This window comes from Medicago truncatula, chromosome 4, assembly GCF_003473485.1.
Source record: "Medicago truncatula cultivar Jemalong A17 chromosome 4, MtrunA17r5.0-ANR, whole genome shotgun sequence".
In the NCBI taxonomy this organism is placed as follows: Eukaryota; Viridiplantae; Streptophyta; class Magnoliopsida; order Fabales; family Fabaceae; genus Medicago; species Medicago truncatula.
This window is the reverse complement of record NC_053045.1, coordinates 50,473,311-50,525,248: the sequence shown is the minus strand read 5'-3', so window position 1 is coordinate 50,525,248 and position 51,938 is coordinate 50,473,311. Positions and strand designations below refer to the sequence as shown.

The window sequence follows — 51,938 nt, the reverse complement described above, 5'->3', positions numbered from 1 at the left end:
AACGGAGGGAGTAATATCAACGTTTTATTTTTGACTTTAATTATTACTTTTATTATATTGATTGATAACGATAACGAAGGTTTTAATTTTGTATTTGCCTTCTGTTGGAATCCAACATGAGTGAGTGTGTCATTTTTGTGTGTTCTCACATTAAAGATATGTGTTAACTAAGAAACCCATAAAACAAAACAACATCTTCTTTTTACTAAAGAAAAAAGTTACTACTTGACACACACACATATAGAAGGATGACTCCAAGAGTAAGTTTAAAAACTTACTCCAAATATTGACCCTTGATTTTAATAGTAATTAATGGTTGTGATTGATTATACTAATCTTTAGGGTGAACCTCTTTTATACTCCCTTCTCCTCATTGAGATTCCACGGTTACAATGGAAAACCGAAATTACAAACAAGTTGTTTATGTCACCATAATTATCTCAACAAGCATTCTTTATTACTGAATCCAATTGTAATGATTATTGAATACAATGGATCATTTCTCACTACGGGCAAGGATCCACTCTATATGGATTGGGGGCAACTGTCCCCACTACTATTCTCATTATATTCGTTAATTATTTGATATTTTAAGTATTGCCCCCTCTTAAAATAATTGATTGCCCCCATTACATAAGAATTCATACTATAAAAAGAATTTCTCTCATGAATTTTATAAAATAAAATGTGCAAATGTACTTGAGATTAAATATTGAATGTTTGTCTTCACATACATAGAGATATATTTTTTATAGTGTTGAAAATAAATAAAAAATCCTACCATATTTTTTAAATATAAATACACGTAAAAAACAATTTTAATGTTTAGATGTTAAAAAGACTTTCATTTTTCTAATATGTAATAGCATTAGTGTTTATAAACTCGAGTATTTTGCTCAATGGTAAGACCCTCTAAAGAATATTAAAACACCCTCAGAAACCCTCCATTTTTTTGGATTATATAATCCAAATAGAGTGCGCGAGAAAAAATATGGTATGAAAAGAAATAGCCGTTGTTTTATTCATAGGGTATATAGCCGTTATTATTTTATCACTTTTGCATTGTTAAAAATTTGTATAAATATTTATTATATAAAATTTTGCCCCCGCAAGTTAAAATTTCTGAATCCATCCCTGCATATATATATATATATAAGAATATATTAAAGGAGCAACGATCATAATTGTCCTCGTGAACAAATGTCAATTGATAGCAACAATACATGATAACAATATATAAGAATTGGAATTTAAATCATTGATTCCTCACTTATTCATTTTAAAGGGTGGAATTATAACCACTAAACGACTTAGAGTGTGTGTGTGTGTATATATATATATATAATGAGCATACATGATTTAGTGTACAAAAATTAATGATTTTCGTGCAAATGATTGACTTTAATTATCATCATTTTTATATTAAATTCACAAGAGTGATGCTGTAGAGAGCGACAATTATCATCACGAACGTATTGCGAGGCATTGAGGAGCGTTGGATCAGTTTAGATTCGGGAAACAAGGGTGGGGTAAAATGAATAAAGAGGTCCAGTGTAGTTACAAATAAAAACCATCATAAGCCGGTTAACATGACCCTTACATTTTACCAACAACTAAAAACAGAAACACTAGAAAGCTTCAAACCATCATCTTTTGTTTTTTGTTACATTCAAACCACCATCTGAGAGGCCATAAAAAGAGAGGACCGCTAAGAAGTATGGATACGAACACCGACACCAGATAGAATACGGATACTGACACGCCAATAACGTTGATAATTTGAGAAAATCACGTAATTTATGGCGCAATTATATTTGTGGATGCGGAGCAACACGTGTTCATACACATCTAAATATCTAATACGAAGAGTGTATGTGATTCACATGCGAGGAGTAATATCATAATTCATATATGGTCGAAAGAGCCATAATTACACCTATAAATGATGATGTTCAAAAATTAAATGACATAGTTATCAATTAGTTTGCACGAGAATAACATAATTTGTTGTCATTTAACTAGATTGAAGGGGATACTCATAACTTATATCAACATGAATTCCTAAACTCAACTGCTCAAGGAAGTATCCCAACACATATTTTAAAGGTAAAAAAAGTGTAACTTTGATGTTGTTGTGAAACATAGACCCTATGTATGGCCTGAGTAATGGAACACGATTGTTATGTTTCCCGTTAAAGTAAGTTTTGCTATTACCATAAATAAGTCACAACGGCAGACCATTTTTGAATGTCGGAATCTATCTTCCATGACATATTTTCAGCCATGGTCAATTATATGTAGCTTTATCAAGAGGAGTTTCTCAAAATTCAACAAAAGTTCTCATTAAAGAAGGGAAAATAGAAGGAGAAGATGAAGACTTTACGAAAAATGTAGTTTTTAAAGATATTCTTTTATCGCAATCATATCAATGTTTCTTTTACATAACATGTCATTTATAGATTTATTTATGATGTTTCTTTTACACAACACAAACATTTATGTTATGATGTACTAATTACTATTACAATAAACAATAAATGATCATTATTTTACCTTAATTTTATATGCAGACAAATTAAAATATGTTTAGTTCAAAAATAATTTTGTTATATGCCTTGACAATATTTTTTTTATAAATCAATATATCAATAATTTTCATAATATTTAAAAATTTAAATCAAAATTATGCAAACAAACATAATAAAATAAAATATATCGTGTCCGTCTTTCCGCTAATTAATATAAATAAATCAAAAACCTATTTAACATTTTTTTAAGACTAAAAAGTTAGATTTTTTTTAGAAGGATAGAAACAAGTATATCTCATACGCGCGTGACTGAATGGCCTTGAAGACAAAACCCAAACAAAAACAAAACAGAAACAAGTACATCTCGGATGCGGATCCCCTCATGCAACATCTCTCAAGCCATCTCTCCAGCCATCAATTCAACGGCTGAGAATTACAAAGAGAAAATTAATAGAAAAATAGCACTATTAGAGAGAGAGAGAGAGAGAGAGAGAGAGAGAGAGAGAGAAACAAAACGTGGGTGAAAGTAAATGCACAATTTTAGCAGGAATTTTTTGTTACAATTTCCAGTGCAGTGCTTGTTTCAACTTCCAATATTTTCAATTACACAATCTCCACTACCATTTAGAAAGTAATCACTTGAGCATTTGTACGGGTTTCTCTTCAAGTGGCTTCGCCATTGTTTATCAACAAAAAATATTGTGGCTCTACCATTGTCATTTTGTGTGTACAAGGTTAATTTTTTATCTGTTCCTGAAGGCATGATGATTAGTTATAGCAAGGTTATCAAACAATAGGTTTTTGTTTTTCTGGGAATATTATGAATAGATTATATTTGTGAAGAAAACAATATATTGTACAAAATCAGGTTAGATATAGTAAGGTGTCCAAGATTTTTATCTGCTGTGTTCTTATAACTAACTATATATAATCTATAATAAGTTTTTATTTGCTCTGTTCTTGTACACACAAGAACAATATATTCAAAGCTAGTATAAAAAACATATATTGTACACACTGAAAAACAAAAAACATTGAACGAATTTTCGAAATTGCGGCATTGTTACATTGTATATTGCTGCTGGTATATATATTGTCGTACAATATATATATATTGCTGCTGAAGTCGTACATCTTTGAAGGAATTGTCGAAATCGCAGTGTTTTTATTAAACATATTTTTGTATTTGCAGAGTCGCTCTCATCAACATGTTTTGATGCTCATACACGGTAAAAAAAAGTGCAGGATTTTTTTTTATAGAGAATGGAAGAAGATTGGAAACCAAAGTTGAAAATGATTTTTGATAGCGTTGAAGATGCTTGGAAATTTTACAATGATTATGGTGGAAAAGTTGGATTTGGGGTGCGGAAACAATATTCACACAAGAACAAAAATAATATAATTACCTCTTACATGTTTGTTTGTTCTAAAGAAGGTCTGCGAAAACCGGATAAACAGAATTATAAAACCATCAATCCGAGACAGGAGACTAGGACAAATTGTAAAGCAAAGTTGAACATTAAGAATATGGGTGGAAAATTTATGGTGGTTGATTTTGTGGAGGAACATAACCATGATTTACATACACGAGAAACAACTCATATGTTGCCATCTCAAAGAAAAATTTCTCAAATTCAATGTTAGCAAATTGATCTAGCTGATGATGCTGGATTACAACAGAGAAAGTCATTTGACTTAATGAGTAAAGAAGTGGGAGGTCGTTCTAACTTAGGATTTACTCGTAGTGAAAAGAGGAAAGTCTTGGCTATGGCTAGAATCATGAAGAGTTATGAAAAGAGTAAATTCACGACTATAACCAGAATTAACCAGTCCCATGAGTTCGAATTACAAAATCTTCAAATTATGCCTAGATTGGTGCTAGAAAGGCAAGCATTGTTAATATCAAGGTATGGTCAATTTAAAGAATGTTTGGGTACCAGCCTTCACTTCACGGTCCCTTTAGTGGACCGTGTTATGAAAACGATTTCGATGTAAAAATAGTACATTACTATAGCTGATCAGTTGGTTCTTAGTGACGACAATGTAGAGATTACAATACACACCAAATTTTCTCTTAAGGTAACTAACTATATCTTCATATACTTCAATTTCTATAAACACATACTTAATGGTTAATAAATTGAATTTTTTACAGAGGTACTAAATCTAGAAAAGGCAGCATTTGAAGTTGAGGACTACCACCAGGCAACCATTGAACTGATTCAGAAGGCTTTAAGTGATAAATATAATACTTTGAAGTTGATTGATGGAATGAGATAATATAGTTGTTAAGAATTTGTTCATATATAATATAATTGTTCTTATTAATAATCACCTTGTTAAGTCTTTGTTCATATATAATATAGTTCTTATTAATATTCACCTTGTTAACTATTTGTTCATATATAATATAAGTATTCACCTTGTTAAGTATTTGTTCCATCAATCAACTTCAAAGTATTATATTTATCACTTAAAGCCTTATGAACCAGTTCAATGGTTGCCTGGTGGTAGTCCTCAACTTCAAATGCAGCTTTTTCTGGATTTAGTATCTGTGTAAAAAATTCAATTTATTAAACATTAAGTATGTATTTATAGAAATTGAAGTATGTGAAGATATAGTTAGTTACCTTAAAGAGAAAATTTGGTGTGTAGTGTAATCTCTACATTGTCGTCACTAAGCACCAACTGATTAACTATAGTAATGTACTGTTCTTCCATCGAAATCGTTTTCATAACACGGTCCACTAAAGGGACCGTGAAGTGAAGGCCGGTACCCAAACATTCTTTAAATTGACCATACCTTGATATCAACAATGCTTGCCTTTCTAGCACCAACCTAGGCCTAATTTGAAGATTTTGTAATACGAACTCATGGAACTGGTTAATTCTGGTCATAGCCGTGACTTTACTCTTTTCATAACTCTTCATGATTCTAGCCATAGCCAAGACTTTCCTCTTTTCACAATTCTTAAAACCAAGTTTAATTCTAGTGGCAATTGATTGCCCTGCTGACCTAAAAAATGCCATATCTCTTCAAAAAATTTAAAAAAATTAGTGTGATGTAAAAAGGGGAAAACAGACAAAATTAGGGTTTACCAATTAAAAGAGTGAATGAGAACAGATAGAATGAATGAAAATAATAAATTAGGGTAGAGGAGAAAGAAAGAGAAATACATGTCAGAAAGTGAGGAATGAGTCTCAGACAACACGATTAGAGAGAAGTGAATGAAAGTGAATTAGGGATGAATGAGACTCGGACAAATGAGAAAGAACGATTGCAGAGAAATCTCGTTTGCTCTCGGTTGAAAAACATGAGTTCTATTCAAGTATTTGACTTTTATTTTAAAGACGATTTTTTTATTTTTAGATTCTTTAAACAGTGTCTTAGGACACTTGTTAGCATGATCCACATTTTATTTTATCGTGTTCTCATTTCTATTTTGAAGAACGTAGAGGAGAAATGCAAATTAATCCCTGATAAAAGTTTAAGGGTTGCCATGGATCACTAGATACAGATTATAGCATATCATCAGTAGTAATTAATAAAGGAATAAGAAATTGTGTACCTTGTATGTTTAGGTTCATGAAGGATAACTGTCAGAAGGATGAGAGTGAGAGGGATGAATACCCTCATTCGTGATATGCTATAATCTGTATCTAGTGATCCATGGCTAAACCCTTAAACTTTTATCAATTGGTATCAGAGCCAATTAGATACATTTTATGGCTCTTATGATTCTGATGATCAAATACTTGTTTGGCAAAGTGTACGAATGTTTACGTAAACTCAATGAACTCACGTTCAATTATGATGGCTGTTATTAATTCATAATTCACACAAACCCTTAATTTTTTCGATAGATTGAATTGTGTATATATGAACTTTGTGTGAATTCCAATTGTACCTACATGAACGTGAATACCAATATATATGATTTAAGCCAATCTTTTTGTGTTTTGTTTTGTTGGATTGTGTTCTTTGTAATTCTATGAGTAACATACATATAATTATATGAGTAACATACAATAAGTAAGTTACTCTATTAAAAGACATGTAAAAAATTGTATAAATTTTGCAATCCAATATTATTATATTTTGAATTAAAATTCTACCTAAATGTGATTTTTTATATATACAAATATTTTGGATTGCTACTATCCCTTAGTTATATGAGTGACGGACATACCCTATCGGTGTGACGTTACTTAACACATCATTTTGTGATAGAGAAGTAGTTGAATATTTTATTTAAAATATCTTTCAAACTTTTTAATTTAACTATCATTGTCTATTCTCTATCAAGTGGGAGAATCCTTGCTATGTATTGTGTAACGTGATGGACATACCGTATGGGTATGACATTACTTAACATATCATCCTTTTGTGGGTAAGAAAAATACCTTATTAGTTTAACTATTATTCTCCACTAAGTGGAGAACATATAATTCTTCAACAAGCGAGGAAAATTCTACATGTCAATTAACTATATCTCATAAACAAATATATTTATTTGTTTCATAACTCTAGATATAAAATTATTGTAGAGACTTATATTGAGGATATTAGTTATATTCTTTTCTCATAAACTATTATACACTTCCATATCCTTTTATATTATTATAAAATTATTTTGTAAAAGCAATATGTCAAAATCACAAAGTTCTTAACTACTCTATTGAGAAAGAAAAAAAAATATTTATACCATTATTCTAAATAATTATAAATGGTATATATGGGATATTAAATTTTACCATTTTACTATATTTTGACTTATTTTATATTATTGCTATTATTTAATACTTATGGAAGCTTATGACTATTTTCTCTTATATCCTCAATAATAATAAAATATAAGTCTCGTGCATTTCCGCTGCGTGTAGCCTAATCTTTTCTCAAATGTGTGTAATTATAATTGTAGCATTTGAGTTTTGAGTGAGTTACTACAATTGTGAATAGAGTCTCCTATCCTATTTTATAATATTAGAGACTTATCTCACCCATATGATGATAAACCTTTTATATAATCATCATACTCTGTCATATAAAGGTTACTATATTTATAAAATTCTTTGGAATTTTAATTGTGAAAGGAGATCTTGTGTTATAAAATTCTTAAATGAAAATTTACATTCTTCTTAAATCTAAATGCAGAATATGTGGTTAACTAAGAAACTCAATTCTTGATAATATCTGCCATTGATAAATCATATATTCAATGAGTTTCATACTATCATTAAGTTACCACCTGTGTTAATAATTCTGCTATACTCATGAACAAAATATGTAGTTGAGTTCATGAAACTCTACTAGTTAAAGTTACATAACCACTTATGTTATAATCTAGCACTAATAATTAAGTATTCCACTGTTGAATATTACATTATTATAACATTTTTATATCAATGATCACTAATGAGAATCCCACTTACTCTTGTTTATATATATGTGGGATCAGTGGGAGTGTGTACACAACACTATATATTATGAGCTCAAATGAGAAATCTCACTCTTGTTTATATATATATATATGTGAGATCAAGAGAAATGTGTACACAATATTATTCTCATCATTGCCATATACCCTTGTGCACACTATAAAATATGGCATAGCCTAAGAGACTTTAAACTTTAGTCCAATTCTAATATATTGAGATATATATTAAAATTCTTTTATCTTAATAAGCATCATAATTGGATGTTTTAGTCAATTTTGTTGGAATATGCACAATAACCTCTTAGCATGCAAATAAATACTGTGTTTCTCTTTTACCAACATTCCACATTTTATGAGGTAATAAATAATAAGTACAATGTATAATATCAATACTCCTATCGAGTATGATATTGTGTTCTTGAAAAACTTATAAACTAATCATAAATGTTTGTTCATACATTCTAGTGGCCACATTAATCCATATTTATTTTCTTTAAACTAAGTGTCTATGTTGATTCATTTCGGAGATTCTTGAATTTCCTATTTTCTTATGGATTTTCATAGTCACATGTTTTGCTAAAACTTGGATTAATTGAATGTTAAAAAACATTTATTGATTTGGACTAAATGTAATTACTTTTTTTTTATAGGCTATCCCTATAAGTAATTACTATTCTTATACCTATGTGGATATATGACTTTTATGGAATTGAAAACTCATTGGCAGAACCACTAACCACAAACTTATATAAATGAGTATTGTAACTCATAATGATTTCATTAAGTCTATGATATTTTGGGTTAGTGGGAGTTTGTTATAGCATTTTTAAAATGTTTGGGCCATTCTTTGATGACACATTCTTTTTCAATTCAAGTGTGTCACTATAAATTCATCATTTGTTAGAAAAGTAAGTCTTTGATCTGTATGATTTGTTTTCCCTATCGGATTCAATTTCTGGAGCATTAAAGCTTACTTCTCTATTGAATGATTAGTGCTTTGACCATACATATAATTTTAAATTTTAAATTGTTTATTCTTTATGACAACCGAATTTTTATTCTTTTAGTAATTGAGTATTGTTGGATTAATTATTTAATTAATCAATTATGGATTGACAATAATCAATTATTATAAGTTGATGTCATAATATAAATTATGGTCTATTGCGTTAAGCATTAATTAGTTGATGAATATGTCTGATTGGGCTATTCTTTTTAAATGGACCGTGATGAGTTGGACCATTTAGCTAAGCCCAATGAGAGGTCCCTGCCCTCAGCTGTTTAACTATTTAAACGTCATCCCATCAGACGGTTAAACTATTATGAACATTCTGGTGCTAAACGAATGAGGGTAGTCATCCCTCTCACTCTCATCCTTCTGACAGTTATCCTTCATGAACCTAAACATACAAGGTACACAATTTCTTATTCTTTTGTTAATTACTTGTGATGATATGCTATAATCTGTATCTAGTGATCCATGGCTAAACCCTTAAACTTTTATCAATTCCAACCTAAATAAAATGCTAAAATTCTGCTTAAATGGCAGAGACCAAAAGCATATATAAGCCATAAATAAATGTGTATTTTATAATAATTGGGTGTAATTCAAATTTATAAAGCATATAGTGTTTGTTAAAGAAGATAATGATGGTTACTTAAAAGAATAAAATTAAGTAACAGAGAGATAATTTAATTTATGACGACATAAGTAATTTGTATGTTTATCTCATCAAGTAATATCAGAACTTTTGTGATGGAATAAAAAAAATGTTATTTTAAGTACAAACAGTATGAAAAAAAATTGATCCAAACAAAATTTAAGTAAGGGTCTTGTCAAAAATAATAATAATTTAAGTAAGGTTAGTATAAGTACATGATAATATACTAAAAAAAAAAATATCAATCTTTCGCTTCTATCTTCTAGGAATAATTTAATGATCACTTTATAATGATTTCAGTTGTCCTTCAGATTCAGAGCAACCTGACTATCTGAGCTCGTCTTAAATAGTCTTCTTGTTCCAAATAGGATCAAAAGAATGACCTTCAAGATTCAGAGTTGAGTTAGGGATGAATATAAGTATAACTCGTCTCCCAGTATGTTACTTTCACAATCATGTATTGGTCGTCAGAAGTGGATGTCTTTTGAAGTGATACTTGATTCCTTATAAATTAGAATGCTATACCAAATAATATAGGAACAGTGATATTGAACCAAGCTAAACATAACATATTTATATAAGTTGAAGCATTAATGTATCAGTAAACATATGGAAATCAGAATTTAAAATCTACATGTTTCATCAGTACAACATTCTCACTACCATAAAACCAGAAAAAGTAATGATGTGTATCAGTTGCACTTAGGACCTACTCATGCAGCTTTAGCAGTGTCGCGAACAAGTGTGGTGATGATATGAAAAATTGTGGTGATGATATCTGTGGGGGAATATCCCAAGTCATACAATTGCTTGAGCCCAGAACAAGCCTCATCGAAATTCCCTTCAATCACATTACGCACCATATTCTTCAAATACCATATTTCTATCCGATCTTTCTTAATAGTTTCTCTTGTAGTTTTTTTAGGTATTCCTCAACCTCTAGTGATATGACTCTCCTACATCTAATCTACCCTCCCTACCACAGAATCCACAAGCCCTCTCTCTCTCCCTCCCTCCCTCCCTCCCTCCCCCCTCCCTCCGTCGGATTTATGGCCATGGGAAAACTATAGATATCCAGTCTCACCTTCAATTCAATAATTTTCAGATCAATATATCACATATCTTCCTAAAATACGGAACAAGCTAAAGTCCAACTAATGGCATTTCTGAAGTCCTTTATCCTTTATATTGCTTAATACAAAAATATTTTTGGGGATAAAAAAAGAAAAAGATTTTGTTTTGCAGTTCGAAGAAAGCAATAGAACTGCTAAGTTGTCACACTTCTCAAGCGCCCTTCTATATAATAGACACATAATGCAGCAAATGGGAAAAAGTTAAACATAAAGGTATTAATACAAACATAAACTTTATATTCTTCCACTGAGGCGCTATACTAATATAACACAATATGTACCATACCTAAAGCTATTAACAGAGTGGACAAAGGTAATTCTAACCAACTATTCAAAAGTATGGTACATATTGTGTTACACTATATGTACCATACCTAAATTCTTGACAAAGGTAATTCTAACCAACTATTCAAAAGTATCAAACGGTATATAGCATGCAGAAATCCCATGATTTCTATATTATGCAAAACTGTCTTTACTGTCTCTATATCACTAGTTATATTGTGTGTGATAGTGAAGAGGGAAGATGATAACTTTTGAGTCACTAGTTATATTATGAAGGCTAAGAGGCAGTATCAAATTTTGAGACGCCAGGAATAAAAATTACAGATGGTTTTTCTTCCAATTAAGAGCAACCCCTTTGGGTATCAAAGCATGAATAATTCCCAACAAAGACAGATAATAAAACACTTAATATGTTAAGACACGACACATTTTCAACAAAGACAGATGATAGAATAATTAAGAATGATGTTTACACATATATTCCTCAAACAGACATGAATACTTCGTAATTCAACACAGAATAGAAAGTTGAGGTACCTTCTCAGCTTGAACCACAACCATAAGACGACCGAGTATCTCTTGATCAGACAATCGTGAAAATCGCACAATGGCACACCTACTCTGAATTGGCTCAATAATCTTAGAAGATGTATTGGAAGCAAGCGCGAAATGGGTAGAATTAGAATATATCTCCATTGTCCTTCTCAAAGCTTGTTGTGCTCCAGATGTCATGCTTATTTCCCCTGAATAGAATTTACTGGGGAAATTGTTTATTTGTTAGGGAGTTCAACATATAACGTAACTGATGTGGACTTTGATTTTTCATAATCGCAGAAATGACCTGATTCCTGATGTGGTTAAAATTCAGAATCCAGATGAAGAGGACCGATATTCCGAAGATGGTAAAGTGATGGAGAAAGAAATAAAAAGAGAGGGTAGAGTTTGTACTGACACATGCAGTGAAGATCCAGGCTGGAGTGAACCAGAATTATCACTTGGTGATCAAGAACTTAGTCTGACTTTCTATTTTAACAATGATTCTGAGGGAACTCAAGACAGTTTATATGTTTATAATGAGAGAAATCACAGCTCCTTAAGAAGTCATTTGGTGAGTTCTGACACCGGCTTAAAGGAGTCTTTGCCACTTTATGAAAAAACCTCAAAAAACATCAGTGTCAACAGAAAACCAGTAAATACATCTTATTATTCAAGAAATAGAGGTCCTGTACAACAGGATCAAAATGGTAGACATATGACCAGTTCTAAGCTGCAGAAACACACGGAAAATGATAGTAATGTTTGAAGGAAAGCCCCTCATAAGCATTCCCTTTTATATTAACTCAATCTGTATGTATCTTTTATAATATATAAGGGTGGAGTTGATGACAAAGTTAATAGTCATCCAAGTCCAAAGTTAAATTTGTTTTTTTTCTCAATAATCTGTTAAGAGCTATGTTTTCTTTAAATATTTTTTCAATTTATTTTGTGTTTTCTCTAGGGGTGTCTCAAAATTTTTCGTTGGTTTCTTAATTTTTTCCTTTGTTTATGTTGTTGATAGTTGATTGCACAGTTTTAAATCTTATTTTGAAGTGATATTGAATATGGGTACAACATAACAAACGTTGTTACTACATGGAGAGGGTACACATGTGCAACAAGGAAATAAAGAGCAGCGTGCCAAAGATGAATGGAGGATGATATAAGGAGGCTCCATATGCCATACCAGAGCCAATGGTTTCCATAGCATTTAGTGGCTGCAGCATAACACCTAACTCCATGATGGAAGGGGATGATTGGCAGTGAGTGTATGACAAGAACACTCATTTTCTCTGTGCTTTTTGTGAAGAACCTCAAGAAGAAGAAGAAGTTGAATGACAATGCTTATGAAGACAAATAACATTTTGCCTACCAAATATCGTACAAGACAAAAAGTTATACAACATGTTAAAAGTGTTGTCTGTTGTTATGTCTTAAGGACCTGTATTGAGATGTTACCCCTGCCAAATCACAAATGAATTGCAAACACACATTTGTGAGTATGATCATCTGATTTTCAATTCTCTTTGTTATGTGGAACCACTTTGGTACACAAATATCCATTGCATTACCATTTAACTCTTCAAATATATGCAAACGTTAGCATATATAAAAAAACGAACTGATTGGCACGAGAGTAAAATAAAATATATTTGTGTATACATACTACTTATTAATTTATACAACTAAACATAGTAAAATATGTATAAGTACTTTAGCGCAGTAGAAAAAGCGGACAGACGAGCACGAAAGTGCCCTTTTGGACGCTAGTATATTTAAAGTCTAAGGTTTGAAACCCATACACAAAAAAAAAAACATCAAAAAGAAGTAAGATTAATATTAAAAAAGGAAATGCTAACAAGGATCCTACGGACACTCCTTAAGAAGACTAAGGAAGAAATTTTATCTTAGAAATGGTGCATTCAATGCATTGAAACTTTAAAAAAATAACTTTTTCTATAAAAAATGGTGTAAAAATTGCTCACAGATTCTTGGAGAGTATATAGATAAAATTGCTCTCAAAAAATTCCCCCTCATCTGATGAATTATGGCTGGTTATATTGTGAAAGATTTCTGCTCTTCCCCCAGCACAAAATACTCGCGCCCTGTAGCATTGCTCAAATTACCCCTGCGCAAGTTAAGTCACGCTGCGTGATTTAACCTGCGCATGTTGTATCTTATGCGTGACTTAAGTAGCGCGGCGTGAGTTAACTCACACAACGTTACTTAAGTCATATATCAGCAAAACAAAAACACATTTCCCTCATTTCCTAAACTTCACAACTTCGAATTTTTTCCCCTACATCCGATTTTCATCATTCTTGCGCATTCAAAGCCAATTTCTCCCACAATATCAAGTAAGTGATGATTACCCTACTTAATTGCATTTTATTTGTAGAAATTTTAGTTTTTTTTTTTGAAGAAATTTAACATTTTTAGGTTTTTATAAATTTTGCTTGCATGTTAGTGATGAATTAACTTAGAAATTGTTGTTTAGATGTTGTTTAGAGTACAATGTGGTAGTTTAGGGTTTACAAATTGTTAGATTACCTAGTTGTTTAAAAATTGCACACTGTGTGTTTGGTAAAATGTCTCAATGATTTTTTTGTTGTTTTTTGGATTGCTAATGATGAAATTAGTTAGAATATGGTTCGTTAATGTTGATTATAGTATGTTTGAGAGCAATGTGGTAGTTTACGGATTGAAATGACATTGTTGAAATTTTAGTGTTGTTGTTGAATTGTTGGAAATGACACAATGTCTGTGTGAAAATGTGTCATTGAATTTGTGTTTTGTGAAATGTTGTGCAGATATGCCTCGGAGGAATACGACTCAGAGACCGCCTGAGCTGCCTCAGGATAGGAGTGACAGACTTAGGGCAGGGAGGCCTGCCCCTACTGGTAGTGTACGGAGGGAGAAACAAGCATTACACCCTCCTATGGTTGGTCAAGGGAGAAGTGGGGGCGCGAGACTTCCTAGAGTTGATGCTGCAGGGGGGTCAACATCACAGATGGGTCCATCTCAGACGGTGAACCCGACACGGTATCAGCAGGATTATCAGGATGAGTAGGCGCAGGATCATGCGTATCATTTTCAGGAGCCTTAGCCTCACCAATATCAGTTTGATGCGTATCAGCAACATCAGTATGAGGATCATCATGAGTAGCCTAGTATTGAGCAGGAGCAGCCTGATGTTGAGGAGCCTCAGTAGCAGGATGATATTGAGCAGCTTCAGCAACATGATGGTGGGGGTCGTTTTCAGGGGGTCCCGAGGGTGGTGTACGAGGCCGGACCGAACGGCTATGCAGGGGGGCCTCCTGAGCTCACGCTTTTACCTCACTTTGGAAGTGCTTGGCGTGACAGGAGTGTATTGGGAAAAACTCATATCCTACATCGGATATATAAGACTCTTGATAAAATTTTATATAGAGGAGGCAATCATCACCTTATTGAACCAATTTTTAAGGATGAGTTAGGCCTCCAATTTCATTAGTTGACTGATCACATCGAAATAATAGAAAGAAAGAAAACAATACTAATTAATCATGAAAGTAAAATCAAGGAGCAGTGTCTATCAACTTCACGAATTGCGTTATGCAACACATAAATTGTACATGTATTTTTAATGAGTTGTCCATTGGTCGTTGACATTAATATAATAGAGTTATAATTTGTAACCCAACTAAAAGCCACCATTTTTTTGTACGAACAAAAGCACCACTCAGTTACTCCGCGATATAGCCACGGTATCACCTTTATTGCGCGCATTTTACTACTCATGCTCATGCATATATCTACTCTTACTATCTTCACTCTCTTAACTCAAACCATTATCTCCCAATCCCTTCATGTATTAACTTCTATCATTCTTGCATGCACACACCAAATTACATTCTTACCACCCTTTTACTCAAAGTACATAATTTTAGCAATTATAAGTTTCATTAATTCTAACAAGTATGGCTTCTTCATCATCTTCTTCTTCCAAAAGACACCCAACATACCACGGAATTAGGAGCCGAGGAGGAAAATGGGTGACTGAAATCCGCGAGCCTCGTAAGACCAACCGCATATGGCTAGGCACATTCCCTACCCCTGAGATGGCAGCCGCGGCTTATGATGTCGCGACTTTGGCCCTCAAAGGCGGGGATGCTGTTCTAAACTTCCCTAATTCAGCTAGCAAGTACCCGGTGCCTGCGTCTAATTCACCAGATGATATCCGCAGTGCTGCCACAGCTGCAGCTGAGTTAACGGCGGCTGAAGCCGTTAATAATGATGCTGGCTTAAATGGTAGGCCTTGGTATGAAACTGAGTTTCTTGATGAAGAAGCTATATTCTCAATGCCAAGATTGATGGTAGAAATGGCTGAGGGTATGTTGCTTTCTCCTCCCAGAATGAATCCACCACCGTCTGAGTACTTGCCTGAATACTACACTTCGGGAGAAAGTTTGTGGAGCTACTATTGATCTCTCCATCTATATATAAAATATATCATATAATTATATTTATAAGCTCGATCTTTTTTCTTTCCTAATCCTAGAAACCAATCAAAGTAATTAAATTATTATATATATAATGGAGTAGGAAAATGCATGTATGATTAATGATGTTCAAATAGTATTTAAGTTATATTTCTAAGTTCTTAATTTAATTTTGTTATTTTTATAGTATATGCCTGATTAATGATGTTCAAAGTAAAGTGTGTAAGTAAAGTGTACCCGACAAAAAGTAGAAGCTTGAGACAAAAAGATCAAACTGTGAACACCAAGACAAAGCAAATTACTATAATGGATATGCATATATAGAGAAGACTATCGATTGCGATGCAAATGTTATCAAAAGCGTGTTGGTTGCGGAATGATAATATATGTACTGAAGCAACGTTTTATTTTTGACTTTTATCATTGCTTTTATATTATTGATAATGAAGGTTTTAATTTTGGATTTGCCTCCTGTTGGAATCCAACATGAGTGAGTGTGTCATTTTGGGTGTTATCACAGTTAAAGATATCTGTTAAGAACCCATAAAACAAAACATCATCTTCTTTTTACTAAAGAAAAAGTTACTTGATACACACACACACACACACATATATATATATATATATATATATATATATGGTTTTACTAGAACACACATTTTATGAAGATGTATTTTAACAAGTTATAACTAAAAAGTGGATAATCACACTTTAAGCTGTGGATTGCTAAAAGATATCTTCTTCATTCATGTGTGTCAATTGATTTTTCTTGTATTCATGCAAGGATGTAACATAACACCATATAAGAAAGAAGGTATACAAGAATCAATGAAGTGGAACCCCAAACTCAGCAGAGAGGGAGAAGAAAAATCAGTGACACACATGAATGAAGAAGCGCGCGCGAATGATGGAAAAGAGGGAGAGAATGGTCACATGAGTGACTTAAGTGGTGTTTTAATCTCACCTATTGCTTTTAATCCGACGGCTGCAATTTATTCTTACCATTCTCACATAAGTTAGTCATTCTCATGTGATATGCCCTATATATATATATATTTAAGGAGCATATATCATAATTGTTCCCGTGAACAAATGTTAATTGGTAGCAACAATGCATGATAATAATATGCAAGAATTGGGATTTAAATCATGGATTCCTCACTTATTCACTTTAAAAGGTGAAGACTTAGTATATATAAAAAAAAGGAGCATACATGATTTAGTGTATGAATAATTTTTGTGCAAATGCTTGACTTTAATTATCATCATTTTTATATTAAATTCACAATCATTTATTTTCAACAACACATACACAAGTTCTTTAAAAAAAAACACATACAATAATTCAATTATTTTAAAAGAAAAAGTTAGGTGTTAGGATTCATAAAGAAATTATTCCTTAAAGTGTACATCTACCTAACTCTAGAACTACTTAGGTAAAGGTTTCATTGTAATTTCATCAAGAGTACTCACAACCCCAAATAAGAAATATGTGGTCACAGCAAAAAAAGAAATACTTATCATAAAATTATTTTAAAACTACACATATTTTAATTCTTTCTTCTTTTATACTATTTTTATTTTTTATGTGTGTGTGAATCTTTTGACCACACATAAGAGTACTACAACAATATTTTTTAAGAGTTATAAGTCCAATTTGACTTGATTAGATGTAATATTGGTTAGAATTTCATCATCAATATGCAAATAAGTTGTATATACATTCTTTTTTTTATTTTTTGAAGAGAAGTTGTATACATTCTTATCGGCAGAGTGGTGTAAAGAAAAATTAAAGAAAATGTGCAACCGTATTATTATTCATCTGAAAATGTACTAATGAATATCATTATAGCTATACTAAATTCCTTCAAAAAAAAAAAGCTATACTAAATTCAATTTTTTTTTTTGTCCCATAAATTTAACTCAGTTGATAGGACAATGCATTATTATATGCAGAGGCCAGAATTTAAATCCTGAACATCCCACTTATTCATCTTATAAGATGAATATTAGCTTTTTTGACGAATACTAAATTGAAAATTATAATCAGAAAAAAAAACTTCATGTGGTCCCGTTTATAATTGGAGACAAGATAAAGTAAGAAATTTAGTCAACAATTACTGATTGATGTTGATTAAACCTTTCATCTGTTTGATGGTTTTGGTTGCAATCTTGGATTTTCCTCTTTCTTTTGAACACATGGGAGTCATATGGGAAAATATATATGGTAAGACCGTAAGAGAGTTACAGCCAAACAATTGATGTAATAATATTTATACAATTATTTTAATACAATTATCTTTTATCTTGTAAAAAAAAAAAAACAATTATCTTTTACATTTTCATTGTATTCTTATTGTTTTTTTAAAAGAAGACAAAGAAAATATTGTGCCAAATATCATTATATAACTATCATTTTTCTTATTAATTTACTTATAAAGATACTGTGCTCTGCATGCACACAAAAAAGTGAGAATGTACGTTTTTTTTTTTAAGGTGACAACTAAGATACCCATGGAAGAATGGTGGATAATTTACCCTAATCAATACACATTAGCCACATTTTTAAGTGGTATCTATGAACTATCTTGACTAGGGGTGTTCAAAACCGAACCAACCCAATAGAAAAACCGCAAACCGAACCAATCCAAACCGAAACCGCAAAAAACCGCACTTGGTTCGGATGAGTTCGGATGACTTTTAGACTGAACCGTGCGGTTCGGTTCGGTTTGCGGTTTGCATCTCAGCAACCGAACCAAACCAAACCAAACCGCAAAAATACTCAATGTTATTAAACTAAGTAAGTACTGTACTAACCCAATACCAAAGTGAACCCAAACCCAAGCCCAAGTTGTTCTTTTTTGGTTCTTAAATATTATTTTGGTACTGTAATGTTATTTTAGATAAATAACTTTTATTGGTATTGTAATGTTATTTTGGACTTCAAGTTCTTTTTTTGAATAATTAAAATTGTTTGGTACTAGTTGGCAATATTAGAGTTAATGTAATTTTTTTATTTATCTCGCGATTAACCGCATCAACTGAACCAATCCAAACCGCATTGGTTTGGTTTGATTTGGTTTGGATGACTTTTTAAAAATCAACCGAACCAAACCAAACCGCATGCTTTTTTCTCTCGCGGTTTGAATGATTATTATGCTTGAAACCGAACCAAACCGCACCGCGAACACCCCTAATCTTGACCCCACCAACAAATTACTCATTTTTATTGGTTGGTGGGTAAATTACCCACCATTCTTCAAAGGTAATCTAGAAAAAAAAACCTTTTTTTAAATAAAAAACATACGTGGTCTTGGGTTTATACGAGAGAATCAAACAAAGTAGGGCCACTTACGATTTTTCTCTAAGCTAGGGAATCGATTTAATTAGCGATAAGCTGAAAATAAATGCTACAAACTTTGACAGTAACCAAATTATCATGAATGGTCGACACCTATCTTTCAAACTCATCGTTTTCGTTTCTTCTTAGCTCCAATACATGGTTTGGTAAGCTCTTTCTTTAGGTAACTACTGGTGAAGAGGTGTGTTCTCATTCTTGTTTTAGTTGTTAGAAGTTAGTTACAAACTGTTACATTGACGGTATAAACGTGTGACGTAAATAATAAAATTGAATAGTGTTGTTGTACTAAAAACATAAATAAATTAAGTAGTGAGGTGAACATTCTCATCTCACATTAAAACTTTTTTTTTTTTTATCTCTCATAGGGTGTTTGTTTCTAACTTCTAACATTTGATGTTGGGAATTTGAAACAAAGTAGATAAATTAGCAACCTAACCTAAGTGTATATATAATAAATCATAATCAAAGCAAAGTACAAAGATAAAAATAGTAAAAGAACAACCAAATCAAGATTGTTTATTCAATTTGATCTAAATTAAGACTTAAGTCAAGAGAAGAGAGCAATTCTTCAATCTCCTATCAATTAATTTTTATAAATACAAAAGAGCTACAAAAAATTACTTTCAACAATCCACCTCAATTTCTATCCTTTTGTGTTGCTTATCTCAACTCATGAGAAGATGCTCAAGAAGACAAGAGAGAAAATTTGAATCATTTTACTTAAGAAATCTCTCTATCTAAGATGTTTAATGTGTTTTCGGACCCAAATTTCTCACCCAAAAGCTCTCAATCCTTAACGCTCAAGTATTCCTAATATTTTATTCATTTTGATGATGCCAAACAACAAGGCAATAACTCTATTTGTGAATAATTCGTTATATACTAAACAACCCGTAATTACGTCACCACCTTGACTTCAAAACAACGATGAAACAAATTTATCCACCAAACATTTTGTTGCTCTCACCAATCCTACCGAGTGTCTGTAGCACTCCGCTTCCAAACTAATGATGAGTATTGTTACCACTATCTTTTCAGAGTGTTGTTGAGTATTTTAGCAACACCTCTCCAAGATGAGGTTGAGCGATCTTAGTACCTTCTCTCCAAGATGAGATTGAATGTTCTTACCCCCCCCCCCCCCCAAGTTGAGATTGTGTATTCTTACAACCGTCTCTATAGGTTGAAATTGAGTATTCTTACCACCACCTATCCGAATTGATTACTAAGTATTTAACTCGATAACTGATCTATGCTTGAAGATCCGCTTGAATCAAGCTATCCTTAATATTGCCATAAGATGTATCATTACCTCTTTAACCCTTGGAACGCATTCCATAATACTGAAGATTTTCTTGAATGCAACTACCCTTGAATTTTTTTTAAGATAGTCCCACAAGTTTCAAATTCTTACTTTCCTTGCTCTCAATTGCTTTCTCAAAGGTCCTCCGTTCCGAGTCTTACACGTATTCAGCCTAGGTAAGAGCATAACACATGAGCTCTCTATAGTTGTACCACTTTGGTGCAACAATATTCTTCCTTTCCATATATCCAGGAGTCATCATTGATTGTTTTCTTCTAGTCTCTAACTATTGAAAGACTCCACCTCTTTTTGGTAATTAGCAATGCAATCACCACCTTTTTGGTTTTAAAATGATTTATAAAAGTTTAAATGACCAATCTTGGAATGTCATATGCAACCTTCTCATTTGATATTACAATTTTAAAACACTGAATTTCAGCATAATTCATGTTGATTCGAAAGGTCATGTTTAGGGGTGGCAAAAAAATTTGCACCCATCGATATCCGCGAGCCACAGACACAGAGCGGATACCTTAATGGATATCAATGAATAAAATAAACAGATATTTTAACTACCAACTAATTAATGAATATGAATGTGGATTTAATGATATCCGCACCCACGAATATCCATACTCGCTATTAAACCAAGTAAATTACATAAATATCCTTAATACCTTTCAACTTCCTAAGTAAAACACCTTGGTCCTGTGAGTATTATTACTTATTACATGATTGTTCAAATTTATATTACACTTCTTTAAAAGGAAGTGAAAGTGGTCGGGATCGTTGAAGCAATAAGCTTTGTTTTTGTTGAATATGATAACCTTTATTTATGCTTTTGTTAAATTAAAGAACTTTATTTTTATTAAATGTAAGGATCTTTATTTATGTTTTTGTTGAGTCAATGAACTTTGTTGTTATTGTAATGTATGTATATTATGCTTTTCTAAAAAGAAAAGAAAATGCATGTTATGAACTTTTGTTTTTAAATTTCAGCTAAAAAAAATTAACAATTTTATTTTTATTAATGTTATCCATGAATATCTGTATAAACCCCGCGGATATCTCAAAATCTATAGATTACCTGTAAAACGCGCAGATATGGATAGAGTACAAATTTCATATTTATCAAACGGAGCGGATATACATCACACTATCCGCATCCATGGATATCCATCTACATCCCTAGTGATGTTGTATAATAAATGAGACTTTAAGATCAATCATCGCTTCCTATACTCTAAAAATAATGGCCATGTAGAAAGGGAAAATAGAACAATATTATATATGACAAAAAGCTCGTTGAAAGAAAAGAGAGGATCGGAGTCGGAGATAACAAACAAAAAATAAAAACTAATTGAAGTTGTTCTATGAATTTAAGATAAACGAACAAAAAATGAGGATTTCGGGTCAAAGATATAACTTAAAATCATGTCTCTTTGTTGGATGAAGAAGAGAGGAGTCCGAGAGAATGTATAGTTTCTCTTTACAAATTAGGGTCGGATAATGTTTTACTAATCACTAGTATCGAATTTATTTTGAAAAAGGTTATGTTATAAGGCTTTTTTTTTTTTTTGAGGAAGTGTTATAAGGCATGTTGACTTGCTCACTATATATATTTTTTTAATGGCTATTAACTTATAAGGCATGTTGACTAACAAAGACATGCTAAGAAACTAAATTATAAATATTTATCTTAAAAATTAAGCATTTAATATCTTCCAAATTCAAAAGCTGTTTTTTAATATAATTTTTTTTTCCTTCAATAAACTAATAGCCTTGATCATAGTTAGTCAGTGCCAATACAAATTGCAAACACACTTGCCTTTACTCCTATTTATATTTAGTACTTCACTAACAACACGATGACATCGTTTCGTTAAGTATACAAACACGTTTTCAGACTCTGGTTCAGTGAATCTTCCTCCCAAGAAATGTTTTTTTTTATTTTCTTTGATGAGAGTACTCCCAAGAAATGCTAGCAAAGTTAGAAATTGGAACTAGCGAAAATCAAATGTTAACCGTGGGCCGCCCGTTACACTGGCCCACAAGAAAAAACAAAAGCCAACTGTTCCCGTGTTCGTGTACACATCGTAGTCACGTGCATTAATTTCCCCCAAACTCTTAAAATAAACATTTAAAAGCTACATACATAGTACTATATATACTTCCCTAACTCTTAAGTCAATTTCAGCACTGAATTTCGCATAAACCATAAGCTACTTTACTACTAGTACTACTACATACACCCCACAAATGAAATCATCACTTGATGAGTCTAGTTACGTAGAGAACAACTCTTCTTCATCAGAAATCTTGTTAGCATCAGAACAACCAAAGAAACGTGCGGGTCGACGAAAATTCAAGGAGACAAGACATCCAGTATACAGAGGAGTACGAAGAAGGAACAACAACAACAACAAGTGGGTTTGTGAAGTGCGTGTTCCTAACGACAAGTCCACGAGGATTTGGCTTGGAACATATCCAACACCTGAGATGGCAGCACGTGCACACGACGTTGCCGCACTGGCACTTCGCGGTAAATCAGCTTGTCTTAATTTTGCTGACTCTGCGTGGCGGTTAGCGTTGCCGGCGACGAACAATGCGAAGGAGATTAGGAAAATGGCGGCGGAGGCTGCTTTGGCATTTGCCGTAGTTGCGGACAGTAAGGAACAAACTATGATTAGTAATTGTGATGTTAATAGTGTTGGTGTTATGGAAGTTGATAATAAACCTTTGCAGGGACTGTGTGTGGAAGTTCCAGAGGAGGAAATGTTGCATGATTGGTTTAGGAGTATGGCTGATGAGCCATTACGATCTCCTATTACTCCATTTATAAGACATGGCAGGGATCAGTGGAATAATGTTGATATTGATCAGGTTGATGCTGAGGTCTCCTTGTGGAACTTTACCATCTAATCTATGAGATGCATTTTGCTTTTTGTACTTTGAAATTCTTTTTTATTTTAGTACATGTAGTTTGTAATTCTTATCACATACGATTGTGAAAAACAGTAGTAATTCTCAACAATGATCATATTTTTAAGCTGTTCAGACTTCAGACTATCCTCACAGGGAACATGGCTTTTGATTAAATTCAAGCAGAGTGCATTCGACCCATCACCTAACAATATTAAGTTATATATATATGCTGAATGAAACAAAAAATTGATATTTATACATGACAGGATAAATTCAGATTAGACATTTTAAATCACATGATAACATCAAACGTGTAATAGTAGAGATATATAATAGATAAGAAAGATAAATCTGGCACTTTTCAATTCATGCAGCATTTGTTAAATACATATGCACATCATATCTGATGAGAGACAAAACGAAGAAAAAGAAAATGTTATAAATAATAGTAATGTTATTATTTATTAAAAATGGCCAACATTGCTTGACCAAAAAATAAATAAAAAATGACCAACATTGTTTTTATAAATTTGGTAACATTACTCACCTCCAAAAAGAAAAAAATTGTGTTTGACTTGTACACCCGTCCGTTTAAGAGATAAAATCGATCTTGTGTATGACAAAAATCAAATGTTTACTATCAACTTTCACGGGTTAATTTCATACCAAACTTGGACGGTCATAAACTATGGTATGAACATGAAGTCCGATAAGCTCTAATAGGACCATTGCCGAATAGGTGGCCCGGACCCAAGATTAATTGTGCTCTCTCCTCATTCGACACATGTCAATATCATAAGAGATCGTGATCAAAACTGTTTGTCAAATCCACAAATTTAGATATCGGAGGCGGGATGTAGGGCAACTACAAAAGAAAGGACATAAGCAGTTGCAATCGAGAGGGCATAAAAAAGAAGAGAAGAGGAAGACAATAAATAAAGGTACTCATCCGTCACTTAAACACCCAAATTTGGGTTACAACACATCATCAGCAAAGTCCATTCTCTATATCAACATTCTACTCAAGAATAAAACTTAAAAAAGCAAGTCCTTGCAACATCTACTAAAGTCAAAGGCCTTAATTACCATTAAGTTTTTACTTTTTTACTAATTATTATAAAAATTTATCCAGTTATCTTAATATTTTAATTTAGCCTTAACTCAATCCCTCTAAAATCAATTTGTATGGCGATGATTATCCGATAGTGGTGACCCAATCGACCTACCATTAAAAAAAATCAAATAAATGTGTGAACTTGGAACTTGGAAGTACAAGGAAAGGTGTTAGCAATTTCCATATAATTATTTTTTAAAATCAAAATCAAAAGTACAAGAAAAGGTATCAAACAGTTATTAGCAGTTGCCAACTTTAAAATGTATGAAATATTACTTCTAAACTAGGACGTACCTTTAATTAGGATCTAAATAGGACAAAAAACAACAAGGAGATTGCTGTCTCTTAGAAGTCAACCATGGGAGATCTCAGACATGTGCACACGTGAGTAACCATCAGGAGTGAGAAATTCCTAAAGAGTCAAAAACAGGTCTTAGTGGAAGTCCAAAACAAATATCACATCTACTTGTTTACTCATACATACAATTAGATACTCAAACAAGATTCAAATATTGAGCCAAATATTAAATTAATCTTCCCCACCTGAGATTCAAATTTTATCACACACACTATACTATAGTCTATAGTATGATATACTTATGAATTAAGAAGCTTCCAAGCTACTTCTTTCTTCAACCAACCCCTTAGAGTTATATTAATTTTGATACTGTTCTCTCACTTCCATCTCTAAATTTGTCTTCTTCCCACTCAATACTGTATCTCACACACATCCTTTCGAGATTTCAGATCTTAACTCACTTCAGAACCTTCTTCTCTCTTTCCCTACTCTTCTCCTTTCTCATCTCCAACAATATATAAATGTTGCTTATATCTAAACTTCTGCACCATACACTCTTTTCTCCATAGTTCATCAATTTTCTTATGAGTGTATTCTCTTGAAATATTCATATAGCAAATCTACTTTAATTGTTCTATACATGGCTTCAAATATTTGCAAACCTTCACGTCGTGATAATTCTCTAATAATAAAACCAACCAAATATACCTCAAAGCCTACCCTTTTGCTCAAAGACTACCTCCGAGATGACCTAAGCTCATGTTCATCAAGCGGGTTCAAATCATTCCCACGAAGACAATGCTGCACCACCGTTGGATTCCAACACAAGAAGAACAACGGTACTTCACTCCCTCGTCGACGCGTAAGGGCTCTCCAGAGAGCTTCTGAAGCAGTAATAACTGCCATAAAGTCATTGTCCTCACAAAAGAGTGCTAAAACAAAGAAAACTTCCACTGGTGTTCTTTCTAGGAGCTTCTCAAGGAAGCTGTTAAGTCGGAGATTCTGGAGAAAAGCAGTGAAGGAAGAGGGAAGTGAAGGTGTATTGAGGTGTAAGAGATCTTTCCGGGAACTACTTATGCAGGAACGAGATTATAAACCAACGTCGTTTAGCGAAGATGCCATATTCAGTGCCAAAAGGTTCACCACCGTCTCTTCAGATTGTTGCAGTAACAGCTGGGGAGAAAGTGAGTTTACGTTTTCATCCAACGCTACGTCTTCCGACGGCTCAAATGAAAATGACCTAGTTGACGGCGTCAAAGACGGCGCTTCCCACCACCACAAGATCGAAGGAGTAACAACTGGGGTAAGTAATTTCCATATTATGTCCCTCTATTCTATTTTCTTTCAATATTTTTGTTTTTGATTAAATTTTTTATTTTGACAAAATGTTATTTTTTAAAGTTAAATTATATGTCAAAATTGTTAGGCCGGATGCCATGACCGGGATTCGAATCCCAGTACCTCCACTTTATATGTGTAAGTTTATAATGGCTTTGCCATTTCGTCTATCTAAAAAAATATTAAATTATATGCAAGTATAATACCATCCTTCGAAAAAAAAAAAATGCAAGTTTAATACCTCTGTCTTATAAAACCAATCTTATATTTTCCAAGAAAAAAACCTCAAAATTAGTGTCATTTTTTTTATTGTAGTGTTTTTCATTTTATTTTTAATTGTATTCTCTCTAATTTATATTTGGATTATATATCACCAAATAATTATAGTCAACTTTGCATTTATAATAATGTTGAATACTCTTTCAAAAAAAAAAAAATGTTGAATACATCCCTTCAAAATAAAAATATTGAATACATTAATATATAATTAATAAAGATAATTTAGTTATATATATATATATATATTTTACTTTCCTTTCAAAAAATATATATAATTTAGACAATTTATTGTTATCTAACTTATCTTTCTTTCATTTGCATTTTCTCCTTGATTTCTATAAAGTAACCTAGTTATAAACTAATAATGTGGAATGCGGTTAGTGTAGTTTATGATTTTTTTTAGGTCAAATACATCTAAAGGTTCTTTAAGTTTTTCGTTTTTTTCAAAGTGGTCATTTAAGTTTCAAAGGTCTCAAACAAGTCCTTTTAGTTTTTGAATCGTTTCAAATAAGTCCTTTTAGAGGATGATGGAGATGATTCAGATGATAGCAACAAAGAGCATTTTCCACCTTTGTCATGCCTAAAAAGATGATTGATTTTAAGTGGGTGTTAGGAGCCAAATTTAGTACCAAAGATAAGTTCAATGAAGCAATTACCAACTATGTTATCTACAATGCAAGGCTAAAATGACTTGTTTAGGACTTTTGAAACTTAAAGGGCCATTTTAGGAAAAATGAAAAACTTAAAGAACCCTTAGATACATTTGACTTTTTTTTATAGAGAAATTAAGGAAAATTTCAAAGTTTCTAGAAAAAGTGAATTATTAAACAAGTAAAAATTGAGATCTATCTTTTTATTTTATACACTTTCTTTTTAATTTTTAGTTTAAATTTCTTTTATTGTTTAATTTATTTTTTTGGATAGAATGTTATTGCTTTCTTACACAAAGAATCATTGAAATTTTTTTACACAATTTTCAATATCTTTTGTTCTTAAATTCAAATTCACTATTATCATACATAATCTTAAATTCAAATTCACTATCTTATATAACTTAGTTGGTAAGGACAATACATAATATACGTAAGGTTCGGGTTCTAACCCCTAAAAAAAAATTCAAATTCACTGCTGGGAGGAAAATATATAGCTGATTTTCTGCTCAATAATTGTATTTGCACGTGTGGGGTTTGTGTTCGTAGGGGCCAGGGTAAATGCAGTACATCTGAGCACCATGCAATTAATTAGGGCGAGTCATCCATCCCATGGCAGTATTGTTCACCAAAGCGCCATCCACGGCGCTGAAACTCACTGCACCTGCTGACACAGCAGCATCACTGCATAAAAACTATAGGACTGTTTTCAAAAATATTGCTTAACCAATTGGGACAAGTTTACCCTTTCTAGAATTTGAATTTGAGACAAAACTATAGTCAATTTGGTTTGACCAAATGCTTTTAATTATTCTTCTTTTTACCACTTTTTTTTTTTTTGACCAAGTACATCATATATAAAAACTACATTTTCTGTGTAAAACTCATATCATCTACATTTTCTCATGAAACAGGATTGGTCAAACGAAAAGGAGCAATTCAGTCCTGTATCAATACTAGATTGCCCATTTGAAGATGAAGAAGAAATGAAGTCTAATTACATGATCAATTCTTTCTTTGAAGGTCCATTCTCATATCCCTCTCAACAATAAAATATCACAATTTTTTTTAATACTTGTACCATATATAATATAAATACATAGTGCTTTTTATCTAACAAATGATCACATTTATAATTACAGGAGCAGAACACAAGCATATGCAGAAGACACCGCATTTCGAGAACATATCTTCAATGGAGCCATTGGTTTTAGAGAACAGGATCAAATGCTTAGAATTAGAAGACGAACCACAGAACCATTCTACAAAACAATGTTCAGAATTTGCACCAGTTATTGGAAACAACAATGAGGAAGATGCACATGATCTTTTCAATTTTGTGAAAAGGTCAGTTCCATCCAATGATTTGATGATTAACGCGGAGAACCTACTGTTCGATTACATCGAACAAAGCATTGAGGAAAATAATGTTAATGTTAATTGTTCAAAGAAGCTTAACTTTTGCAAGGTGGTTGAGGATTGGATACAAGGGCAACCCCAAGAACTGTATTTGGGTTGGGAAGTGAAAGAAGGAAGACATGTTTACATTAGTGAGATGGAAAAATGTGGAGAGTGGAAAAACACTGATCAAGAAACAGAACAACTTGTTCTTGACCTGGAAAACGAGGTTTTAACTAGTTTGGTTAACGAGATCATCCTTGATCTCGTTAAATAGGCTAGATAGTCATGGATATGATATGTTGCAAGTACATTTGCTTCTTATGTTTTGTATTTTATGAACTTTACTTTCTGTCTCGTTCCCTGTCTCGGGGAAACAGACAGATAAATTTTGAAACAATTTAGGATATCTATGTTTAGATTTGGTTCTAATGGTTTTCTTCAACACATCTTTAGTGCTTTGGTTAGATAGGGTATATTAGAATTTGAGAGATACCGATTGAAATTCATCTTTTGCACGCAGCAAACCTACATTTGTAGGCCAGCGGCATTAGGGGTGTACATGGGTTGGGTAAACCCAAAAAATCCGTCAAACCCATCTAAAAAAATCCAAAAAAGTGGGTTGGATTGGGTGGATATGGTTTTAAAAAATGAAAAATTCATAAAAAATAATGGGTTTTAGGTAAAACTGGACTTATACCCAATAAACCAACTTACCCAATAATTTTCAAATTTTAATTTCATTTTCATAGGGAGGAAGAAGAATAACAAATGTTTTGATCATAAATTTAGTTTAATTTCTAAAATTGACACAACACATCCTCTATATTGAAAATAAAAAAAATATTAGAGTTATAAATTATGATGTTGCAATTTATAGTTACTTTGATGCTAAAGCAATTTTACGTCATTCAACTTTAATTTATTTCAAGTATTCGATGATTAAATTTTTTATTTAATATTAAAATTTATTATTTTATGATGCTAAAATATAGTGAAAATAGGTTACATAATTATTTTAAGAAAATAAAAAGTTGAGAAATTTTTATGAAAAAAATACAAGGACTCGTCGTTTAGTCATTTCATATTAACAAAAAAAAAATTGGGTAACCCACTACCCAACCCAAACCAAACCAGAAATTAGTGGGTTTGCCCAAACCCACCCATTAATTTAACGGGGTGGATATTTTATCTAACCCAAACCGGAGTACCCTATATGGTTCGGATCTTGGGTTTGGCCAAACCCAATCCAAATCGACCCACTTACACCCCTGTGGCATGATGTTAAGCTCATACAATTTTTTGCTTCTATGATATTCCGTAGAAACTCTTTCCATTAGTAATAATGTATGTAATTTGGAAGAGTTCTTTGTATTTCATTGGGAAAAAGTGAGGAGTGTCATCACTTGCTTGTGGAATATTTGGAAGAGCATAATCAAGATGTTTTGGAAATCGGCAACGTTTAGCATGGGGAAAAATAAATAATAAATATATAAGGTAAATTTATTTCACAAATAATATGAATTTTGACGATGTATATTTATTATTTTTTATGAACCAAATCATATTTATGTAAAAATAAAAATAAATAAAGTGATAATATTTATTTTTGGAAGAACGTTTTTCACTAAAATTTGAAGGGTAAATAATTGAAATCTTTTCTTTTTTGATGAGATTAAGGAAATAAAATCTGAAGTATGAAAATGTTAGTCACATTATTTGGTCTATGTTTTTATATTAAGTTTTTTTTTTATTGAGAATGGGGCTGGAAAAGGTTAGCAGGAGTGTTAAAAAAATATTGAATCTCCCTCCAATAAAGAAATAAACAAATTAATTGGGTTCAAATTATAATTTTGAGACACGGGTACAAATTGGAATATAAAAGAATAGGGAGTACAACTCATTACAAGTAAAACAAAGACAATTTATCCATGCTAAAACTCGCCAACAACTTTAAAGGTTCTCTTGTTGATTTGGTGAAGCTTTTGATTTTGTCTTGAATTATAAATAAAGTTAAGTGTTTCTCTCACAATTTCTATCAATGAAATATTCAATCACTTAAAGCATTTCAAATGTGATCTTCTTTCAAAGTTTATTTTGTGGATTCCATTCAATCAGATTATCTTAAAGCAATTCACTATTCCCTCCTTTTCAAAATATAAGTAAAATTCATTTTTTAGGTTCATTCATTTAATAATGTATATGGTTCATAATATGGACCACATACATCATTAGAAGAATGAACCTAAAAAATAAATTTTGCTTATATTTTGAAACGGAGGGAGTACTTTTATTTCAATGGTGCAACTTCTTAAGAACTTATATTGAGTTCCACGACTTTGACTTACATTTTAATTTTTGTTCCAATAATAACATACCTATTCGATAATAATTTTTAATCTCTTGCTACTCTTGAATTTTGATTATTGTTTATGTTGGGTTGATAATATCATTATGTTTTGGCGTCCGTACAATCTTAACATTTCTTGTGTTTTCATTGTTCTTTTAATATAATTTTATTTTGGCTCCTTCAAAAACTTTGTTTTTCATTGAAGCAAATTTTAAAAATAAAACAAATATTTTTTATTTTACCTAAAAGGGAATTTCATATTGGGTTTCATAGCTACAAAGAAAACTTGTAAATTATGTTTTTCTTCTGGTGCCATTTAATTTGGGAAAGTACACTTTTTTCCCATCATAGGAAAGTTAAACCAAGGTCATAGATTTAATACTTTTTAATTTGGATGGCTCAGATTCATTACCTGTTAACTTTTTGATGGGTTATATAAAACAAAAATTGTGACCCCACCTCATAATTAAATAACATTTTCTTTTTTGTATGTAGTAGTGGGCTTTGGCAATAATTTTTGAGCTTGTTAGTAATATTTGGGATCATACATATTATTATGTATATAATGAAAATGTTAACCTTACGTATATGGTATTTAAATTAGGGAATATGTTTTTTTTTTTTTGTTACAAAGAAAAGAAAATAATTTTTTTTATTTGATTAATGTTAAAAGGAATTATGAACTGATAAAAATGATAGTTTATTTGTATGTTTGAAAAAAAAACTGATAATCGATTGATTTTTAAGAAAATGATGTGTAAATAAAAAAAAAACTTGGTGCATTTTTCGTAATTAATAATGTTAATTACACAAAAAAGTAAATCACAATTTTTTATTTTGTGGACTAAATTAACAATACACAATTGTTTTAAAAAATATGAGTTTGTTTTAGTCATTGAACATAATATCTCCTTTTTGTAATTTGGGACAGGGTTACGGTTTGAATGATCATCTTAGACAAAACCATTTCGTTTAAGATTGAGAAGAATATTTTTGTAAATGGTAATTAATACAATATGGTACTTTTTAGTAACAAATTAATTCCAAGAAGAATATTTTTGTAAATGAACGTACCACATAATGCCAATTTTTAGTAACAAATTAATTGAGAAGAATATTCTTTCAATCATTGTTTTTTTTTTTATACAAAAAATTGTAAATATAATTACTGGTTACATCGTTGATTAGGCTGCCGTTAATATAATTGTAATTTTTGGTAATCTGTTAAAATATAGTCAGTATTAATCAATCAGTTTTATGGTGTAATGGGGAAATGGGGAGGTGCAGTAGTAAGCTTGGAAACAACATTAAAATAATAAATTGATTTTTTTTTTTGTTTCTTGTTTTGCAAGTTAAAAACCGACAAGTGTCCTTGATAAAGAGACTTTTCCATGGTGGGAAAAAAGTCTTCTTTCCCAAATTAAATGGCACCTTTTCTTCTTATTGAAAGAAACTGGCGTGACAATAGAATTTGATGAGGGGTCTTAATTAAACTACGTTAGCAATAAAATATACTCCCTCCGTCCCGGATTAACTGAGCCATTTGCTCAAATCATACATATTAAGACAAACGTATAAATGAAGGAGAGAGAGAGAGAGAGAAATGATTTTAAGTGCTCTTGTTAAGTATTAGTCTATTCTCCACTATCATAAATGCAAAGTGGAATATATTGAATTGTGAGTGATAAAAGTAATATTAATTAGAGTTATAAAGGAAAAAAAGTAGTTAATGATGTATTGAAAAGTGAAATGACTCATTTATTTTATGACACTTTTTTTTGAAAATGGCTCAGTTATTATGAGACGGAGGGAATAACATTTGTTTTCTTTCATACAACACCAATACATAAAAAAGGGAACTAACACTCCATATCATAATAAATAGTGTGATAAGTTGCTTAACAAATTACATATCTTTTTACGAAAAAATGTGTATGAGTTGCATATATAAATATAAGAATGAAGACCTAAACCAGTCCCTAACAATTTCTCATGGGCCAGTTTACCCTCGGACAAAAACTAAGTTTAAATTTTTACCAATAAATGTGTATGAGTTGCATATATAAATATAAGAATGAAGACCTAAACCAGTCCCTCACAATTTCTCACGGGCCAGTTTAGTCTCCGACAAAAAATAAGTTTAAATTAGTCATTAACATTTTCATATCAAAGACAAATTAGTTAACGACTAATTTGAACTTATTTTTTTGGGGTTGAATTGACATGCTAGAAAATTGTAAAGACTTAATTGCATCATCACTCTAAATATAATATGGCATGAAATTGTGGGAACCACTTAATAATAGTGTTTAAACATAAAATGGATTCTTTAAAAGGTAAATCCTAGATTCTATATGAAGAATTATGAGTAATTTATCCAACAAAAAATAAAAATTAGCCTCATGAGTAAAATTGTAAGTAGTACATAAAAATTAATTTTTAACTCACTTACAAATTTACAAGATTGACTAACTTTAATTGGATGTTAGGTGCATTACCAACAATTTTTCAAATCTAGAAAAATTATAGAAATGTGATGGGTTAAGGCTCGTCTCTTGCTTCTTTATTATGGAAATAGATCCCCTCAATTGAAAAAATAATAATTGAAAGAATAATTGAAAGAATAATGTGAAGATCAATGGTCAAAATCTCTACATTGTTACCTCAATTTGTTTTTTCCAATTGAGACAATCTACTCCCATCTCTTTAGTCTAAGGTAAAAAAGGGTTGCAATGTTGCAGCGAGAAAGGAACCAAAAGGTTTCGATCTGGCAAATTGAGAAAGGAATGGGATGGAGGCGACATAAGAATTTTTTTTTAGGCTTCTCATATTTTTAAAATATTTATTGTATTAAAATATATTACAGTTGAGGTGATAATCCAATTGTAAGAGTCTAGTGTGTTTGGATGGTGGAATGTTTTGAGGGAATGTAATGTTTTGATCCCTCAAAACATTCACCTATCCAAACACAACAAGCTAAGCTTTAATTTTTCTACAATGTTCAAATCAATTTGAGACAACTATATAACAGTCATTAATATCACTTTAATTGATAAAAAAAAAAAAAAATCTTTGAGAAAACAACTAATTAAAGAAGTATTAAATTAGGTTTTTTCTAGATTACTAAAAATTATGAACAGTTTATACAACAACCGGTAAAAATTACAACTTACGTGGTTAATTTTCATTTGTTTTGGGTAAACTACTTACAATACTTCAAGGTAACCCAAGCCTCACTATTTGGGGATTAGACATTTATCGTAGTAAATGAATGTTCGAATTTAGGTTACAGTAAAGTGCTCACAAGTAATGTTCAAATAAAATTACTTCCTATGAATGAAATCTATGGAAGGAAAAGGAAAAACTAAATTGAGGAAAAGAAAAAAATAATCGAGAATATACATGGGATATACCATGAGGCCAAAATGATCAAAATATGTTACCATCTTTTTATTATAGGCTAGATAAAAGGGAGGAAGGCATCTCTATCTTTGACAATACCCCTTCCACCAAGAGCCACACTCATTGGAACCCTTTTCCTCATATTGTTCCTCAATACATGTAAAAATATATCCTTCGAAAAAAAATGGAGGCAAGTGAAGAATCTCTACCATATTATAAATTGGATGTCCCTTTTTCAGGAAAAAGATTTTATTGCATAGAATGCGTAGAAAGCAGGCACAAATATATAAGCATATCCCTGGAAGCTGCCGGAGCATATGCTGCTTCTTCAGCTCTCATTATAAATAAGTTCTACTCTTCACTTAAATTAGTATCAAGAAAATTGAACAAAACAAAATATCAGAGTGAGTGTGAGATGTTGTGATTCAGTGCTAAGCAAACCAGGTGCAGGGCTTCTCTCTTTTGGCAGACACTAACTCTCGAGTGAACCGCCAAAGGAGAGTCGCCCTGTGACTAGTTCTTGCTTATATTTAGCCCCGCAATATTAATTTTTGAGGTGATTAACTTATTATATCATTCATTAAAGGTATGTCTTCATCAATATTTCTCTCAAACAAGTTAGGTGCATACATATGTAGTTTCATATTGTTTACTGTAATCGACTTGTTCAAACTTTTGAAAGAACATATTCGCTTTGTTTTAATGTAATGCATTGGAAGTAAACTAATCTTATTTATTATTGATGTAATATTTTGGAAGTAGTGTACACTCAATTAATTAGAGGGTAAAACTGAAAATAAAATAATAATTCTACATATTGAAAAGTGCAAGTGACATTCATTTTAATGAAGAAAAAAAATTGGTCAAAACAACACTCGTTTTGAAACGGATGGAGTATAGGTATTTTCATTTACTACATGGGATGGTAAATCTAGCCTTAAGTATGCGTACAAATTCTCTCAAATGAATTCGAATAAAATAATTTTAATCATAATTATCTTTTTGGTTTAAGACTTTCTCAGATTTTTAGATTCAATTTCCTCGGGTGTCAATTTTTATAGGCAATTATTCTTTTCTTCGACTTTAAATCGAGTTCCACAAATAAACGATGAAATTTAATCCTTTAAATTAGTCGGTTCTTAAACCGAATACCAAATTTTCAAAATAAATAAATATTCTTTTGGGTTGGAAGTGGCCATGTTACGTTCTTCTATATTAAAACTCATGCATGGTAAGTTGTTGACAAATGAAGAGAGGTGCAAGAGAAACATGGCTACTAATGATTTATGTCCTGGTAAAATAATGATCATAAATCTATAATGCACACTTTGAGAGAATGTGACAAAATGGTGATGTTTTGATCTAGTATCATTCCTCAGGGTTGTCCCTGTATATTAAGAGGTCTAAAACAAAATTTATAATGAGACTTTTTTAAATAAATTTTATTAACAAATTAGTTATAAAAATATTAAAAATAATAAATTTTATGGAGTATAAGATTTGAACCTATGATCAACAATGTTGAGTTTTTTCAATAATCAATTAAGTTATGTAAATGTTTATATTGCGTTTGTCATATTATATATTTACATCTAAATTAAATACTTTGGCACTTTTTTGACACAATATTTTGACGCCTAAAACTCATGCTTTGCTTGCTCGGCTCTTGGACAGTCCCGTTCATTCACAGGGCATATTGGACCAAATTCTTTGACCTTGGTCACACTTGGATAGATCAGAATCTTTTTGAGAAATGAATTGGCAACAATCATTGTATATGGTCCATTTTGTTGGAGTTTCCGTGAATGTCCTTTGAAGGGGAATGAAATTCGGCGAATTTTCCCCAAATGATTCATATCTAAAACTTATTGCAAATGACTTCTAATCTCTTCACATACATGATATTCATCATCCTTCTGAATAGTTGGATGGATCTCATGATTGGTGGTTTTTGCAACAACTCGAGTGGCAAGCTCATCAAAGGATTTTACAAGAACTTGAGGAATGGATTAGTAATGTCATTTGTAGGGGTGGACAAAAAAACCAAAAACTGAACTGAACTGTTGAACTGAACTGAACAAAAAAAAACTGAACCATTACTAACAGTTCTGAAACTGGACTGAAGCAATTCAGTTCAATTCAAAACAGTTCAGTTCGACTTGAAACAGTTCAGTTCGGTAACTAAAACTCAATTTCATTTGTTTTTTTCATATTTTTTCAAAGGTATCAATAATAACAGTTCAGTACAGTTCAGTTCAGTTCAATTATTTTAAATTTAGCAAACAATTCAGTTCAGTTCGGTTCTGTTTTCATCTCGAACTGAACCATGCCCACCCCTAGTCATTTGTACTGAGATGTGGGTTCCCGTTCATGACAACGGATTGGCTCGGAACGTGGATATATATATCACATCATATTTGAAACTGATGGTAGCTTTTGTTATACTAGTAGTTTTTTTTTTAGGGGTATACTAGTAGTGTTTTACTTCACATTCTTTAAAGAATGATTGTAATGGGCTCTTCTTTTGTTTTCCTAGTGCATCAGTCCATTACGCTTTATACACAATAAAAAAAAAAAACTTAATTTAAACTTAAAATTAATTAAAAATATTAAAGTATTGAGTGAAACTCTATCTTAAATACTCTTTTTTTAAGGTACGACACTCACATTAATTTTATCCAATAAAATAATGAGTATTCTACTCCATCCGCTCTCAATTATAAGCAAATTTTACCATTTTATTTATAATTGAGAGCGGAGGGAGTAAATGTTAAAAAGAGAGTGTCATTAGTATTTCTAGTTTGTAATTAGCAATCTTTTTTTAAAACTCCTTCATCTTCTCAACCAAAATCACTAGGTTAAACCTTTAATGAAAACACTACAATATGATTGTGTTTAATACACGCTATCTAAAAGGTTAGAGACAACTCTAAAAATTAAACTCCTTCGACTTCTAAAAAAATGTGAATATGAACCTTTACGGTCTGAAAATGTTGACAACTCTAAGTTTTATTTTTGCAAAGGACTAAATTACTTCACACAAAAATTGTGAATGACTAAAAGAATTTCATTTCACTCTTTATACAATAAATATCTATTGACCTCCTACAAGTCACCTCATGTTTGCCACCAGTCACATTTTCACATTAGTACTCACACATAAATCCAAACTATACTATAAAATTATTCCCACGAAGAACTGAGTCCACATTATTTGTCCAAACAGTATGAAAAGTGAAAACCTAGTTCATGCCCCTTTAGTTCTTGTTGTTTCTCATAAAAGGCATCTCTACGATAGAAACATAAAGTTCAAAACTTAAAATACCATTTTCTCCCTTTCATAAAGCACCATACATACAATGATACAACCACTTTGTCTTGGCTAAGAAGGGTTTATGGTAAGAACATTAAGATGAAATCTTAACGTGTGGACCAGTCCCAGCCAGTGTCACAGTCTAGACAGTGATCCTCACCGGTGTGTTAGATAAAGCCATTATTGACTTAAACTAACCTAATTCAACGGAGTACTCGGTAATAATAAATATGTCACGAATTTCCCAACTTTCTTGAGTATGAAATGAAATAATAATATTGCCGTGTGCTATAGTCAAACACTAAATGCATTCATAAAAATGATTTAATCTAAAAAGTTGTATAGTTTTCAAACTAAAGTGAGTCTTACCAGCTTTGGATTGCCTGCAATTAGGGTAACTAACACATATTCACAAATTTAGTCAAACCCATTAATTCATTTATCTTGTTACTTCCTCACAAGTCACGAAAAGAACTAACAAGTGGAGAGTAAATTAAGTGATACATCGAATTTTAGATAAACTTTGATATCATTTTAAAATTTGAGTAAAGTCTGGCTCAACTTTATAAAACTGACTTGTAAAATGGAGTCGGTCTTAAATAAATTATTGGATTTAAGTATGAATTATATTGACTATGATTGACTAAATATTAAATATGTTTTAAGATGTTGGATATATATCTAGTGTCAAAATCTTTTGTTGTTTGTCTTTAAGCATTAGTTCGTTGTTGCTTCCGGTATTATTCCGGAACCCATTTATCATTGGACTTGTAACTCTTGACCATATATATGTATGTATGACATACATTGAGTTAGGCGTATACAATAAAATTTGAAGTCAATGTTTTGAACTCTCTAGCTAAAATGCAACCACCATGTTCTGGAGGAACATCATCACAACCCTGCTTCAATGGTTGTTTTCCATCTCCATTTCTTGCCTCTGAGAATTCCCATGATAACACTTCCAATTCAAATAGTGTCAGTAGAATTGATGACTTATCCTCAGCCACATCTTCAAGTCTTTACCCCAACACACATTTCACAAACCATGAATCTCTCCCACTTTTACAAGACTCATATAATAACTTCATCAAATCATTCCCTCAATTTTCCACAACTTCTCAAGTAGATCAAATTCGAGATCAAGAATATCAACACTTGAATAATCTCTCCAATACATGTTTTGATTACACTGGTTATGGTCTTTTCTCTTATGCTCAGCAGAACCAAAAATCATGTTCTTCTTTATCTTCTTCATCGTCTACTCGTTACTTGAACTTGGAACAATCGTTCTTTGATGTATCGATTAAGTCAATGAATTTGAAGTCACAGATACTCTACCGAGGACACGAATCCGAACTAGAGTCAAGAATGAGAGAAAGAATAATGACATTTATGAATGTCTCTGAAAACGATTACGCCTTAGTTTTCATTGCTAATGAGGTATCTGCTTTTAAACTTGTAGCTGATTCATTCCTATTTCAATCTAAAGGATCAGAGCTTCTCACAGTGTATGATCATAACAATGAGGCATTGGAAATGATGATTGATAGTTGCAAGAAGCAAGAGGTACAGATTTTATCAGCAGAATTCACATGGCCTAATTTAGGAATTGAATGGAGAAAACTAAAGAAGATGGTAACATGTAAAAAGGAGAAGAGAAAAGGTAGTTTATTTGTTTTTCCACTTTATTCAAAGGTTACTGGATCACCATATTCTTATTTTTGGATGTCTTTGGCACAAGAAAATGGTTGGTGTGTAATGCTTGATTTATGTGCATTGAGACCAAAAGAAAGAGACACTTTAGGTATGTCTATGTTTAAACCTGATTTTATGGTTTGTTCATTTTACAAAATATTTGGTGAAAATCCATCTGGGTTTGGTTGTTTATTTGTCAAAAAATCAAGTATTTCTTCTCTTAAAGATTTAGGAAATGCTACAAGCATTGGAATTATAAGTCTTGTTCCTACATTTGCACAATGTCACACTTCTAGCTCTCATCAAAACGAGAGTGCACCGCCAAACGCTGAATTATTAGGATTCGCTTCTCCTGAGAACCAGAGGGATAAGACTAAAGAAGAGCAAAATGAGGTATCATCATTATCAGAAATTGTGGAGTTACAAGGCATGGACATGAATGATGAAAGATTGGAAATTGAGTGTAGAGGATTAGACCACGCAGACTCAGTGGGACTAATAGTGATTAGTACAAGAACAAGGTATTTGATTAATTGGCTTGTTAATGCATTAATGAGTCTTCAACATCCACATGATGAAAATAGATTTTCATTAATTAGAATTTATGGGCCAAAAATAAATTCTCATCGTGGACCTACAGTGGCATTTAATATATTTGACTGGAAAGGAGAAAAGATTGATCCAACACTTGTGCAGAAGTTAGCTGATAGGAATAATATCTCTCTAAGTAGGTCCTGTTTGAAAAATATCAAGTTCTTAGATAGGAACCAAGAAGAGAGGGAATTGGCCTTGGAAACTAAAACAAATGAAGTTGAAAAGTTTGGCATCTCCAAGAAGAAAAGTGGCTCAAATGAGTCTAGGATATTGGTTTTGACTGCAACATTGGGCTTCTTGACAAACTTTGAAGATGTTTATAGGTTATGGACTTTTGTTTCTAGATTCCTTGATGCTGATTTTGTGGAAAAAGAGAGATGGAGATACATTGCTCTAAATCAAAAAACTATTGAAGTGTGAATTTGTTGTTACTTTCTGTTTTGTTATCAACTCATATTCTTTATGGTTATTTTATTTTAGGATAAAAATAAAACTCTTGCAGATTTGAGTTGTATGTTATATTTTGCATGATAATTGAGTAACATACCCTCCAATTTCTGAACAAATATTTGAACTTCTGTCACAATATCCCACATAATCACCTCAGAATTTCAGGATGAAAAAAGTACTACTAATAATACAAGTAAGATGTCTCATATCACCCAAAATACTCAAGAGTGAAAGAAAAGCATGCATAAAAAATTTCCCTAAACAAGTTCACTCTATAACTGGTTAAACAACTAAAGGATGGTAGGCAACAATCACAAGACAAATAATGCTTACAATGAAGCCTGAGAAGAAACAATAAAACCTATTCCTTTTTTATCATTAGTTGGTTGGAGTTGGACCAGACATGAACATGACCATGTCTGTTACCCGTATAAATCGCGTTCCGGTCTTCATCATAATAGAGGGTGGTTATACCCTCCAAAGCCTCTGTAACTGACATTTTTTTAGATGAATCAATGCACTCCAAAGCTTTTGTAGCATTAATTTTCGCCACACATTTCCCCGATAAGATGTTGCTCACATTGATGGAACCTATCACATTGGTAACCATCGATTGATCTTCAGAGTCATCCCTGCAGTAAGAAATGATCAGGTTCTGATCACTTGTTATGTAATTGTTGTTTTTGAAGTCTGGATGCCATAGTGGATGCCGTAACAAGTGATCCTCCAATGATGTAACCAGTTCTCCATGAAAGTTCCATACAAAATTTGTTTGGTTTTTGAGAGTAAGGAATAACTGTTTCTTGCATAGAAAGATAAATCTTGATGGGTTCATGAACTCAGTTCTGCTTACCGATGCCATAATCTTAAAACTTGGTAAGTCAAGAATCTGAAGGTTGACATTGTCCTGCATGACTAGAAGCTTTTCATTGCACACAATCATGTCTACCTCCCTATTCTAATGTAGACAATTGAATTGTTTGAGAACTTTGCCATCCTCAATGGATATAATCTTGACTGGAATATGGTCACTTGTTCTTTTGAAGATGAATAACATGATGCCAGAACTGATGTTGATCCAATCAACATTGCTAAATGAAAACAAGTATAGAAAAGTGTAGTTTTTAAGATCAAAAACCTTGAATATACTATCTTGCGCAGAGTAGGTTAGGACCTTGGCATTAACATCATCAAATTTCACAACAAAAGACTCTGACTGAAAAAGATCAAAACCGGCATCCGGCTTGGCCCTCCTTATGTCTTCAATGCGTGTTGATCTGTATTCCTCCGGCATCCTACTTCGGCTTGACGCTGTAATAAGTGAGTCATTGTTCTTGTTGTAGAAGAGTCTCCTGATGAGGTCGTTAGGATGCAGATTCATAAAGCAAATCCTCTCATCTGTTTCACTACTAAAAGCTGCACAAAGACCAGATTCGGCAAGAACAAATACAATGTTTTTAGCAGCAGTGATCTGAACAATTTTGGTCCTTCCCATCAAAAAGGGCAAGATATGTGGAGGAGATTTATGTTTAGAATGATGAGTGTCAAGTTCATGACTGAAACGCATGTTTTGGAATCTATGTGGAGTAGTAGCAGTAACAAAAGCACGATGATGTTTACAAGATAACTCGCGGTCTTGAAGGTTCTTGATGATGTTCTTGTTTCTTTTCTTGATGTTGCCACCATTGTTAGAACCTTCTTTCCCTCCACGAGTATTTTCATCCATTGTTGTTTGTATAACTGGTGTAAGTTAGAAATATGAGATGAGATTAGGTGGAAAGTGATTGTTAAGTAGTATATAAATGAGATAACTTATATATCTAATGTCTTATTTATATCCTTTTTGGGAGGGTTTTTTTGAAGGGTTTTGGAGAATTGGGTATATATTTTGATATACATTTAATTTTTTTAAAAAAATAAATAAACATCTTAATTAATGATGATATAATAGTTCAAACAACATGATCACATTATTTGAGCAAAACATTGAAAGTTGGACGATAGAATACATCTTCCGTTATATGCGAAACATCAAAATGTACAAAGATTAATAGGTGAAATATAATGAGTATATAATCAATCAAGAAAATACATTAGAGGATTAGCGAACAAAACTTAATCCCAACACAACCTTCTCAGCTGAAAAGTTTCATCACTTTTTATTTTGTCACTCAAACAAACAAACTCTTAGAAAATCCTAGCTTGAAATAATTTAAAATAACTAAACGGAATTGTCAAGTATTTTAAATCAACAATTTAAAATACTTTGATACTACAAATCACACATATCAAATGACGTTGTTGTCTGAAACTTTCATCAATTAAACATCACAATCATTTTTAATCATTTCAAGTCATTTTTACATGTGTATATTTCTATTTTCTTTTCATTTTTGTTTTGAAAACTAACCCTGATATTGACATTTGGGAAAAAATTTAGCAAAGAATTGTATGGAAGGTAGAGTAAACAACAAGAAAAAGAGAAAGGAAAAGCTTGCCAAGCTCTAAGCTCAAAATACACCATCCACTTCTGCCACTTCCAAACCTACAACCATCACCATAATGGGATATAAAGAGACTGAAATACCTCCATTACCGTAAATGAACATCAATAGTTTGAGGCGACTAGCTCACCTTACCAGGTCCGGACCAAATCAACGGCAAATGGAATATGCTAAGAAATCACACGAATTCACATCTTCCTCAATGGTTTTCAACAGCAACACAGATTCTTGCTTGATGCTTGATAAGTGCTCAAAAGTAACATATTTCATGTGCTAACTTAGGCAAATTAGTGACTTGTTTTGCAAGTTATCTAAGGAAAAGCTACCATTTGAGTGTATTTTTACCATTTATGCTTTACATGCCTGATTCTATCCATTTTATGCAGGAAATGACAAGTAAGGACCAAAAGAAGGAAGCTCATGAGCCAAGGTCAGTTTGCTTAAGCGAACCCCTGTTCGCTTAAGCGAACAAGTTCCAGAGAGCAACCAGTTTGTTCGCTTACAAGCACACTCTCAGTTCGCTTAAGCGACCTATTGTTCGCTTAAGCGAACCAGTTCCAGAGAGCACCAGAATTGTTCGCTCACAAGTTCGCTCATGAAGAAAAGTTGAGTTCGCTTAAGCGACCTCCTGTTCGCTTAAGCGAACAAGTTCCAGAGAGCTCCAGAATTATTCGCTTACTGTTTGCTTGAGCGAAGTTCATCAAACTTAAGAAGATAAGGACCACGTGGCAACTCCTCAATGGGCAATGGAAGATTCCTTGGTTGTTCGCTTAAGCGAACGTTGCTTCACTTAAGCGAACGAGCACGAACACAGCCCATATAAATAGTTTTTCCTTCTCTCTCTAGATTTCTATTACATTTTTATTCATATTTTCTGCATTTTAGAGAGAGGTTAGGGCATTTCTAGAGAGAGAAACACAAAGCAAGGTGGTTAGGAGTAGATTCAAGCCTAGATTTGTTGAGACGTCATGGATCTTGTCATGGAATCTTCATCTTTTCTTCATCATTTGCAAAGCTATCATAGACATATGTAGCTACATCTACTCTTGTGGTTTTGAGGTATTCAAACAAGCTATTATGTAATCTTTTGATCATTTAATATATGGGTTCTAGCTATTTATTCAATATTGTTGTTATTCTTGCTTTTATTGTTTTATTAAGATTCAAAATGATATGGACACATACTTTTTGAATCTAGAACTAGAATAACAATCTATCTTAAGTTATCACTCTAGACATGGATGTTAATATTTGATAATCACTTTTAATCTAGGACTTAATGCTTTTGGGTAATTTAATTGGTTGGGAAATCGTCGATTAAACTATCCAATCGACTTTGTGATCGTTTAAATGTTTGGGAAATCGATGTTTAAACAATCCCTTAGAAATAACGATATCATTTGGACACGAATGATATTGTCGAGTGATTGTGATAATATCGTTTAAAAGGCTTGAATCCGTTAATCGATCGAGAGATTGCAGCTGTTACGCTTGGTTGATGTCTTTGATCGCAAGCGAAATAGCCCTATCTCTTCTCGTTTTACTTTTATGTCGAATAGGAAAATAGTTTTACACAAACAAACAATTTATACCCAAACAGTTAATGTGACAAATATTGTGAAAATGCTTACGAAATACGCAACTCCCTGCGGAAACGATCCTATATATACTCACGTATAAATAGTTTTATGACTACATCAATACTACAACAGGACTACAGGAGGATCTCTAATGTCAAATAGTGTTGGAGATGCAATCAAAATCATTTAGGCCATGGCTACTTATGTATGTGTCAAAGAAAGTTGGAACATTGATACTTATGAAATGAAATGATATTATGTTATGTGCTATTACTATAGTGAAACACTGAATGCATTCATAAAAATTATCTAATTTTCAAACTAAAGCGAGTCTCATCGGCTTTGGATTGCTTGCAATTAAGGTAATACACATTGACAAACTTTGTGAATTTAATTCTTTTATTTAGTAGTAACTTCCTCACAAATCGCAAAAAGACTAACGACGGAATCATGAATCGAGTGATCGAGTAGTAAGTGGTGTAACCAATTATAAATATACTCTTGTAGTTTTCTAAAGTTTGTGTTGAGTTTAACTCAAATATATAAAATTGACTTGCAAGTTGAAGGATATTTTTTAAAATTTTGTTTAATGCGCACAAGTAAATTAATATTACATCCCACGCAAATTTGTTTTTTATTACTTGATTAATAAGTCGCATCATATCACATTTGATTGTTGATAAAATTTATTAATTCAGTGATAAAAACAAGATAGTACATGGTGCAAGGTTTATCCCATTTATGCACCATATATGTATGACATATATTTAATTAGGCGTTTACATTTCCAATAAAATTTCAAGTCAATGTTTTGAACTTTTTATCTAAGTGCACCCACCATCTCCATTTCTTGCCTCTAAAGACTCCCACAATAAACCTTCCAACTCAAACAATCAATGAATCTCTCCCACTTTTATAATAGTAGTAAATTAACTTTATAAAATCATTCCCTCAATTTTCCACAACTTCTGAAATAGATCAAATTCGAGCACAAGAATATCACCACTTGAATAACCTCCAATATTTGTTGCCAATACATCGGATAAGGCATTTTCTCTGGTGCTCACCATAACGAAAAAATCACGTTCTTCTTCACCTTCTTCACCATCTACGCGTTATTTGAACTAAGAACAGTCGTTTTTCGATGTACCTATTTAAGTCGATGAATTTGAAGTCACAGAGACTCTATGGTGGACACGAATCAGAACTAGAGTAGAGAAAGAATAATGACATTTATGAATGTCTCTGAAAATGATTTCACCTTAGTTTTCATTGCAAATGAGGTATCTGCTTTTATTGTAGCTGATTCATTCAAATTACAATCTAAATGATCAGAACTTCTCACTGTGTATGATCATAATAATGAGGCATCTCACTGTGTATGATTCATCGTCGGAAATCGTGGAGCTACAAGGCATGAACATGAAGAATGAAAGATGGAAATTGTATGTAGAGGATTAGACCATGCAAACTTAGTGGGACTAATGGAGATACATTGCTCTAAATCAAAAAACTATTGAAGTGTGAATTTGTTGTTACTTGCTATTTTCCCTTCTCTGTTTTGTTATCAACTGACATTCTTTATGGTTATTTTATTTTAGAATAAAATTAAAACTCTTGCAGATTTGAGTTATATATTATATTTTGCATAATAAATTGAGTAACTTACTCTCCAATTTCTGAACAAATGTTTGAACCTTCTGTCACCATATCCCATATTAACCCCTCAGAATTTCAGGATGAAAAAAGTACTCCTACAAATAAGATGTCTCATATGGCCCAAAATACTTAGGAAGTGCACTATAAACCAACTATCTACAAAGATCAAACCTCTAAGAACTAAGAGTGAAAGAAAAGCATGCATAAAAGTTTTCCCTAAACAAGTTCATTATATAACTGGTTAAACAACTAAAGGATGGTAGGAAACAATCACATGACAAATAATGCTTACAATGAAGCCTGAGAAGAAACAATAAAACCTATTCCTTTTTTATCATCAGTTGGTTGGAGTTGGACCAGACATGAACAAGACCATGTCTGTTACCCGTATAAATCGCGTTCCGGTCTTCATCATAAATTCATAATAGAGGGTGGTTATACCCTCCAAAGCCTCTGGGACTGGAACTGACATTATTTGAGATGAATCAATGCACTCCAAAGCTTTTGCAGCATTAATTTTCGCCACACATTTCCCCGACAAGATGCTGCTCACATTGATGGAACCTACCGCATTGGTTTCCTTCGATTGATCTTCAGAGTCATCCCTGCAGTAAGAAATGATCAGGTTCTGATCACTTGTTATGTAATTGTGGTTTAAGTTGAAGTGTGCATGCCATAGTGGATGTCGTAACAAGTGATCCTCCAATGATGTAACCAGTTCTCCACGAAAGTTCCATACAGAAATTGTTCGGTTTATGAGAGTAAGGAATAACTCTTTCTTGTAAAGAAGGATAAATATAGTTGGTTTCATGAACTCAGTTCTGCTTACTACCGGCGTCAGCTTAGAACTTTGTAAGTCAAGAATCTGAAGGTTGACATTGTCCTGCTTGACTAAAAGCTTTTCATTGCATTGCACTATGAAGTCTACCTCCTTATTCCAATGTAGATAACTGAATTCTTTGAGAACTAAGCCATCCTCAATGGATATAATCTTGATTGGAATATGATCACTTCTTCTTTGGAAGATGAATAACATGATGCCAGAACTGATGTTGATCCGTTGAACATTGCTAAATGAAAACGAGTATAGAAAAGTGTAGTTTTTAAGGTCAAAAACCTTGAACATACTATCTTGCGCAGAGTAGGTTAAGACCTTGACATTAACATCATCAAATTTTACAACAAAAGAATCTGACTGAAAAAGATCAAAACCGGCATCCGGCTTGGCCCTCCTTGTGTATTCAATACTTGTTGATCTGTATTTCCAAGAACTGAGATTCCCATAAAAATAATAATAAAAAAAATCTTTAAAATAATTGTGCACAAATTTAAGTAATTTGCAAAACAATATTCAAATGCTTAATTTGCTGTTTATTTTTTTGGTCAAGATTTAAATGATATTCTTATTAAGATATATATATATATATATATATATATATATATATATATATATATATATATATATATATATATGCATAAGTATAATCATGTAATTGTTTGAAACGTACAAAATAATGATTGAAACATTCAAAATCAATCAATATTATTAATGACAATTTATGGTTTTTGTCAAAAAAAAAAAAAAAAACAGGTTTGAGGTTTCTTCGGCAGTTAACTGCCGAAGTTTTCCTCGGTAGTTAACCATAGCCAGTTCCATAATTCGGCAGTTAACTGCCGATGGGCATTTGGCTAAATTACTTGTGTTTCTCAGCCAATGCATATTTGTCAACAACAATTCTCCTGATAGATTTGTGTTGTACTGTAATTGTGATGCGATGATGATGGTGAAAATTCTTTAAGGCTAATTAATATGGCAGAGAAATGGGCAAAAGATGTTAATATGACAGAGAAAAGGAACTGCATTAATTGCTTAAGTTGTGCAATATTGCACATGATAGAAAATCCATATTATAAATACTACCTCCGTCCCTAGTTATAAGACCCTTTTGAGGAAAAAAAAATTGTCCCTTTTTATAAGACTCATTTGCTATTTTCAACTACATTAATTATTTCTTTACATACATGCCCCTAATTATTATACATTTTTTTCTTCAATCAGCAATAAATAGTATGTTGATAGCCTCGGTACGCTTACCGCCGAAAAGATCTTGTTGTATTTTGGGGGAGTTGCGCAATTCTGCAGATAATTCCTTAACATAGTCACGCCTCAAGTTTTACGTTTCATTTTCTTGTTTTGCAGGTTGTGATCCTTCAGTCATCCGCATTCAACATCTATGTGGGGCAGTAACAGCAACAAAAGCACGATGAGGTTTAGAAGATAACTCGCGGTCTTGAAGGTTCTTGATGATGTTCTTGTTGTTTTTTTTATGTTTCCACCATTGTTAGAACCTCCTTTCCCTCCACGCCTACTTTCATCCACTTGTTGCTAATAGTTAGTGTAAGTTAGAAATCTGAAGTTGGGTGAAAAGGTGAGTATTGAGTAATATATAAATGAGAGAACTTCTATATCTAATGTCTTATTTATGTCCTTTTTGGGAGGGATTTTTTGGAGGGGTTTGGAGAATTGGGTATATATTTTGATATATATTTAATTTAAAAAAATTTAAAGAAACATCTTAATTAATGATGATATAATAGTTCAAACACCATCGTCACATTATTTGAGCGACACGTTGAAAGTTGGATGATAGAATAAATCTCCCATTATATGTGAGACATTAAGATGTACAGAGATCAATAGATGAAGATATATTAAAATGTAATGAGTATATAATCAATCAAGAAAATACATTAGAGGATTAGTGAACAAAACTTAATCCCAGCACAACCTGCCCAACTGAAAAGTTTCATCACTTTTTACTTTGTCACGCAAACAAACAAACTTTTAGAAAACCCTAGCTTGAAATAATTTAAAATAACCTAACGGTTTAAATTGTCAAGTATTTAAATCATGATAATAAACTTGGTGTTGTCCCGGCATTGCCTTTCGATTTAACAGGGTATTTTAATCAATTCAGCTTCTTTGGAGGTGCTATTAAGTCGAGGCGTTCAATTTTACAAGTTATTTGGTATGCCAACAGTGTGAAAAATTTGGAAAGAAAGAAACAGCATAATTTTTAATGTACAAGATAGCTCAATTATGTAGGTGGCGGACATGATTAAGTTGTTAACCTACAAGTGGTTGAAGGTGAAATTTTCTACTCTTCCTTCCAATTATCATGGTTGGTGGCTTAATCCGTTCACATTACTAAGCATAGGCTAAATTCTGGGTTGGTTTGTGGCTCAGGTTGTTGCCTTGTAAATATTGATTTTACTTTGTATTGACTTTGGTGTTTCTTCCTTGACACACCTTGTGCTAGGAAGGCCTTTTGATGTAGTAATATAATTCATTTTTGCCTCTTCAAAAAAAAAAAAAAAACTAGTCAATAGCCATTGCAACTTACTTAAATAAAAAATTAGAAGCACTTTAGAAACATATCATGTTAATGGATGTATACTTTATTAATTAAAGAAACGTTAAAAAATGTCATTAGTTTTAAATTAAATCAGTTTTGTATATTAGATAAATCACACATAATTAATTTTATCTAATACTCATGTATTAAACATGAGTCTTTGAAGCATGCACTTCAATCACAAACAACAATACAAATTCCATGCATGAATTACAAATATATCTAACAAATAAAATAATACATATATTTCTCATTCATCATGTATTAATTATTATGATTCTTTGATTCATGCATCTCATGTGTGAATATTATATATGTATTAGAAATACAAAGTGTTTGCATCTATAAGTCTTAACTCAACTCACAAACCTCAAATATTTGTGTTTGAGATTCGATCTCGGGGTCTCCCCTTTGTATATGTGAGTTTCATGTGGTATTTACCACCTGTCCACAAACAAAAAGAGAAAAGAAATACAAAGTGTTTGCAAATTTTAACATCTATTATATTTATATGTTATTTATTTATTATATTTCAAATAGCATTTTTTTTAAAATAATCGCATAAAAATTTATAATGTTATATTATTTTATGGACAAATTATAAACTGCATCTGTTACCACTTTGAAATTACAACAGAAGCATCAGCTATCAATTATTTATTTGATCTCTCTTTTTCCCTCATCTATTCTTTTGTATTTTCTTATTATTTTCCTTTCTTCTTTTTGCACACATATTTGAAGGATAAGACACTTTTTACAAACGTAAGGTACCAAGATTGTCAATGTATATTATTGTCAAAAAATTTGCTCCCTTCTAAATATTTATATATTTTATTCTACATTACTTATATTTAATAAAAAAAAATAGGCTTTAATAGCAGTTTTAACCCCCTAACTTTCTTAAAGTTGCGATTTTTGCCCCATAAAAAAAACTACAAAACCGTCCCATAAGTTTTGCATATGTGGCAGTTTTGATTTTGACTCAGTCTACACTGACGTGACACCCTAAGTGAGGTGCCACGTGTTATTTTTTAACCAAAAATTGACATTGGGGGGCCAAAACTACTACAGTTGCAAAACTAATGGGGCGGTTTTGTAGTTTTTTTTTTAAGGGGCCAAAATTGCAACTTTAAAAAAATTAGGGAGCTAAAATTGCTATTAAGCCAAAAAAGTATTATTTTCTATATATTTTTTATTTGATTGCGGATTTATTATATTCTATAGTTATAACAAATACTCAATATTTAATAGCTAAATTTCTATATCTATTTTTGTTTGTAATGGACATCTGTTATCTAACTTATCTTGTAATGAACGAGCAAATATCCACATGCATAACTTCAAGATCTTTCTCCTTGTTTGTAAAGCTTAATCTTTGGACAAACACCACTATTATCCCAATCACCTTAAAAATGACGTGGTGGAAATGTTTCATAACTACATTGATATCATTTTCTTTTTTATCTCTCTTGTCAATTATACTTTTAAGGGTGATCCTTAAAGCCTTTCTCAATGCATGATGAAGCTGTAATTCATTTTCACGAAGATCAGCATTGCCTAAAACTAAATCACCCTCGTAGTAAGCCAAAGGTTTCAAAAACCAATGACCAATTAAAAGCACAACTAAATCTATCTTATTTATCCATTTCTCATCAACGAAATTCAAATACATCTTATCATAATTTGCCCCTTCATCTGATTTTTGCAACACCTTATTTTTGCAACACCTTGTACAAGAAAAAGGGACCAAATACAATGAGACACCTGCATTGTTGAGAAACAATGTGAGAAACAAAGTGCCACCTTCTAAATTTATTGTTATGACCTTGTGTATACAGAGTTAGGTGTTGAAGTAATTGACAACATACATAGAAGTGACTCAAATTGGTTCATAGCCAAAGAATCAGCAACAAATACTATGTACTTGTCATTTTTTTTCAATCAAATGAATCACCAACAAACTTCTCCCTCATCCTAATCTAAATAATTGACTTAATATGCTTCTCGAAATTGTGAGTATGAGATAAAATTGATGTTAAATTTTGCAAGTTAGTATATATATATATATATAACCTTCTTTTATGAATGTCCATTTTAGCATGTTGCATCTTTTCAGTTGGATTAAAAACCCAACTTTTGCTTTTTGAAAAACATTAAAACTCAAGGTTAAAATTGTAATTCATGTTTAGTTATTAATGTTTTTTATTTCTTATTTTCTTTCTCTTTCTCTCTCTCACGGCCCGGGT

At 32.0% G+C, this 51,938-nt stretch overlaps 6 protein-coding genes and 1 pseudogene across 6 annotated transcripts; 4 read left to right on the top strand and 3 right to left on the bottom strand.

Annotated features, from left to right (window-relative positions):
* Nucleotides 1–4,954: 4,954 nt before the first annotated feature.
* On the bottom strand, nucleotides 4,955–11,777 carry LOC25493651 (replication factor C subunit 4). The gene is made up of 2 exons (XM_024780752.1): nucleotides 11,583–11,777; nucleotides 4,955–5,080 (listed from the first exon to the last, which is right to left on the bottom strand). Exons 1-2 carry the CDS (start codon nucleotides 11,775–11,777, stop codon nucleotides 4,955–4,957), a joined length of 321 nt encoding a protein of 106 aa, XP_024636520.1.
* Nucleotides 11,778–15,412: 3,635 nt separating this feature from the next.
* On the top strand, nucleotides 15,413–16,483 carry LOC25493649 (ethylene-responsive transcription factor ERF026). Its single transcript, XM_013602215.3, has one exon. The coding sequence runs from the start codon at nucleotides 15,542–15,544 to the stop codon at nucleotides 16,046–16,048; it is 507 nt and encodes a 168-aa protein (XP_013457669.1). The 5' UTR covers nucleotides 15,413–15,541; the 3' UTR covers nucleotides 16,049–16,483.
* Nucleotides 16,484–22,904: 6,421 nt separating this feature from the next.
* Nucleotides 22,905–23,788, top strand: LOC25493648 (dehydration-responsive element-binding protein 1E). The gene has a single exon (XM_013602214.3). The coding sequence runs from the start codon at nucleotides 22,984–22,986 to the stop codon at nucleotides 23,644–23,646; it is 663 nt and encodes a 220-aa protein (XP_013457668.1). The 5' UTR covers nucleotides 22,905–22,983; the 3' UTR covers nucleotides 23,647–23,788.
* Nucleotides 23,789–25,369: 1,581 nt separating this feature from the next.
* On the top strand, nucleotides 25,370–29,231 carry LOC25493647 (uncharacterized). Its single transcript, XM_013602213.3, has 3 exons — nucleotides 25,370–26,364; nucleotides 28,243–28,351; nucleotides 28,471–29,231. The coding sequence occupies exons 1-3, from the start codon at nucleotides 25,702–25,704 to the stop codon at nucleotides 29,001–29,003; spliced, it is 1,305 nt and encodes a 434-aa protein (XP_013457667.1). The 5' UTR covers nucleotides 25,370–25,701; the 3' UTR covers nucleotides 29,004–29,231.
* Nucleotides 29,232–38,563: 9,332 nt separating this feature from the next.
* On the top strand, nucleotides 38,564–40,637 carry LOC25493646 (molybdenum cofactor sulfurase). Its single transcript, XM_013602212.3, has one exon. The coding sequence runs from the start codon at nucleotides 38,656–38,658 to the stop codon at nucleotides 40,501–40,503; it is 1,848 nt and encodes a 615-aa protein (XP_013457666.1). The 5' UTR covers nucleotides 38,564–38,655; the 3' UTR covers nucleotides 40,504–40,637.
* A 257-nt stretch (nucleotides 40,638–40,894) lies between these two features.
* Nucleotides 40,895–42,363, bottom strand: LOC112421158 (uncharacterized; annotated as a pseudogene).
* A 4,233-nt stretch (nucleotides 42,364–46,596) lies between these two features.
* Nucleotides 46,597–51,364, bottom strand: LOC25493643 (uncharacterized). The gene is given in 4 exon segments (XM_039832798.1): nucleotides 46,597–46,698; nucleotides 46,701–47,547; nucleotides 47,975–48,077; nucleotides 51,175–51,364. Coding segments are annotated over 4 exon segments (1,242 nt in total).
* Between the last annotated feature and the right edge of the window lie 574 nt (nucleotides 51,365–51,938).

Bases quoted from the DNA above. Each gene is read 5' to 3' on its own strand.
- LOC25493649 (XM_013602215.3), top strand. From the start codon at position 15,542: ATGGCTTCTTCATCATCTTCTTCTTCCAAAAGACACCCAACATACCAC.
- LOC25493651 (XM_024780752.1), bottom strand. From the start codon at position 11,777: ATGACATCTGGAGCACAACAAGCTTTGAGAAGGACAATGGAGATATAT. The intron at 5,081-11,582 runs GTACCTCAACTT...TTTTTTACACAG, and splicing joins TTGTGGTTCAAGCTGAGAAG to ATACTAAATCCAGAAAAAGC.
- LOC25493647 (XM_013602213.3), top strand. From the start codon at position 25,702: ATGGCTTCAAATATTTGCAAACCTTCACGTCGTGATAATTCTCTAATA. The intron at 26,365-28,242 runs GTAAGTAATTTC...CTCATGAAACAG, and splicing joins TCGAAGGAGTAACAACTGGG to GATTGGTCAAACGAAAAGGA. The intron at 28,352-28,470 runs GTCCATTCTCAT...TTATAATTACAG, and splicing joins GATCAATTCTTTCTTTGAAG to GAGCAGAACACAAGCATATG.
- LOC25493648 (XM_013602214.3), top strand. From the start codon at position 22,984: ATGAAATCATCACTTGATGAGTCTAGTTACGTAGAGAACAACTCTTCT.
- LOC25493646 (XM_013602212.3), top strand. From the start codon at position 38,656: ATGCAACCACCATGTTCTGGAGGAACATCATCACAACCCTGCTTCAAT.